The 72,089-nt window shown below is 40.4% G+C and overlaps 2 protein-coding genes across 2 annotated transcripts; both read left to right on the top strand.

Moving 5' to 3' along the window:
- The first annotated feature begins 33,694 nt into the window (after window positions 1–33,694).
- Window positions 33,695–35,027, top strand: LOC134214277 (flexible cuticle protein 12-like). The gene is made up of 2 exons (XM_062693682.1): window positions 33,695–33,905; window positions 34,410–35,027. Exons 1-2 carry the CDS (start codon window positions 33,778–33,780, stop codon window positions 34,597–34,599), a joined length of 318 nt encoding a protein of 105 aa, XP_062549666.1. The 5' UTR covers window positions 33,695–33,777; the 3' UTR covers window positions 34,600–35,027.
- A 7,668-nt stretch (window positions 35,028–42,695) lies between these two features.
- LOC134208929 (uncharacterized protein K02A2.6-like) lies at window positions 42,696–43,376 on the top strand. The gene has a single exon (XM_062684890.1). The coding sequence runs from the start codon at window positions 42,696–42,698 to the stop codon at window positions 43,374–43,376; it is 681 nt and encodes a 226-aa protein (XP_062540874.1).
- The last annotated feature ends 28,713 nt before the right edge of the window (window positions 43,377–72,089 follow it).

The raw sequence follows: 72,089 nt of genomic DNA, 5'->3' as shown, positions 1-72,089 counted from the left end.
AAACCTCCTGACATCATCAAATTCGTTAAATCAGAACGAAGCTGAATAGCTTGGTCGATGGTATCTGCTCCTGTTACCACGTCATCTACGTAGACGTCTTCTTCTACGATCCTTGACGCTATTGGGAAACGCTGGGATTCATCTCGGGCAAGTTGTACCAATGTTCGAGTAGCCAAATACGGGGCGCTGGCAGTCCCGTAGGTCACGGTTGTCAATTCGAGGATCTGGAGTGGGTCATTGGGATTATCCCTCCAAAAAATTCTCTGTAGACTGGAATGCTTCTCATCAACACGAATTCGTCTATACATTTTGGAAATGTCGGCTGTTATTGCGAAGCGATGTTTACGGAATCGGAGAATTATGGAAAACAGGTCATCCTGAACAGTGGGACCGATCATTAGGACATTATTTAGAGATGGTCCTGTTGTTCGTGCCGAGGCGTCAAAAACAACTCTCAAACGGGTGGTGGAACTGCTTGGTTTTAGGACTGCGTGATGGGGCAAGTAGTGAACCAACTTTCCAGGGGGGTCGTCAAAATCGGAAACTTGCTTACAATGGGACAAATCCTTGTACTCATTAATGAAGTCAGTGTACGCATTCTTCAACTCAGCATTTTTGGATAATCGTTGCTCTAGCATGTGAAATCGTTTCAAAGCTAACGTTCGGTTGGTTCCAAGCTCGCTTACTGATTCCTTCAACGGTAGTTGGACAGTGTAGGTTCCATCCAGGTTACGAAAGGTAGTGGAATTGAAGATTTGCTCACAATCCTGCTCCTCCTTGGACACGGCATCGACAGACTCAACAGCCTCAACAGACCAAAACTTCTCCATACATTCTGATAATGGCCGTAGACTGGCTGTATAGCAATGCTGATTATCATCCACATCCTCAGCACCACCAGCAACAACCCACCCCAATCTGGTTTCCTTAAGAATGGGTAGCCTGTTGCCTAGCATCAACTGTCCGGGAAGCATCAAATGGAAGAACAGTTTAACTCCAATCAATAATTGGATTTCACCTGGGATATGGAAGGTAGGATCGGCAAGCAACAAACCAGAGGGAATTTTCCATGATCGAGGATCCAATTTTTTGACCAGGAGGGTACCTGTCACCACATCGGTGACCAAACACTCGATTTGAGCTTGGTAGTTCATACAACGGAACGGAATGTAAGTGTTGTTTTCTTATCAAGTACCGATCTTTTACCGGCTGCTCCAAATACTTGCACATGGGTGGGTAACTGGCTGATTCCCAAGCCTTCCACAAAGGAACGGGAAACTAGATGTGGTTGGGAACCACAATCGAGGAATGCGCGACAAGGGTGGGTATTCCCATGGCAGTCAAGGACATCAACCATGGCCGTGAGCAAAAGCGTGCCATCGGAACGAGAAACCTTATGTACGGGATTGGACAAGGACGAAACACTTTCAACAGTGGGCGGAACATGAGTACTTCCAACAATTTGGGTGGGTTCAGGTTTGGATCTTGGGGATTCAACAACGGGCTTTGGATTTGGTTTGGCAAACTTGGGCTCATGAAGTAGTGTATTGTGTCTGCTTTGACACTCCTGGCAAGATTTTGTCGAAGGGCATTTTGAGGCAATATGGCCTTTCCTCAGGCAATTGAAACAAATATTAAGCTCTCTTACCTTGATTCTACGCTGGGGTACCGTCAGGGATAGGAACTTGTCGCACTTGAAATTGGGGTGGCTCGCACTGCAGATCTCACACATTGTCTCACTATTAGTTACCGGTGTAACCATAGCGAACGATCTCGCCGGTGGGGGCTTCGGGATGGATTTCAGGCTGGACTCCTTAGCTGACGTCGGTCTCGGATGGCTTGCTTCACAACGCTCCAACAACGAACATCGTTCCTTCAGATACTGCACGGTGTCTTCGTATGTCGGGATTTCCTTATGGGGAATGGTGGCTTCCCACTGCTTCCTCGTCTCGGGATCGAAAGCATCGGACAGAACGACGACGACAAACCTTTCAGAAACGCCTTCCAAATCCTGCTTCAAAAGCTTCAATCCCTCGACGTGGCGGGTTACTTCGTTCAGCAGCTCCCTCAGCTGCTTGGAACATTCCTTGCTCATCCGCTTTAGGCTCAGCAACCCATGGATGTGAGCGTCGACTGCCTTCCTCTCGTCCTCAAAAATGTCAAGCAGCAGCGCCCAGGCGTGGGTGAAGTTGCCTTCGCTAAGTGTTTTCGGGTCGAGAATCTTGGCAGCTGAGCCTCCCGCTAATGCTCTCTCAAGGTGGTGTAGTTTCACTGCGTTGGAATCCTTCGATCGGGCCATGATATCCGAAAATATTTGTTTGAATCGTGGCCAGTTTTCCGGCTTCCCATCAAAGGAGGGGATGGGAAGCGGAAGTGGATGCTGCTGAACAACAATCTGTGACTGCTGAGCACCTGAAGGTTGGACGGGAGTGACTTGCGGGGTTGCGGATTCAATTAAAGCTTCCACTATCGTAGCGGTTTCCATATGATGGTTCTCGAACTGGATGTACGTTGCGTCATTGTCGTCTAGCTTCTCCGGTGATAGCATTGCGGTGATTTGGTGATGAAAATTGAGGTACTCCTGGAAGTGAGACTCCAAATTCCTCACATACACCCTCAGCTGGGCTAGGGTAAATTGAACGACACCGGCTTCTTCGACACCTTCAACTGCTTTCCGGATCCTGGTCACCTTGGCCTTCGCTTGGCCACGGAGGTGCACAAGTGTTTTCAACTCCGCCATTTTGTCATTAGCACTTTTCTGGGGCGTGTGCTTCAACGACATTGATGCACCACACACTCACTTCACTACTTTACTGTCTCTATCTATCTTCGCCCCAAGCGGCACACACACAACTATACTGTCTTGGCCGAAAACTTGTTCGGACGTGTTTCAATTTTTCACTTCACTCGCGCGGACTGTACTTTTCGGAACGCGAACGATGCCGATCGGATGGTCGGCTCACGACGGAAATACTACCAGAGCCAAAATGGGGAATTCCTACTGCAGCTGCAAGGCACCGATGCTGCTATCCGGGTCGATTTGGACCAAACAATGTGCGGTGCACAACGTCACAAATGGGAACGGGAATCGGATTCTTCCTTCCGGGGGTGCAGTCAAAATGTTGCTACTGGCCAACACTCAACAGGCCAGAGAACAACATGTAATCCATGTGCAAGGCGAACCGATATCCACAAAAGATTACCGGAAGGGTCTTATAGTGGATCGGCTCGCTGGGACACAATGTTGTCTCTTGTTGAGGCTCCAGCAGCGGGATCTTGACTGAGGAAAGCAACAGATTGTCCGTGTGCAGTCGAAACGGTGTCCACATTAGATTACCACTGGTGGGGTCTAATATGGATCGTATCGAAGGGACAATTTTTAACTGTTGCCTCCTCCTTGGCTTCCTCCGACGATGCTCCGATGAGCGGCAGAACGGGTGGACTGTATGGCAGTGGATCAGCAGCAGCGATCGGCTCTCCGGCAGCGGCGCAGTGGAATCTGGATCGGGAGGTGCTTCTGGCAGTAAAAACTTCGGGTTTCGCTTTTCCTCTTAATGTTTATTCCGTAGCGACAAAATACAAAATCAAAATTCACTGCGCAGCAGCGGCTTTTTTATACATGGTTTGCTTGTTTGTGTGTGTGTCAATTGACACCTAATAAGCTCCACCCATTACGATGGCAACGCCAACAAAAGAAAACAAAAACCTAACCTGGTGGATGAAGCTTGCATTGGACATGACATACAGAGAAGGGGCAAGACGATATTTATTTTGCTTATAGTTTCTAGAATTGGGGGGAAAGGACTATAAAGGTGCATGACTATTAGACTTAACTATTACTAGGGGGTAATGAGGTAACATCCTTTTAGGAAATGAAATATAGGAAAATAAATACAAGCTCAAGCTAAATTTACACGTTCGGAACCGAACAGTCACCCCTAAACGTCATTTCCCAGAGTTGTCGTAGAACAATTTTTCTTTTGATATACCCTAAGCTTTCATTTGAAGGTTGAGCCCCCAAAATCCCAGACTTGGTCCAATTTTGGGACACCCTACTGGCCATGCATGTTCTGATGGAGCTTTCAGGATTTGGTAGCAACATTGGATTCCATAAAAAAAACGAAATGTATTCCCGACAGACTATTGATCTCCGGTACTTATCTGAAAAGGAATTTCTTTAGTGCCTCAACTAGCTACATTGTATAATAGTCCGAAGGGAATGCACTATGGTCCAGGATACAGATTTACGCGGAAAGATGAATTTTACGCCAAAACTATATTTTTTAGAAAAAACTGTTGTTCTACAAAATTGTTCGAAATAGTAAGGCCATCATTATGGTTCTACCAAAAAATAAGGTGGCCCATCATATAAAAAAAATTAGAATTTTTTTTTATTTCCCGTAATATTGACATGTTATGTTCTACAAAAATGTAGCGTAGCTTATTCCAATCAATTTTGCTGAAAAAACTTTTTCTGTAGCTGTTAAGTTGGCTGATTTAGAGCAATTTTACCTAATTGGATTAGGGTGTACCTAAAAAAAACTGTATTTTTGATCTACTTTTTTTGTTTTACATTTCTCGAAAAAGTCGTCTTCGAGTGACTTTTAGAGCTCAAGAAAACTTTTGATGGGTAAATATGCTTAATATCTTTTTCCGATCAAAAGTTATAATCGTTTTTCTGTCAAAATTACATTTTTTTCATAAGTTGATATCTCCGGTTAGGGCAGACCAAAAAAATATATTTACACGGCATTTGAAAGAGAAATTAATATTATTTATTATGTCAAAAAATTGGGGATATGTTATTTTTTTTATCTCAAGTTTTATCAATTTAACTAAAATCATGATTTTTTCAAATAAATTAATAATTCGACAACGGAAGAAGATACAGACGATATTTTTATAGCAAAACACGCGTTTTGGAAAGCCTCAAAAGTCTTCAGAAGATGACATTCGTGAGAAATGAAAGATAAAAAATCTACAGCTTAAACACAAAAACGGTCTGAAGCATACATTTAAGAAACAAAATTTGTTCTACAAAGTTTTTCTGGATACTTGGGCCCTTATTATAGAGTTACTGAAAAATAGAGTGGGCCATTTTATAAAAATGTGAATTTTTTTTTTTTTTTGCGGAAAATTTACATAAAATGTTCTACAAAGTTGTAGCGCAGCTTTTTCCAATCAACTTTGCTATATAAATTTTTTATGTAGCTCTTAAGCTCATTTGTTTAGAGTAATTTTACTTACCAGGATTAGTGTGTCCCTCAAAAAAGAATATTTATTATGATCTGCTCATTTCATTTTTTATTTTTCACGGATAGCATCTTCTGAAAACTTTTGGGGCTTTTTAAAACGCGTGTTTTGCTTTAAGAATATCGTCTGTATCTTCTTCCGTTGTCGAGTTATATCAATTTATTTGAAAAAACATGATTTTAGTAAAATTGATGAAACTTGAGATAAAAAAATAACATATCCCCAATTTTTTGACATAATAAAGAATATTAATTTCTCTTTCAGATACCGTGTGAATATATTTTTTTGGTCTGCCCTAACTGGAGATATCAACGCATGAAAAAAATGTAATTTTGACAGAAAAACGGTTATAACCTTTGATCGGAAAAATATATTGAGCGTATTTACCCATCAAATGTTGCATTTTTTTGAGCTCTAAAAGTCCCCTGAAGACGACTTTTTCGAGAAATGTAAAACAAAAAAAGGAGATTAAAAATACTGTTTTGTGAGGTACACCCTAATCCAATTATGTAAAATTGCTCTAAATCAGCCAACTTAAGAGCTACAGAAAAACTTTTTTTAGCAAAATTGATTGGAATAAGCTGCGCTACAACTTTGTAGAACATAATATGTCAATATTCTGAGAAATAAAAAAAATATTTTCTAATTTTTTTTATATGATGGGCCACCCTATTTTTTTGGTAGAACCATAATGATGGCCTTACTATTTCGAACAATTTTGTAGAACAACAGTTTTTTCTAAAAAATATAGTTTTGGCGTAAAATTCATCTTTCTGCGTAAATCTGTATCCTGGACCATAGTGGAATGGAATAGAATAATATTTCAATCCTAGAATTTTGATCATGTGTTGGGAAAACTTATTGTTATCCTAAACCTAGCAATGTTCAAACAAATACCAAAAATCCACATGTATCATATAAAAAAAAATTCAGTGAAAACCAAGTGGATACTCAAGGACAATGCTCACGGAATCTAAATTGAAAAAAACTCGCGTTTTCAAGGGCACACTACTGAATACGCGAGCAACGCACAGCTGTCAACGTCGCAGCATGCGTGAAATAATAAAAATGACAGTTGTGCGTTACTTTCGTATTGAGTGGTGTGCCCTTGAAAACGCGAGTTTTTTTCAATTTGGATTCCGTGAGGATTGTCCCTTACAAAATAAACCCTTATAGTCTACACGTACGATGCACGATTTCATATAATCATTTAAAAAATCGTGACTTCTGCGTTTTCAACCGAATGTGACTATTGACCCTTCGAAACAATTCTTTGAATCTCGGGTTCAGTGTTGGTAAAAACTCAAATTCTCAAATCTCATCCACGATTCAAATCAAGCGTGAGGCAAATTTCACCCGACTCATGGCTCAGAGAATCGTCCTTGATTCGACTCGCGATTTGCATCATTGCGTGATTTTTACGTGTTCTTCTTCGTTAAATTCATCGGAATAACTTTCTTTGCTTAAAACGATGGATAACAAATCCATACCTAAACATGAAATACGCTTCGATTGGGTATTGACACTTTTGGAGAATCATTTTTCGGCGAATGAGCGAAACGATGCGATTCTGCATGAACAACTCATGGGCGATGCTCTCCATGCAGAATCGCAAGCGAGTCAGCTCGCGCATGAAGCTTCGGTGAGTGAGATTTGAGCATGATTCTACCAACACTGCTCGGGTTTCTGGAAACAGGATACATAATAGAATCTCCTTTCAGAAGAAAGTTCGTACATACAATAATATAATCTAGCTCTCGTTTCATCTGTCCTCAATGTGCAAGATCCTTTCTTCAACATCAGATTGTTTTGATATGAATGGTTTTTTTTAGAGTTGGAAAGACCAATTGTTCATCAAGGTTTTGGTTAAAATCAGGTTATACTTGAATCCTAATAGGATGAGATAAGACGAAGGCAGTATCAAACATTACATCATGAGTGTTTTTGTTTAAAATTTCACATTTATAATGACCAAACAGTATAATAATTTTGTCTCAAATTTTGACGTAGTCCTTAACAAAATGTAACACAACAGTAACCTCATATTTCGTCAGATGTTGATACTCTCTGTATATACATATGTATACATCCACGATCATAGCTTTAGTCTTGCTCTGAATGCGGACTCAACCAACAGGCAAGGTCGAATTACTTTATCATTCTAAATTCAATGTTGCAACTCGTCAGCCTCACGAGTTCCCGGGTTCAAGTAAAAATGGCTTAAGCGCCACTCTATCTCCACTCCAGGGAGACCATCTACCGCGATTGTGGGTTGCCCGACCTGTAAGACCTTTAAGGGGAGGGTTCTAGTTTTTCCAAATGACTGGGAGGAAAACGAGTGGGCGGGCGGGGACGTAGGGCTTCACGACTGTAATTCATTTGAATAAAAAAATCCCTTTTCGGGATTCATAACTTCTGCCGATGACGAGTTTATTGCCTTCGCGGCCGTTATCATCACCGGAACTCGACTCCAAAAAGCTTCGAACGACCTTGTCCGGCTGAAAAGCTGTAGTTTTCACGGCGGTTGCCTCACTTGGTGGTGTTAGCGTGCGACATGCTGGGGTCGTCGATTCGAGTCCGGCTCCGGGAAACTTTTTTTACGGTTGTCGACTTCGACTTCTTCGCTTCTGCTCTTAATTAGCTCACAGCTCGTTGCTCTAAGCTGCGGGAATTATCGTTCGCTGCCCTCTCCGGCTACATGTACCGCCGGGAAATTGCCTCGAAGCAGGACTGTGGGGTCGAAAACGGCCGCTGATGATGATGGTGGAGTGACGGTTTTCGCAACACTTGCCACAGATCTGTCGCGGGATTGAATAGGCAGGCCCGGCAGACGTTGTCCTGCATAGTAGGCGAAAATGTGCGTTGCCAACTGCTCATGCAAATTTCCCATACGAATCTTTATTTTAATTTTTCACGATTCACTTAACTTTACTTATGATTTTCGACTAAGGAAATATCATAAAAACCCGTCGGAAACGATAACGAACATATCTGCTGAAGGAATGGAGAAAATCCATCCAGCCGTTTCCGAGTAATGCGGATACGAACACAGACCATTTCATTTTTATTATATAGAAGATAAATTTAACAATTCAAAAGATGAGCCAGCCTAGGGCTGAAAATCACTTTAATAAAGAACAAAAAAAAGAAACTATTTTGGGGATCTTTTTTAGAATTTTCCTTTGCCCTTCCTTAACTACGCCAATGCGATTCCAAATTTAAAATCATGAATAAATCCAATTATATATCACATTATCTCGACTGCCCTAAATGTAATCAAAGTAGAAGTAAATTCATTTCCATAGATCACATTCTATTCTAAATTTAACTGATGATCAAAAAATGAATATCTTGTGAACCATTTCTTGTTAACAACAGTGTTATCTATTTTATTAAATGATATAAAACGTCATATTAATCATAATTGAAAAATAATCTATACTCGTAGCCAGGGTTTCGACTTTTCGTTTCAATGAGACCAAAGCAAGCGTTTTTCGGGCCAAGGGAAAATCTTGTTTCGTTGTTTATGTTGAGGATCATCTTTCACCCATCAATCTTTTCTCTAGAACTAGCATTGGAAGATAAACGAAAATCTTGCCTATTAGATGAAAATCCTTTTTCGTTTCATTACTTTTACCTCTCACTCACTTTTCGCGAGAATTATCGCAGAACAATTACAAAATTGTATGGCCGCGCCGGGATTCGAACCCAGAATAGTAACAATAATAGCTGTGCGGATGCGCTTACTTTAGCCACACCACCACGCTATCTGTATGAAAGCGTTAAGTTATTTGTTCCACATAAGCTACTACCATTTGCATTGATGATGCCACGACAAGTCTCAAATATGAAAGAAAAAGAGCAAACCAACGTTTAGCGGCAATCGAAGTGAGCGAAAAATTGTTATCACTCTCCAGGCTGTTTTTCTTTCCCGAAAAGCGATTTCTCCCCGAAAACTGTCGTGAGGGAAAATCATGTGCTCCTGAGATTGAGTGAGCATTATGAACCCTGCTCGTAGCTGATATTTGATCAAATGCAAATAAACTAATAGAATAAAAGAAATTAAAGAAATAAGGAGGTATAAGACTGAAGTTAGAACAAAAATAATAAGAAAAGGAAAAACTAAAGCAAAAACAAAAATCTTCTCTTATAGCTTGAGCTCTTCATTATTTGAGGTTTGATTCGACATGCATGCACTCCAGCAGTGTTAAATGTCGTTAATAAAAACAAACAAACAAACATTATTTGAGGTTTGCTGTGCATTAATTTATGCTTTCCATATCCTTCTTTATTTTTCAAATACAAATTCTAGAGGCGAAAAAAATGACACTCAGAGAAAAAACACACATCTTGACTTCAGCGCAGCACACTACGATCTACGAAAAATAAATGAAATAAGAAAAACTGTTAATTTTTTAGCGTAGTGTGTTCTTTAAAATTTGGTCAATACAAATCACGCTTGTGACTATGTTGTAAACTATCCTTATTCGTATGAGAAACCCATGTCAGTTTTCACCAACTTGAGTAATTTACCGTTGAATTTTTAGACTCGTTTTACATGAAGAAATTCAATAAAGTTTAATAATTTGAAGAAATTGCAATCTTTCTAAAAATTTGGCGTAATAGGTATGTTTACAAAATATTATGGCACGCAACTTTGAGAATATGGAGAAAGCTTACATCATATTGAAGAGCGAAGCTAGCTGGTTTGGACTAGTCATCAACTCGTCGAAGACGAAGTACATTGATAGGAAGAGGTTCAAGAGAAGACAACGTGAACCACCCACCATTATTTTGTATCGCTGATGTTGAAATCGGGGATGTTGATGAATTCGTGTACTTGGGCTCACGTGTGACTGCCGAAAATATGCTGGAAACCATACATACTTTGGACTCCGCAAGACGCTTTGTTGGAATAGAGTTCGCCGCCGTACCAAACTGACTATCTACAAAACGCTCATTAGACCGGTAGTCCTCTATGGACACGAGACCTGGACAATGCTCATGGAAGACCAACGCGCTGTCTAGGGTAGAACGAACTAGAGTGTGTGTGCTATGACAATCTGGCGTCTGTTAGATAAACAAGTTCGTGATAAATATTTGGAAACATAGTTCTGTATCACTCTTTAGCTAAGGTGGGCGCTGTGGAAGGTGATATTTACGATCGGCAAATTACCTTCGATGATTTTTTCTCATTATTTCGTCAGTAAACCCTGATCGGCTGGCAGCAGAAATAGACAAATTTGGAGTTGGGTAGATGACTGCATTCAATTCGCCCGCAGGTGTCGAAGCGTCCATGGTTCAAAAAATTGAATATGGGACGAGACTTCATTCGAACCACGTGTCGTCTAATGTCCAATCACTACATTTTAAACACACATCTTTTCAGAGTGGGGCTCTCGGAAAGCAATCTCTGTGTTTACGGCGAGGATTCTCACGACATTGATCATGTCGCGTGGGCGTGCGAGGAGAATCGCGGCGTCAGGTCTGCATCCCATCCCATCTGCACTCTGCAGCCTATCCCCTTGGGGTTCTTTCACAAATTATGTAACGCTGAAGGGGGAGGGAGGGGGTCAAGCCAAGCGTTACGGTCCATACAAAAAATTAAACCTTCCATACAAAAAGTGTTACGTGGGGGAGGGTGGGGGTTAGGGTGTCCCAAAAAAAAATCGATGTTCGAAAAGTCATGGTGCTAGACCCTGAAATGAAAGATATACCTGTCTGGATAATTTTTGTAGAACAAACCGAATTTCTAAAAAATCGTTTAGAGGTCGCGCCAGATCGATTTTTGAAAAATGAGCTTTTTTTAGGTGAAAAATCAAATATTGGGTCCTTTCACAATTTTTTCTAAGGATCACCCATTGGTTTTATATTTTTTTATTTTTCTGTGGATCTTTGCCCGTATTCTCCATAAATTAGTTTTTGGTATTTTCCGTTTTTACAGTCTGCAGAACATTTTAAATATCGAAAATAACACATTTTTTTGACTAATTTTCGAAGTTACTTCATCCTTACACAAAAAATAATTTTTACTCATGCAGAAAAACTTACATACTACAAAGAGCTATTTATAAGGAGTATTTTCATAAATAAAGATCCAAGAAATGTTGTTCTGGGGCTGAGATATTGCAGTTTTAGTAAATAGTCAAAAAGTGTTCAAATTCGGTACTTTTTCTCCACATGTTATAATTTCATCAAAATTGCACCAATATTTTACTTTAAATTAAAAACAATTAAAAAGCAAATAAATGGGAATATTTTCTAGGTAACATAGCTTTTCTTTCCAATGGAGTTGGTTACCTGAATCACAGGATTTGGTCGGAGTAAGTAAATGGAGCCAGTAATAAAATGATATCACATCCATCAGTTAATATGTAGCCATATACAAGTAATCAGGTTTACCATGATCTCTTTATTAGTTTTGATTCAATCATAGGATGCTTTTCACGGCATTCAAAAAACAAGGCAGGCTCAGCACGTATGTAAACATTCAGTTTGAACGTAAACATGTGTCGTCACTACTATCTTCGCACAAGCTGAACTGAGACGATGCTTTACGGTCTCAGCATGCTTACTTTTGTACTCTAACATGTGGCGTTAAAATATGCGTCTTGACGTGTCACTTTTCTTACGAGCCTACCTTGTTGTCTGTATACCGTGATGCTTTTGATATATCATATGACAGTCAAACAATTTTTTCGTCGTATCAGTTCGACAGCTTTTCCATGAGTTCACTTGAGATATTTAAAAAAAACGGAATAAACGTAAAGTAAAAACGGAAAAATGACAGTTCAAGGGTGACGCATATTTTGTCGCCACACTTTAGAGTACAAAAGTAAGTCTGCTGAGACCGTAAAGCATCGTCTCAGTTCAGCTTGTGCGAAGATAGTAGTGACGACACATGTTTACGTTCAAACTGAATGTTTACATACGTGCTGAGCTTGCCTTGTTTTTTGAATGCCGTGAAAAGCATCCTATGATTGAATCAAAACTAATAAAGAGATCATGGTAAACCTGATTACTTGTATATGGCTACATATTAACTGATGGGTGTGATATCATTTTATTTTTTTTTTTTTAATTACTTTATTTGCGTGATTTTTTATAATTATTAATAAGTTCATCACGGTTGATATCATTTTATTACTGGCTCCATTTACTTACTCCGACCAAATAATGTGATTCAGGTAACCAACTTCATTGGAAAGAAAAGCTATGTTACCTAGAAAATATTCCCATTTATTTGCTTTTTAATTGTTTTTGATTTAAATTAAAATATTGGTGCAATTTTGATGAAATTATAACATGTAGAGAAAAAGTACCGAATTTGAACACTTTTTGACTATTTACTAAAACTGCAATATCTCAGCCCCAGAACAACATTTCTTGGATCTTTATTTATGAAAATACTCCTTATAAATAGTTCTTTGTAGCATGTAAGTTTTTCTGCACGAGTAAAATTATTTTTTGTGTAAGGATGAAGTAACTTGAAAATTAGTCAAAAAAGTGTTATTTTCGATATTTAAAATGTTCTGCAGACTGTAAAACGGAAAATACCAAAACTAATTTATGGAGAATATAGGCAAAGATCCACAGAAAAATAAGAAAAATATAAAACGAATGGGTGGCTCCCAAAAAAAATTGTGAACGGACGCAATATTTGATTTTTCACCTAAAAAATGCTCATTTTTCAAAAATCGATCTGGCCCGACTTCTAAACGATTTTTTAGAAAGTCGGTTTGTTCTACAAAAATTATCTAGGCAGGTGTATCTTCCATTTCAGGGTTGAGCACCATGACTTTTCGAACATCGATTTTTTTTGGGACACCCTAGTGGGGGTCCAAAATCATCAAATTTAGCGTTACGTAATTTTTGAAAGAACCCTTGTCAGACATACCCCATAACGATCTTCTTCTTATTGTCCATTTCAATGTCTGTCGTTACCCCGTCATATGTCTTCCTTTCATTTTTGTCTCCCAAGAAAATGTTTGTTTGTCCCGTTACAGATGTGAAACATCGCCAAGAATGTCAACCATGTGAACATCAGCATCGTAATTACTTAAACACCCTAAATTACCTTTCTTTCCTACTATATTATTATATTCCCTAACTAAGAAATGAATTGTTAAACTTGATTTCGGCTCCGTATCGCTTCACGGCAATTGAGCCTCCAAAATAAACGAAAGATTGAAAAGATAGTTCTGTATGAGTAGATAAAGCACCCAAAAGATGAAATGAAGTTTTATTATAGATTTCACAGCTATCTCAAATATACTGCTTAGATAGTTTACCAAATATTTTACTTATTTTTGAAATTGTTCTTGAAGATGAAATATTGTTTGAAGATATGACTTCAAAATAATGTTGATTCAGTTATGAAACAATGGTCAAGTACCTTTGCAATTAGCATAGTACTAAAAGAATATCATTCATCAATTCAAAACATAAAAATGTTTGTTTGAAACATATTTCAAAATTGCATTTCTTCCAAATTTGAACAAAACCAGAACAGGAACCCCATATATGAGGGAGGAGCAAGTTGACTTTTTGCACAAATGCTAAACTTGAATCTTTCCAAATGTCAAAGGAAGAACCAGATTTCCTTGACGTCTTGGCAATTATAAGATAAACAAGTTCTGTATTCCTTATGCATGATTTCTCAGAAAGCACATTCGGGCTACATTCCAGGTTACTAATGAAATTAGCAACTTCTAAAATTATATCCTTGAAAATGTCAGGGCATGCATGCTCCTCCAATAAACTACCATCCCAAATGCGATACATATGTCTTGCTTGGACAGTTCGAATTCATATTTGACCTTTACTCAGCTAATGAAATAGCTTCAGAATAATCTAATACGAAACAGATTGATATCGATTGGGTACGACCTGAAGCTATACCCATTTCCCAAGATGCTGATGATGAGTCTTCACTTTCAGCAAGGTAGATCGAAATTTAAATTTTATGCTCTCCACGCCACGCAACAGGTTTCGGAGATGTTAATGAGTTCTGCACTGAAATGTCTAAGTTCTCGACTAACCAGGTGCATGCGGTTGGTGATTTTCACAAGGAAACAGGTTCATCCTTTTCTAACGAAAGTTGCTTAACTGAGTTTGAAGCTGGTGGTGATCTTATGATTTCGGTCGTTGCTTGGTTGGAATCATAAGCTTTGTCAGTAGGATGTTTGTCACATGTTCTACAACCGTTGGTAATGGATAGTTGGATTAAATAATTAAATAGTGTAGTTGTTGAGTATAAACAATATACATTTCGAATTTTCATTTCACAGTCCCTATAGCTACGCACAATAGAAAATAAAGTACATGAAAATCTAAAAACTTTTTTTTAATTCCGTGGTTTCAATTCACTGAGCATGGATCGATATTGATATAAACGTTCAAGTATATGCTCCATTCCTTTGTTTTGAGATCAAATGGTAACATATGTATGAGAATGCAGCAATGTTTATAGTCAGGAATGAATACTGCAGTGCAAATAGGTTTTGAAATAAAAACTTAGAACTATGACATTCTACTTCTTCCTCTTCTTATTGGCATTACATCCCCACACTGTAACAGAGCCGCCTCGTAGCTTACTGTTCATTAAGCATTTCCACAGTTATTAACTGCAAGGTTTCTAAGCCAGGTTACCATTTTTGCATTCGTATATATATATATATATCATGCGGCTAGCACGATGATACTTTGATGCCCAGGGAAGTCGAGACAATTTCCAATCCGAAAATTGCCTAGACCGGCACCGGGAATCGAACCCAGCCACCCTCAGCATGGTCTTGCTTTGTAGCCGCGCGTCTTACCGCACGGCTAAGGCCTTAGAACTATGACATTATCTTCCCACAAATAAGTATAAAGCATCCTAGATAAGTTGATAATTATGATTTTGCATATTCTATGACGAGAAAGTCGCGAAGGGTTCCGACCCAAAAAGACTGTAAAGCAGGACTCGAACCCAGCTACCATGAAGTTACTCTGCAGCTGTTCATTTCACGGAAGGCACCTCAAACCACAGACGCTTTAATATTCAGTTTGCATAATTAGTAATTCAAATTAGTCTGATTAACATAATGAGGATCGCTCATATGTGATGACATCATTAATGCAGATAAGTGTAGACTTTTACTGCTGAAATCCCCACTCTGATAGACACGAGTTAGGTTTGTATCATTTGAGACATGTTGTAAATGGTTCTTTTAAGGAGTTAGAACAAACCGTAGCGTGTCGTGATTCAGTACACACCCGTGCTAAAAATGTTCTCGGTTTCCTAACTATTATTCTGTTTCTTAAATATTCTCTCCTACCGATTTTAATAAGGAATTGTTCAAATGAAACAGAAAATTCACAAGTTGAAAACATTATATTATCGGTGTGCCCAGAAATAAAAAATATTGACTCCTAGAAGATATGTAACTACAATACTAAACTACTTTACACCTTTGAGCAGTTTCGTTAATTCTGAGCAAAGTTTTAGTGACTTGCCTACATAATTAAAAGTCAACAATATGCATGAATATGTGTGGTCCTATTCACTTTTCTAGTCGCAAGTGAAGCTATAGTCAAGGACAGTAATGGAATTTCTCTACACAAAAACGAAAGATATGAGTCAATTTTGAAGCCGTGACGGGGCATAAAAGTTTACAATATCTGCTTTATTGTTGTGTTTATGAGCAACTCAGTGGACCAAAATAGGTGAAACTGTTCAGAATCCAAATAAATTCTGCCTCGCATTTTCAGAGACGCCAATCTTAACAAAGAAGCAACGAATAACTGTCATATTTTTATTTTGGCTTTGCTGCGTCGCAGCAAGCATCGAATAAGAATATGACAGCTGCTCGTTGCTTCAATATTGATAGCGGTGCCCTTGAAAACGCGAGGCGAAAGTTCGTCCTTCTATCGACTTGTCACCCCATTCAAAACGGAAGCCACGCATAATTGTCATTTTTATTATTTCACGCATGCTGCGACGCAGCAAAGCTAAAATAATGAAACTGACAGTTGTGCGTTGCTTCCGTATTAAGTGGGGTGCCCTTGAAAACGCGAGTACATTTAGTTTAGGATTTCGTGAGGATTGTCCTTAAAATAATTTAGATATTTTAATTTTAAAACAAAGCACAAACTCCTTCCATGACTGCTTTCATTGCGAAACTGATCAAAAATCCCATGATACTTTTATTTGGTAGCCTGAGATAGAAAAAGGCGCTTTGCTCTCTGTCTTATGACGATCACGACCTTTTGCAGTTCTGCAAGGATGTATTCGATCCTTGAGTAATCTGCATTAAATTGTCAATAACTCTTAAGGACTTAGAACATCATTACGAGCGCGATCATTTTGATCACCCGTACTATTTGATCAGACTAAGGCCGGAAAGTTTTAGCTTATCCGGAAAGGGGCTGTCCATAAACCACGTAGACTCTTGAGGGGGGGAGGGGTTTCCAAAAAGTCTACGTTAGTCTACGAAGGGGGACGGAGGGGTATACCAAATGTCTACGTAGACTTTTTTTTATTTTTATTTCTTTTTGGAAAACAATTTATACAGAAGCTATGCAAAGTTCACTTGTTTGATTTTTTCGCAAGACTTCATCGAAATAATCTAATGAATTTTACTTAAATAATAGTATGAACTATGACCTAAAACTATATGGAAATTTCCGGGAAATTCTCCGAAGTATTGTATAAAAACTTCCGAGAAAATTTCAAAATTTCCACTTGGATTTTATTACAGATTCTACTAGTTTTTTTTTTCGTCGGGAACTTCTTTGGAAACTATAAGTGATTCTTTAGCATTTTCACGGGAAATTATGTCGCACTTCAATGAAGAGTTCCGCGAAATTTCCGCAAGAAGCCCTTCATTGGAGATTTTCTGTTTTTTATTAATTTCGGAAATTCTTCTGAATTTTCGCGAGAATTTTTTTTTGGATATAGGTATAAGCGAAATTCGTTGAAGTGTCTATGGGAAATTCTTCGTATATTTTACGGCAATTTCTTCGGGAGTACTAATGCGAATTCATTAGAATAATCGATGAAAAATCTTAGGTATTTCTAAAGAAACTGTTGAAAATTTCCACGAAAAATAATTTGAATTTCCCACCAAAAACTCTTTGAGTTTCCGCAAAAAAAAATTGCAGTTTTTAAAAGAAAGCTTTTGTAATTTTTATGAAAAAATACTCGAAATTTTTACGCGAAATTCATTATAATTTCCACTGCAAATTATCCGGAAAAGTCTTTGGAATGTCTATAGGATAAAAAAAATCCTCAGGAAATTGCTCAAAATCTGCAAAAACGTAGGAAACCATTCCAAAACTCAACGGGAAATATTCGGAATGTCCATTAAAACTTAAAATTACCTCGGGTAATAATTCTTCACGGAAATTTTGAAAATTCTTCGGTTTTCTACTAATTTAAACTGGCGTGATGCGTAACAGATTTTAAGCAGTGACGCGCCGATGCAAAAGTGTGCACACTTCTAGGAGGAGTCGAATTCAACAGAAATTAAATTAATTGACATGGAGATTTGGTTTCAGGAGCTGTGGACAGAGGATTAAATTTGATTTCGATTTTGATTGTCCAATCACATATGATATATATTGTAAAATTTGGAAAAGTCTACGTAGATATTAAAGAAGTGGGGGAGGGGTTTCGTAAAAGTCTACGAAAGTCTACTAGGGGGGAGGGAGGGGGTTGAAAATGTAAAATTTCAGTCTACGTGGTTTGTGGACAGCCCCAAATCCGAGCTTGTACATTAGCTGCCATAGCTGATCCGGATTGATTGTATCATATGCGGCTTTGAAGCCGATGAACGGATTATGTTTGGGCACGCTATATTCTCTGGATTTTTGTTGTTTTTCAGCCAACCTATCTCCACCTGGATTTCCTGAATTTCGTCCTGCTCACGTGCTCCCAAGTTCGCCACAATGCCGCCATTAAAGTTTTAAATTTTTAAATTTTTAAATTTTTAAATTTTTAAATTTTTAAATTTTTAAATTTTTAAATTTTTAAATTTTTAAATTTTTAAATTTTTAAATTTTTAAATTTTTAAATTTTTAAATTTCTAAACTTAAATCGCAACTTAGCGCCACCAACACAGGCTACCCGACATACAAATTTTATCAATTTCACATTTTTATCTTTAAGAATTTTGCTTTTCATGTTTTTTATCCAATCAAATAATTTCTTGAATCTAGGGGAACGGTTTGCCACTTCATCTCATAGCTCCTATTTCCATCCCATCAAAAACAAAGCAATGGAAAGGAATTTGGTTTGTTTATTATTTTTGTGATTTTTTTCAGCAGTGAGCACGCATGTTGACAAAAAGAAGCGACGAATTTGGTGCCGTATTTATTTGTTCAGCGATTAGATGGAGATATGTACAGTGAGATGGAAATCGGAACAATTCCCCCTATTAATCTTTTTTTAATTTTTCAACAAATTTAGAGTTTTAAAATTCGTATTCAATGCTGACTTATTGCAATTCTAAAATTTTTAGGGTTAATTTTTTAGTTGGATAAAGTTGGATAAATATTTTAGAGTGTAACATTCACCACTATAACCTTCTATTGAATAAGATTAGTTATAGAAAAATACTAAACTACATATATTTCACTCTTCAAAGGTATACGAGCGAAAACACGGAGGAACAAAATATTACTCAATTTTCTTTTTTTTATATTTGTAGAATTTTGAAAATAGACTTTAAACCACATTGATACATGCATTGATGTTTATCTTATTGATTAATATCAAAAACTTTTCAAAATCTGATTAATTTAAAATTACAATAAAATAATTAAAATACTGAAGGCGGTCTAAATGCGGTCTTGGGCATTAGAGTGTTCAAAAAGGCGGTGCTACTCCCTGGGGGCCATTCTGAATGAGCACTAGCACTAAAAAGTAAAACACGGCAAATTTCTACCATATTTATCATCTGCTAATATACCACGCAACGGGGGCATAACGACATACTTCGAAATGAGATTTACACAACTGCACACATGAAGATTAACGTCTGTTCTTTATACCTAAAGTGCTTTTTTAGTCCTTCTAATATATTTTTTTCAATTTACTTTATCATACACGAGAAAGGCATTACCACCGCTAGGTGGATTAACCTGGGTTTTTTTTTCTTAAATAGGCATAATTGAACTTGGACTTTTGCTCTTCATTCAAAATGTTTTTGTCTCATATTCCCAACATTAGTTGAAATGTGCAGAATTATGCACCATGCATCGTAAACGCGCATCTAACCGCTAAGCTAAGTTAGGCTTTTTGCACTGAATGCTTACTATCATGTCAATACATTTTAATTAATAGAGAAAACGATTTATTTTCTTGCATAATGTAAGTAATTATGCCAGTTTTTAAACATGTTTTTCTTTCTCAAAATTACATAATTCATTCAAAGCAAAACTCTTGATGAAGAAAACAAGTAAAGCTATTGTACGTTTATTTTGCATTGCTCTAGCAATCCATTTGTGGTGATCAATTAATAACAATCCTATTTTGAAAGCTGATGAAATGGAAGAGACTTCTTTGAGATGGGGCATTCAGCCCCCACGAATGAAATCGAAACTGAAAAATAAGAATGTGGGATTAGTATTTTTCACGATTTGAAGAAGTTGCCCAATTATAATGTCTTCTACCAAATTAAGCATGTTTAACAACCAGAGCCACCATAAGATCCACTAGATTTTCAAAATTTTATCACTCTACTACCATTTTCGCCAACAACGATGTAAGCCCAAAAAAGTCCATTCAAATATAAATATTCATTCAGCACCTCCATCGCTCGATCACGGACTAGGTAACCCTTTCATCTAACCATCAGAACATTTCATATTGCCAAATTTTCTATGCCGTTGCTAGGCAGCTACCGGATTCTTTCTGAGTCAAACTCACTTTATTTTGCACGTCCACCTACTGCCAACAGAAGAAGAACCATCCGTGTGAGCGACGAACCCAGCCGGACATCTCCTTTCAGTCACGATCAATCTCTTTGTAATCTTCCGCATGTTTTATGCAGCACCAGTCAACCATCGGAGAAGAGCATGGAGCTTTCTGCACATTCTGTCGCTGAGTGGCCAAAAGGTCCGACAAAACGATGGTGTTCTCCTCGCGGGCCGAGAAATAAATCTCATTCGGCAGCTGGGACAAAACCTCATAATAAAGTACCTAGATAGATATGCATTTTTCATTAATTTTTTTTTTTTGGTCGATAAAAAATTCATAATGATAAATTCAATTCTTAGTAACACGCTCATCAAATTAATTTATTTTGTTTGTACATTCACATTCAAACATCCACGACTCTATTTTGATGAGTTTATTTTGCCCTTCTAAAATGCTTCCTAAATGCATGAATTTCATCTCGTAAATATCGTAAATATCTTCTTAGATAATTTTCCTTTTTATCATCGATACCAGGAACACTCTAGAATGCTTATTCTATTAATTTTCACCTCACCTTCACATGACCACTTCCCATCATCTAGAGCTGGCTTGTTCATCATTGCAAATTTATTTGTTGCCTTTCTCGTAAACTGAGGCTATATGTTCGCTCTTCAAAGAAAATACCCAACTGTATCGTGAAACGTTTACATTACAGCTAGCCCCAAACCAATAAGCGTACGCGAAACGCTGATCGTGAATGGAGGCGGCTGCGGCAGTGCGACAACGAAGGCGCATACACACGCGGTTTGATATATTTTTATGAGTAGATTGTTTGTTGAATAAATAATAAAGTGGACCCATTGCTCGCGCGGTATATATGAATGTAAAGGTAGCTTGCTGACTCTGATACTGCTGCTGCTGCTGTAGCGAAGGCGAAGTGGCATTTTCGGATATCTCGATCTTCTTCGACGGTGAACTCGCGAAGAAAAATCGGTGGAAGGTATGCGTACGTGAAAGAGACACCAGTTCAAGAATCTTCGCTGGCAAATCTTTTAAGGTTCTTGGTGCGGTGAATGATGTAGCAAGGAAGAGTGCCAAATAGCTATAAGTGCTAGCTCATATTTACTTTCATTTATCAATGCAAAAAATTCGTCATTACAAAATGTATTCAACTTTTAGCGTCTTACCTGCAACGTGAATTTCTTCTTATTGCATTCAATTCAATCTATTTGTACAAAGTGTTCCTGGTTCATCAAAGTAAAATATTAAATGATGAGATCATGCAACAATAAGGAAATATCTATATTTTTTTTCCTAAAAAGTCGTATACCATTTCGCCATTGTCTTGAGATATTTTTTTTAAATTTTTTTTTACTAATTTTATTTGCTAATTATCTAATACATGCATTCATATCTTAGACTAGGTGTTCCGTGTTTTCTTAACACTATCATCCTAATTTGCTATGTTACGTTTTTAGTTATTATTAATACATTTCAATTGCCTCTGGCAGTAAGGATATTTCCTCTGGTTGAATTGAACCATGTAGGAATTACAATGTTTTCTACTTAAACTAAGCTTAACCTAATTTATACTAAGGGTACAAGGAGCCAATCGTTGCAATAGAAGATTGCAACGATTTTTGTCCAAAATTGGAAATTATTTTGTTGGACATTTGTTGCAATGTCTCAATATTAGAAATTCTATGAAGTTCATTGGTACTATACCACGGAGGCAACTTCAGAATCATTTTCAAAATTTTATTTTGAATCCTCTGAAGTGCCTTCTTTCTGGTATTGCAGCAACTAGTCCATATTGGCACAGCATACAACATGGCAGGTCTAAAAATTTGCTTGTAAATCAAAAGTTTGTTCTTAAGACAAAATTTTGATTTTCTGTTTATAAGTGGATATAGACACTTAATATATGTGTTACATTTGGCTTGAAGGCCTTCAATGTGATTTTTAAAAGTTAATTTTTGGTCCAGCAGAAGTCCTAAATATTTGGCTTCGCTAGACCAATTAATTGGAACCCCATTCATAGTGACAATATGTGTGCTAGACGGGGGTCTGATGTTTTGGTTGTGTTTTCGTAGTACAGATGCAGTCTCTTTTCATCTGCTTTTCGTTTATGGAACTGTCAGTGTGGATCGCACCTATCTCTTTTCTTCCCGTGATTATCCTTATGGCTGTCAGTGCGGAATTTTCAATGTTGACTACGAAACAATCTGTGGTGGAGGTATACAAGTGTCAGTCCCGTGGTGCTAGAAGGTTTCAAATAAGAAGCTCTCGGCTTATTATAAGCTGAGTTTTGGAAGCATTCGGGGAAATTTTCCATTTTTGCAAGTAAGTGGAGAAAATATCAAAACTTTTTTGCAATCTACTACAAATGACACTAAGGCTTCGCCCTTTGGCTGAGAGACCTGTGTCATCTGCAAACAAAGATTTTTGACACCCTGGTGGTGAATCAGGTAAGTCAGAAGTAAAAATGTTATACAATATGGGTCCCAGTATGCTGCCTTGGGGAACACCAGCTCTTACAGGTAATCTATCAGATTTAGAATTCGGATAGATTACCTGCAGTGAGCGATCTGATAAATATTTTTGGATCAGTTTAATAATGTACAGAGGAAAATTAAAATTCATCAATTTTACAATCAAACCTTCATGCCAAACACTGTCAAATTCTTTCTCTATATCAAGAAGAGCAACTCCAGTCGAATATCCTTCAGATTTGTTGAGCCGAATTGAATTCGTTACTCTTAATAACTGATGAGTGGTTGAATTCCCATGGCGAAAACCAAATTGCTCATCAGCAAAAATAGAATTGTCATCAATATGAACCATCATTCTATTTAAAATAATCTTTTCAAACAGTTTGCTTATTGAAGAAAGCAGACTGATTGGGCGATAACTAGAAGCCTCAGCTGGATTTTTGTCCGGCTTCAAAATTGGAACAACTTTGGCGTTTTTTCATTTATCTGAAAAGTATGCCAATTGAAAACATTTGTTAAATAAATTGACCAAAAAGGATAAAGAGCTCTCAGGAAGTTTTTTGATAAGTATGTAGAAAAAACCATCATCACTCGGGGCTTTCATATTTTCAAATTTTCTAGTAATAGATCTCACTTCATCCAAATTAGTTCCCAACGAAGGGTCAAAAACATTCTCTTGATTGAGAATGTCTTCGAAGCTCCGTGTAACCTGATCCTCAATTGGACTAGTGAGACCTAGACTAAAATTATGGGCACTCTCGAACTGCTGAGCAAGTTTTTGAGCCTTTTCGCCATTTGTTAATAAAATTGTATTTCCCTCTTTAAGCGCTGGAATTGGCTTTTGAGGTTTTTTTTTAAGAATTTTTGTTAATTTCCAAAAAGGTTTCGAACTGGGATCCAACTTCGAGACATTATTCTCAAAGTTGATATTTCTCAGAATAGCGAAACGTTTTAAATTTCATTTTGCAAATCTCGCCAAATAACTTTCAAGGCGGGATCGCGAGTTCTTTGGTATTGCCTTCGCCTCACATTTTAAAGACGGATCAGTAGCTGAAGATCGTCGTCAATAATAATGGAGTTGAATTTAATTTCACATTTTGGAATTGCAATGCTTCTGGCTTCGACAATTAAATTTGTCCAAAATACGAAAGCATTATCAATTTCACTTTTGGTATCGAGAGGAATATCAACATCAAAATTCCTATCGATATACGTTTTATATAAATCCCAATCAGCTCTATGATAATTAAAAGTAGAGTTGATTGGATTATAAATGGCTTCTTGTGAGATTTCAAACGTCACAGGAAGGTGATCAGAGTCAAAGTCAGCATGAGTTACCAATTGGTCACACAGCTGACTTGAATCCGTTAAAACCAAATCAATTGTCGAAGGATTTCGAGTGGATGAAGAACATGTTGGGCCATTGGGATATTGAATAGTATAATATCCCGCAGAACAATCTTCAAATAAAATTATTCCATGAACGGTGTTTAGCATTGAAGTCACCAATTACGAAGAATTTTGATTTGCTCAAACGCCAATGTGCATAAGCTCCGTGGGCACTGCCAGGAAACAAGTGATCATCAAAATGAAAATTTGAGATATTAGGAGTTGAAACATTTTTCGTTTCGAACGACGGTACCTAATTTCTTTTTTCAATAGAAATTGAGCAGCAAGACATGCACTAAACAAATAACACGGGTATACTACAAAAGTTCAATTAAATGGATGCAGTGGTTCATCTGAACAGCTTCAGGTATGGTATTTGCTTTGAACATTGCATCAATCATGTGATGCAATAATTATTTTTCATATTTTTAACAATTATTGTTCAGTTAAAAAATCAAAATAGGAAGCAGACTGAATCGGCAACATGACCGTTATTTTCCGTTGGGACATGGATATAAACCTCATTTTGAGAAGAGAAATTTTGTCTACCAGCAGCGATGTTTGCATACGTGCATACGTTCATTGGAAAAATTGGAATTTACTAAAGTGCTTGCTACCCGTTGAGGAGCAGCAAAATTTGTTTGTGGATTGTGGTGGGTATGAATTACTCGACCGGTAACTGGTTTCGAATTTTGAGCGTTTGAAAAATTTCTACCCGTCGAATCTGCGATCCGATTGGAATTTCCCGTCATCAATTTTGCACGGGAATTCAAAACTTTTTTGCGTGAAGGGCATTCCCAGAAATTGGATTTATGATTGCCCCCACAATTTGCGCACTTAAATTTATTGGAATCTTCTCTCACAGGACATGCGTCCTTGGCGTGAGAGGTTCCACCACAAATCATGCATTTAGCATCCATGTGACAATGTTTGGTTCCATGACCCCAATTTTGGCACTTACGGCACTGGGTGGGGTTTTGGAAAATTTTTCCCAGGCCTGCGGAAATGTTCCCATGTAACACGGACATGGGACATAATACAGGCCTTTCCAAACTTTTCATATTATTTAGCTCACTTTTGTTAAAATGAACTAAATAAAATTCTTGAGAAATGCCCCTCTGGGAAGTACCAGTGTGGGATTTCTTTTTCATCTTAATTACTTGGACTGGTGAAAATTTAAGTAATTGAGAAATTTTACGGAATTCCGCGGAATTTCGAATCAAATTTGAACTTAAACCATACTTTATATTATCAAAAATTTTGGCTGCGCCGCAGAACAAAATCGTTAAGTTGTTTTCAAAACTTAAGGGCACTCCTCACGGAATCCAATATTCAAAATACTCGCGTTTTCAAGGGCACACCATTCGAAACGGAAGCAACGCACAACTGGCATTTTTATTTCTTCAGCTTTGCTGCGTCGCAGCATGCGTGAATAAATAGAAATGACAGTTGTGCGTTACTTCCGTATCGAGTGGTATGCCCTTGAAAACGTGAGTACTTTGAAATTTGGATTCCGTGAGGAATGCCCAGTCGCCTCTCCACATCTCGATATTGAAGGGACCATCGAGATAAGGAGAGATCCAGGAATGAGAGGAAAATTGAAATGGGTACTAGATCCAAAAAACCTCTTTGCTATGAAAATGACAACAAAAGAAATGCCATTTTCTCTTGTTGATATGTTTGTTATTGTCCACAGATGGTCTAGTAGCCAAAAAATTTGAACATATCGACACAAGGAGAGTGAATCCAGAACAAAATATCTAGACCAACATTTGAAAAGGACGTAACAGCCAAAATTTATTCTTTCTGATTCTTCGTCTACATATAAAGCTTTATATGTAGACGAAGAATCAGAAGGAATAAATTTTGACTGTTACGCCCTTTTCAAATGTTGGTCTAGATATGATCAGATCACATCGAGATAGAGAGATATCGAGATAGGGAGGTTATCGATATGTAGAATGCCTAAATATATGTAGACTGAAGGGACCGAGGAAACCATCGACATAGGGAGAAAAAAATCTGAATCGCGTAGCAGAAATTTGAAAGATCATTAAAATTGCTGAAAATTCATTACTTATGATTGTTCTCAGCTCATACTGACCATAACAGGTATAAGCATTGGCGTAACTACAGGGAGGCTAGGGGGGGCTATAGCCCCACCTAGGATCTGACTAGCCCCCCCTAGAAAATTTGTTACTTTGTATAAGTATTACGCATATCTTGTCCACTGATTATATACGGGGGTAAATGCAGAGAAAGCATTGTCTTCATTATCCAATTACTCTCTTCGAAACACTACAGCAATCTATTCGCTCAAGTTTTTGAACTTCGAGCAATTGTTATAAGGCTTGCTCACGACAAAATTTGGATCCCTCAAAACACGTTATAACTTATGAAATACCAAAGTAAATACCTCATCAATAAGTAAATTAAAAAATATATTATTTATAAGTATTACAAGTACTTAATGGATAATGGACAATTTCTTGAGATTTTCAAGTTTTTTCAGGGTTTTGTGAGTAATTGTTATCTAAACCGAGCGTATGATCTCAACCTTCCTAACTAATACCAATCCTAAAAGATGCATCGCATTTTTAAAAATCACTGTAGGCTTCTTGAGAAAGGTTCGGTAAAACTATTAGATTTCAAGTAGAGGTAACTAAAAGTTGAATAAGAAAGAACTTTGTGTTCTTTCGGATGGATTTTAGAAACTTCGCGTACTATTTAATTCTCTAAACTCCTATTGTCGCTGCAGCAATGAAACCAGTGAAAATATCTCAGTAGGCGTGAAACAGACCTACTGAGAGAAAATATGTGTTAAATGTTCCTATGTAACTTCTTAATTTGTTTTTTTTTTAACTAAATTGAAAATTAACGACCAATAAGTTGTATTGGGACGTAAAACTGATTATTTTTTAATCATCCTAGAAGTTATTCTAACAGAAAAGAAACGTTAGTTTATTGTGGTTAGATCGCCGTTTGAAAGCTCGTAGGAATTGTCAGGCCACTGAATTCAAAGCTGGCGAAAAGAGTTTAACTAACTAATTTATTCAATATTTAATTTATAATGTATTCTAGGTTCGAAGCAAATCAAAAAATCCTTTGAAAATCAGGATCGTGCTTCACATTCTATTTACGGTTAGCCCAACACCTATGGTTTTCTAAACCTATCAAGGATTTTAGAAATCCTACGAGATTTCTAGATGTTTAAACCAGGGCTGAGCGTCGATGAACATCATTTAAAATATTTAAGTCGTCCATTACATTGATATCTGGTAGACCAACAATATACATTAGTTGAATCGAGCGAAAATGGTAAACTTTCTGTGTTATGAGTGTTAAAATAGAAAAGTTTGAAAAAAAGTTAGCCCCCCCTAGAATTTTTCATTAGTTACGCCAATGGGTATAAGACAGTATATAAGACTACGGGTCTGTGAAATTCAATCTGAAATACATATCTTTGTGCATTTTAGAAAGGAGCACAGGATTTTTCTAAAGCATTCAGTTTCTAATTTTGACTTAGCTCAATACCACGCTGACAAGACAATATGAAGTATGCTTCAGCATAATTACATTATTCTTATGTCAACAAAGGTTTTAAACGAAATTTGAATCCGTATATTAAAAATCCCACAATTTCTATATTTTTTTATACTTAGGGTTCGTACACTAATTACGTAAGCACTTATGGGGGGAGGGGGAGTCGGCAATTGTCTTACGCTCCATATAAATAAAAATTTATTTGTATGGAAAAAATCTTACATGGGGGTAGGGGGGGTTGAAAAACCCAGAAAAAAATGCTCACGTAATTAGTGTACGGCCCCTTACTTGTATATAACTGATGTAAAATTGATCATATTCGGGAGCACACGTTCCAAGATGAATTCCTTTGAAGCGGCACAAATTCTGGTGATTCAATGCGGTGATTTATCACAGACTGCCTCTTCTGCTACTATAACTCTATTGGTCGCAAAACAGTTATTTGACCTCGAAAAAGTGAAATCAGAATTGCATACATAATGTAAAACCAATTTAATAAAAATTCCGCGGAAGAAAAATTAAAATTTCGTTTCGTTTCGAAAAATTTCGAATTAAATGAACCTTGATTTCGTATCGTTTCGAAGTCTCGAAATTAAAACTATATTTCGTTTCGATTCGATCCGAATCAACATAGATATTTTAAATTTTGTTTCGTTTCGTTAAGAAAAAGTGTGTTATCGCATACCCTTACAGTTAAATACTGACGAAGACGTTTGCGATCGTCGAAGGATCCCGGCAAAACGCGGCAGTCAACCTTCCTAGCAAGGTAGATTCGATTTCCTCAAATTCGTCATTAATCAAATCGAACTGATTGCTCAGTTCGATAGGAGAAGAAATAATGTCAACGTTAGATTTAGAAGGAATATCTAAAGTCTCCAGCTTCCTTCTATTTCTTCAGCGCTTGGTCAGGACGGTCTTGAAACCTTGTTTCTTTGAAGGAAGTGGAGAATTCAGAGACTCCCCCCTCCTCTTGTTTTTATTAATGCTCATGGCTGAGCGTGGAGACGTGACCTTCTAAGAGGTTTTTTTTCCAGAACGGTGTCCCTGCAGGATTGCCACCGCTTGTCGGAATTTTACTTCCGCAAACGGGTCCAACGTAAAACGAAGGCACGGGTCCTTGCAAAGATCATAACGGGATCAGTGGGTACAAATAGCGCTGAGAAGCACTGTTGAAATTAAAATAGCTTCGGGTAGTATTAAAATCTTCCTTTCGCAATAAGAGAAAAGAACCGCACAGTACGAAAGCACGATGCGGTCGGACGAACCACTGAAATGATTAAACGACCTAAACGACGCAGTAAAAGCAACAACAAACCAAATGACAAGCAACTACTGCTAATGGCAAAAAGTCAATTTTCTGGTCCTCCAATAACAATAGAACATCCAATTGCAGCTCTATCAGCTCCTAGTGCAAAATCTTTCATCCAATTTAAGAAGGGTGAAACCATCTCTCCAACTGAATAATCTCAAATGGAACCACAACCACCTGCAGCAGCAGCAACTACAGTAACAAGAACAACCACCAAATCCATCGTTCGTCTGACGCAACAATCTACGGAAGGCGACGGGCGGTTCCTAAAAGTCAGACTACGTGACCCTACCATCATTAGGGTTGTTCGGTTGTATCTTGCGTACATGAAAGACCAGCCCCAAATGTATGCATCGATGGATTGACGCCAACCAGCATCAAGATGCTTCTTGCATCTGAAGGACTACCATCGTCTCCTGAACATCTTCATCGCATATTCACCGAAGTGCATCGGGAATATGGAGTTGGGCCAGTTGAAGCCGCAGCAGACCTGCAGTCTTATCGCCAATACCTTTCGAGTGAGCGGACACATCGCTTGCAACAGCTAAGGGAGAGCTCAACCAGGTTTCACTCTCCTCCTTCTCCCCAAAATTTTCGCAAGTAAGGACGCCTTCTTCGCCTGAAGTAAGTAGCACTATTTCTTTGACCGACGAGCAGCCAAAAGCTTCTTCAGAATTTAAACAGAATGTGACTGAAGTTTCGATATACAGTATCCGCTGATCCGACAAGTGGATGGCCGGACTATCGGGGTTTCTCTCGTTAATCCAACTGTCAAATCCATACAAACGAACCAAAACAAAATCACAGAACAAATTTAAAAACTGACAGCATAATGTGTTTAAATGGGTGTTGATACTTTTTAATCCGGAAAATTCCGAATTGGCGAGATCCGGACTAACGAGTCGTCGGACTAGCGAGGTCCGGTTAAGCGGGGGGATACTGTATTGTCAAAACTTCAATCGCATGAAAACACTGTCCAGCTAAAATGAAGGAAATTTATAAAAACATTTTGAGCACGTCTTTTTCGGCCATTTTGGCTAGCGAAACTAGCTGGGACGAAAGCGTAAAGAGTAAAGAGTTTTTGGAAGCGGCTTTAATGTATTTCGAAACAACGATAGAAATTTTTATGAGTCCAATAGAAAATCAGGTGGGAAAGTTCTTGTAGCTATTTCGACTACTTTTAATTCAGAGGTGATTCCTACAACTAAATTTTGGGTGAAATCATACATCGCACGTGAAACACACGTGTTTGCCTCGGTGTGTTTTCCACCTGACCATGCTCATAAAAGCACGTATGAAAGGGTTTTCCAATGTGCTGAACAAATTTTATCACAACTCCCTCCAGAGGTTCAAGTTCACATCTATGGTGACTTAGACCAACGCAATGCCGATTCCATTCTGGACTCTGAAAATGAAAGTATTCTACTCCCAGTCGTTGGGGGTAATGAAACATTGAAATTTATTTTCGATTCAACCTCTGAATTTGGGCTCAATCAAATTAACCATATAAAAACAGACAGCAATGCTATTTGGACTTTTAATTACCTAACGTATTTGAAGATTTCTGTGTGACTGAATCATTAAATCCATTGTGAAAAAATGAAGTGTTTCACACAGCAATCGAATATTCTTTAATCATTCATGCCCACCAAAGACCCAACGACTATGAGTACGAGGAAGTCTTCGAATATCATTCAGCAGACTATGAAATAATTAAAGTAATATTAAATAGTATTAATTGGCAGTCAATCATAAAGTATGAAGGAAACATCGATACTGCTGCATACACTTTTAACGAAACTTTACAGCAAATAATTAAACAAGAAATTCCACTAAAGAAAAAACGACGACAAAGAAATACAAAAAGTCCAATCTGGTACAACAGTCAAATCGAAAATTTGAAAAATCGCAAACAAAAAACACATAAAATCTACGAGTAAGAAGAGAATGATCGAAACTTACCGACATATTTGAAAATCTGCGACCAACTGAATCTAGCCATCAGTAATGCACTTGAAGAATATAATTTAAAAACTGAGCTTGAAATAAATTCCTGTCCAAAGAACTTTTTTGATTACAATAAAAACAAAATTAAAATCAGACAATTTTCCATCTGTAATGCACCTCGACGAAAATGTTGGCGATTGCTCGGAAAAAAACTGTATTTTATTTGCCATTTTTTTCCAAGAAATCTATACTAGATTTTCGGAAGAAGATCGCGACCGCGATTATTTCGCGTTTTATCCAGAATTTTTCAGAGATGTTGGTGTAAATCAGTCTAGCAAATTTTCGACGCTCTAATGAACTTGGATGCTTCGAAGGGACCTGGGCCGGACATGATTCCACCAGTATTTATTAAATAAAAATAGCAGAAGAACTCACTACTCCTCTATATTGGCTTTTCAATAAGTCTCTGGAATCTGAAATCTTCCCAAAAATATGGAAAAGCTCTTTTCTAGTACCAATATTTAAATCTGGTCGAAAATCAGACGTACGTAATTATCGTGGCATAGCCCTTATCTCTTGTATTCCAAAATTTTTCGAGGCAGTTATCAACGAGAAGCCATTTTTGCAAATCAAAAACAGAGTAACTGACACGCAACACGGCTTTTTTAAAGATCGCTCGACCTCAATAAATTTGCTTCAATTCGTAGACTTTTCATTGAATGCAACGGCAACGGCAACCATGTAGAAGCTCTATATACGGACTTTAGCAAGGCATTCGATCGCATTGATATGCATTTGCTCCTTTTTAACTGCACAAAATTGGAATTGAACCGCCAACAAATTATCAAATTTAATGGACACAAATCAAAACCAATTCAAGTCACTTCGGGAGTCCTTCAAGGCTCTCATTTGGGCCATCTTTTTTTATCTTGTTCGTAAACGACATTTCCTTCATTCTGAAAAACATTAAAGTGTTAATTTATGCCGATGACATGAAGCTCTTTATGGAAATAAGAAATGAAGTCGACATCAATGTAATCCGCAATGAAATAGACAATTTCTACATATGGTGCAAGAAAAGCCTATTAGAACTGAACGTAAAAAAATGCAACTTAATATCATTTAGCAGAAAAAGAACAATACCAAACATTTCAATCGCATTAGGGAATTAAAATGTGGAAAAATTTTAAAGAGTAAGGGACTTAAGAGTAATCTTAGATTCTAAACTTTCTTTCGTAGACCACTACAACACAATCATTCACATGACTAATAACATGCTAGGGTTAATAAAGCGTTTCTGCTATAACTTTCATGACCCATATACAATTAAAACACTTTATGTAGTTTATGTTAGATCAATAGTGAAATATTGCAGTATTGTATGGTCTCCTTTCTCATTCACGCATGAAGAGAGATTAGAATCTGTACAAAAGCAATTTCTACTATTTGCTCTTCGTAAATTACCAATAATGCGAACAACAAATTATTACCTAATAATATTAATATTAAGAAAAATAAAAGAAACTTACGGGGTTTATTTAAGAATATTTTTGAAGTTCACGAAATTTCAATGCAACTACAAATTTCCTCGATATCTATCAATAACATCTATTTCTCACAAATCATCTTGCCTAGACATACGTCTGAGTTCGGCCAGGTGTGCTCGACGAGAATATTTTAATAATCGATCCTATAGTGTCGCGGCCACTACAGGTTTCGTCTTCAATTTCTTCCTCTCGATAAAGCGATTGAACGGCAGCTGCGCGAAGCAGCAATATTTTGGTTGGAAGTGAATTTCGTGTAGCCCAACCCGATCGGCAAGTTGTCTGCAGCCGACAACAACGGCCACGCCGGTTAAGATTTTGGCTTCGGAAGAGACGCCCGCCAACGAACCGTTGCCTTTGCAAGGACACGCCACGCTAATATTGATGATAGTGATAGTGATGCTGCGTGTGTGGCAGTTGGAAGAACACTATAGGCAATAATATTCATATTTACATTTTATCATACTAAGGGAGAATGGTCCCGAATGCACCTCAGAAGCTTGCTCAAAACGACATTATCAATCTTTCGGAATCGGAATCATTCAATTTGCAGCACGGATAATGAAATGTCTTTTTAATACAGCAAAGCTAAAGGTATTGTCAAGTATGTTTTAACAATTGGTAAAGAGGCTTTAGTAAAATATTTTAAGTTGCGTATTTCAGTTCATACAGAATATCTTACGTTTAAAATGTTCTTAGGTTTTTATCGTTAATTAACCATTTCATATTCCATTTTGGGAAAGAAAGCTGCAATATGCAAATGCATTGTTAAAGTTTAAACCATATTAATTTGATATTATTAAAGCTTCTCTGCATTATTTGTAAATTGTGTAATATAGGTGACAAGAGTTCTACTAAAGCAACGAAGACCTTAGAAAAATCCATGGGAAAATCAATAAAGCACGTCACACAAAAATTGGCTATTTCAACCCTTTCTCCTTTCATCACACTTTTAGTATTAAGTTTTTTAAAGTTTTGTATGAATCGTCACGCTTCGTGAAGCCACCCCCAAACGCACTGAATGGATGAATTTTTGATGCTTTTCTTTGACGTATTTTGTACCAGTCTCCCACCCGAAGCTAGTCATTGCTTCTGTGAGTAAGCATGGGTTGTTGGAGAAAGGAAGGAAGAAGATGCCTGGTGGTGTGGGGATGGGGATGAGGATTCTTCTTCGGCTAGTCGGATGCTACCGCTCTTGCTGTGGCTACTTCTTATGGGACACGTCCCGTCGTGGTCGCCGCCTTTGTCATCTTCTGACTTGACAGCTCAGAGATAATGCTTCCATATAAATAGGCCCAGAGCTCATTATCTCGTCAGTGTGTTTTTTGCATCCACAAAATTCAGTTATCAATTTGACATCCTCTCCGGAGCATCCAAAACCAAATCTCAAACCTCAAAATGAAGACCATCATTGTTCTTGTTGCCGTTGTTGCCCTGGCCCTTGCTGCCCCTCTGGATGACTCCAAGGATGCTCAGATCCTGAAGTACGAGAACGACAACATCGGCGTTGATGGATACAAATTCGCGTAAGTGAGCTTTTATGTGACAAGTGAAGTGATGTTTGTCCAAATTGAGGCTTGAGTGCAACCCTTGCATGGGGAGCGATTCAATCGTGCGGTAAAGCAGCGAACCTCAAAGTGTAAGCCGAAGATCGGTCAACACGCAAACAAATAGTGACTGATGGGTACCACCTTGGTTGCTGAAATTTTTTAACCTTTACCAGTATACTGTACCATGATACTCAGTGTAGGATTTAAGAGGATTGTGTCATCTGCCTTGCGTGTTCAGTTTGATTAGGCATCCAAACAATTCGGGTTCGGCTATTTACTACTTGAATTTGCGCCGAATACTCTGTAGCGGCAAATTTCCATAACGATTGTTTGGTTTTCAATTTGTTCGGTTTGTGGTTCAAATATTTGCCTAACCTGTTGGCATTTAGTAGGTTTTTTTTACTGCTTTGGTGACCTTACGAGTCATCAGTGACAAACTATGACCACTGACCGTTTGATTCTTATCTCTAATTATTATAGCTTCGAAACCAGCGACGGACAGGCCCGCCAGGAACAGGCTGAGCTGAAGAAGTTGGGTGATGATGTTGAGGCACTGGTTGTCCGAGGATCGTTCTCTTTCACCGGCGCTGACGGACAGGTCTACACCGTGAACTATGTTGCCGATGAGAACGGATTCCAGCCAGAAGCCGCCCATTTGCCAAAGGCCTAAGTTGGCAATCAACAATACCACAACCAGAGCAGCTCAAATCATAGAAGGAAGTCGCACACAACACCAATTACACCAACACTTCGAATGATGCTACACGATAACAACTGAGAATACTCCGACATATCTAAGTCCATGCTTGTAAAGTGTACAGTTTTATAGTTTCTTTCGTTTTGTATTATTTTCTTGTACAGCGTATTATTCTTATAATTTTAAAGTTTCTTTTTGGAAATGCAAACATGAGTTTTGAACACATTTGAGTTACCTGAGAATGATGACACTTCTACGATAGAAGTGTTGCATTCTAAGCTATTACAACAACTGCACCAATAGCTGAACTGCAACGAGAACTTTGTACGAACACCAACTGCCATATCGTTTTTATTATTTTGAACAATAAAAATTAGCCTAAGCCAAACGTGAACACATAATATTGATTCCATGGTTTTAATTCATAATAAAGATATCACGATCTGTTCAATTCAAATGTTGAGTACTAACATTATTTCTTGAATTGGCCTTGCATAGTCAGTTTTTAAATGACTTCACACCAATTGCTGCTATTCCGTGATTGACCTGAATCAGAGAAATTGTTCAATAAATGCCAATTTTGTTAAACTACTGGCCGGGTCTCCCAAAGAATATTGCATCTTGTTCAATTTTGACCTAAGCGAGGCCACATAACTGATGTTATGATAAAGCTATACAACAACGTAATAGTAATAGAACGAAGCTGTCATTTCTTCTTTCTAATCTCCATTTATCATTGTAAAATTATATCAATCAGCTTTGTTTTATGCACTATGGCAGATTTTTTTATTATGGCTTTACAAATGAAGCTTCAGTCGAATAGGGTAGATGTACTATTCGTAGTTATGAACCATATTCATATACAATAACAGCTTTAATCTCTTCCAAAACAAACAAAACATAATTGTAAAGTTCAATCAAAGTTAATTGCCTATGTTCCTGGTATTAAACCACCCGACTTGGACATCAATTTACAATTATCTGAAAACTTAGATGTGAATATGTACATTATGCGGTTTTTACATTTATCCTATGGAGCAGGTCGGAAACGTTTCGCTTGACATATCAACTTCACCCATATCACATGCCTTCCGTTTATTAAAAAAAATGTTTTTAAGTATAGCGACGATTGATGCAACCACCCAACTCAATAAAAAAGCCAACGCTGCTATCCTAATAGCAGGTCGCCGCATAACTCCACCCACTGTTCGAACTAAGGCTTGTCGAACTCTTCCATCTCTCGTCCAGCAAATATTCTTTCAATTCAACCTCGAGTCCAATGAGCTCGTACCGTTCCGTTCACCACCAGTACCAAATCCCATTCTACTAGATCCCTTTGTTCCTTGAATCATTTACTTCGACGCGTTATCACTGGCAGATAATACTTTATCCACCTCTTCTAAAATTCTCCAACGGTGTATTGCGCCATTTTCAAATACTACGGAGCGTAACGTGCTCAGTTACTACAGCTGGAAGAATTTTGTTGCCCGTTTAAATGCCGAGACGAAAATGATTAGGCGTCAGTCCTGGGCCGCATATTCTAGCGGAATGTATGTAAGTGGTCGGGAATTCACTAGCGCTCCTGCTTCGTTTACGAGGATGTTTTAGAGCTGTACCTACTGCCGTTTTAACCGACCTTTTTTTTTTTTTGACTAATTTTATTTGCTAATTATCTAATACATGCAGGTGTTCCGTGTTTTCTAACACTATCATCCTTATTTGCTATGTTACGCTTTTAGTTATTATTAATACATTTCAATTGCCTCTGGCAGTTAGAATTTTTTCCTCTGGTTGAATTGAACCATGTAGGAATTACAATGTTTTCAACTTAAACTAAATCTAACCTATTTTATACTAAGGGTACAAGGAGTTAATCGTTGCAATAGAAGATTGCAACGATTTTTGTCTAAAATTGGAAATTATTTTGTTGGACATTTGTTGCAATGTCTCAATATTAGAAATTCTATGAAGTTCATTGGTACTATACCACGGAGGCAACTTCAGAATCATTTTCAAAATTTTACTTTGAATCCTCTGAAGTGCCTTCTTTCTGGTATTGCAGCAACTAGCCCATATTGGCACAGCATACAACATGGCAGGTCTAAAAATTTGTTTGTAAATCAAAAGTTTGTTCTTAAGACAAAGTTTTGATTTTCTGTTTATAAGTGGATATAGGCACTTAATATATTTGTTACATTTGGCTTGAAGGCCTTCAATGTGATTTTTAAAAGTTAATTTTTGATCTAGCAGAAGTTTTAACCGACCTTACTAATCGCTCCCACACGCTACCCATGTGTGGAGTGGCTGGCGGGATAAACATTCCATTTGGTTTCCGCGTTTGTAAATATTGCCGTTATCTCTTCGCCGTTAACTGAAATATCAGCCTGAAACTGCTTGTTGGCACCTTGGAAACATGTACCGTTATCCGAAACAAAATAGCGAGTGAACAGCGGCGAACAGCCTTCTTCGAACAGCCAAGATGCACGATTCGGTGGACAGACTGTGCACCACTTCCATATGAATGGTACGGATGGACAGGCAGGTGAATAGGGCGAGCCACCGTTTTGCCTGATACTGGTCCGAAATAGTCGATGGCAACATATGTAAATGGGCGTACAAATGGCTCTGTCCTTTCCACAGGAAGAGGTGCCATAACGGATAGCTTTTAAAAATGCTCTGTTAATTCGAAACCAGGCGCAATTCCTAACAACTGTTTGCACAAGAGATCTAAGCTGTGCAATCTCGAATCGTTGTCGTTGTGGAACGACCCAATAATCAAGGGTGTTATATGATGTTGTTTCGGAAGAATTGCTGGATATCTCGCTTGAAATGGCGAGTATGTCTCCGCCCCAATCCTACCTCTCATTCGCATTGTCATCCATGTAAGGCCAAGTTTTAAATATTGTGCTAGTTTTTTAGATTACTTCATGCTTTGCATCCGGCGAACCTGATGGTTTTCCCAATACAGACCGTTCTTCAGGGAACGCTTCTTCTTGTACCATCTTCCAGACTAGGTTGGCACCCATCTCCATTCTTTTGGCTAACTCAGGCTGAGAATTTCGCCAATCCGCCCCGACACGAACTCGTGAAACCTTCGATGATCAGAACGAATCCATGCTAGGACCGTTATGGAATCGCTCCAGAAAATCTTTGAATAACCGCATATGTGTGATATTCGAGAATCGCTAGAACGAATCGCACTCCTAGAACGGCCACTTTCAATTCCAGTCGACACCAAGACTGTCTTCAGAGGTGCCACTTTACTTTTAGCTCCTACCGGCACTTTTTGTACACGTTCATTATGTACCAGTCGGAAGTATACCGCACACGAGTAGGCAATATCACTGGCATTCACGAACGTCTGCACTTGAAGATTGTCGATGCTTGCTGGAAATGGTAAGAAATAACATCGGGGTATTTTTAGTTCGTCAAGTCTCGGGAAATGATCTCTCCATTTACTTACTTACTTATGGATCCTGTACACCTCCGGTGGTGCAAAGGGCCGACTTGAAAGATCTCCATCCTGAGCGATGCCCGGCTATCGCTTTAACCTGTTGCCAGGTTAGATTTCGGTCGGCTTCTTTTATTTCTTTATTGAGGCTTCGCCGCCATGAGCCTCTGGGTCTGCCTCTGCTGCGATGTCCCACTGGGTTCCAGTCTAATGCTTGCTTACTGATTTCGTTTCCGCCCCTACGTAGAGTGTGGCCGACCCAGCCCCACTTCCGATCCCGAATTTCTGTTGCTATCGGCCTCTGGTGACAACGACGATGGAGCTCGTTGTTTGAGATCCAGTTGTGAGGCCACCAGGCCCGAATTATATACCGCAGGCATCTGTTAATCTCTCCATTGGCGCCATTTATGAATGAGATCATCATGGATCGGTTCATCCCATCCAACTTCGGCTATCCACGTTCCTTGAATGATAACTTTCTCGTGAACGATAAAATGTAATACAAGTCTTAGGAGGTCGAAGTACGAGTATGTACTGAGCGCAAATCGTTTCGCAGGTTGAAGGAATAGGAGAAGCTGTCGTCTCTTGGGTGCCAAGTCATGCCAAGCACCGACTTTCAAGGAGAACTTCAGTAGAGTTTGAGCGGAAACGACAAATCTCAAAGCCTCCAAGCGAGTGTACCGTCAACTGGGGGGAAGATGATCATTGAGGTGAAGATGATCATTTGATGTGTCAGTCAAAAGTGCCAATTTTTTTTATGAAACGGTAGTCAACAATATTCTCAGTTCAAGTAATGTTGCCGCTAGGTAGAAATCCGAGTTTTTCGATTATAATCATGAAAATGTATTTTGTGGAAGAAAGAGAGAAATAGTCATAAATGACGCTTTTTTCATGTCAATTATTGACTTCGTAGACTTCTTGTTATAATATGTGTTACCTTGAATGTAATATTCTTGATTTACCTTGGTCGATCCACCGCGCTCTCATGTGCTAAGCAATAAACTGCCATTCCAATGTAATTGATTCAAGTAACCACACGTGTACTCTGTTACTGGCCATCCGAAAATACAACAGTTGGCGACGATAATAGAACCAGTGAAGAAAAAAACATCGGCTGATGCCAACCGGAACAATTAGCGTTACGTCTTGGGGCCGACTCATCAGATTTTGCGATGAAAGTGACTTTACCTTCCGGCGTGCTCTGTTGTTGTAAAGTGAGGTTATGACTACTACTGTGTAGACAACGTGTGTGCTCTGGCTTTGTTTACGACGTACCTGCTGCTGTTGACGTTCATTCGGGAATTCTGTGTTATCGTGCTGTTGCTGGTTTGGAGTTTTTGGTGCGTTTTTGCTGCTGCTCTTGGATGTGGTGTGAGAAATTGTGGATGTTGATGATCTTGCTGCTGCTGTTGCAGCTATTGCAGCCGGCAACGTTGGTGCGAGAGTACCACCAACATTCACGTTCGAGCCGTTCGATAAAACAAAAACCAAATGGTGCCGTTGGGTAAAACGACTAGAAGGTGCAATGCGGCTGTTCGGCGTGAAAGAAGATGATAAGCAAAGTGTACTACTGCATTATATGGGATCCGAAACGTACAACATCCTTGCTGATAATTTGTCCCCCGTTGAACCTGAAGACCAAACCTATCAGCAAATCGTTACCGTCCTGGGAAGCTATTATGACCCGGAACCCTTAGAAATGGTAGAGCTGTGGAAGTTTAGATCTCGTACGCAGATCGAAGGAGAATCGATTGCTGAATTCGTCACGGCGTTACAACGCGAAGCAAAGTACTGTAAGTTCGGAGACTACCTACAAAAGGCTCTGCGGAATGAGCTGGTGTTCGGCCTTCCCAACCAGCGTATTCGATCGCGTCTCATCGAAGAGAGAGCCCTGACGTTCGAGAAGGCGAAAGAAATTTCACTCGCGATGGAGGCTTCAGAGGTACAGAGGAGAGGGTGCAGAGGTACTCAACAGGAAGCTACACGAACTGAACATGGTGGACAGTCCTACTCAACATAATGAATCGTCGGTGAATAAGGTAACTAACATTACTAACAAAGCCTGCTACCGGTGTGGAAGTGAGTCGCATCTCGCAAATGTCTGTCGGCACCGTGATACTGTGTGTGGATATTGTAAAAAGAAAGGACATTTACAACGTGTTTGCCTCAGTTTGCGACAACTGAATAAATCAATGAAAGGTGATACTCAGAAGAAGTTCAAAACACATTTGGTAGAAGAAGAAGGGGGTTCAGATGTTGATTCTGGGGATGAGGTTGACGAAATTTGCGTCATTGATGTATGTAACTGTAATGTTAGTCACGAAAATAAAGCTTTGTCTAAAATTTACATACGGCTTAAAGTTAATGAATCGCTAATTAAATTTGAGGTGGACAGCGGTTCACCCGTGTCGTTGGTAAGTGCTACTGACAGAGAGACATATTTGAAAAATCTACCTCTTCATAAGACCGATGTAAAGCTGCGTAGCTACTGTGGCGGTCATATAACAGTGTTTGGTACAGTTGACGTGCAAGTGTACTACAAGAACAAGGTACAGGTTTTGCGATTATTCGTTGTTGATTCCAAGCGTCATCCTTTGTTAGGGAGAGAGTGGATGCGTGCATTACAGCTTAATTGGAATCAAGTTATGGAGAGTTCTACATCTACCGTCGAAAAAAATTTCATTACGAGCACCATTGTCTGAATCTGTGAAATCTCTTATCGAACAATTTCCTTCCGTTTTTGATGATTCCGTTGGAGAAATGACTAAGATACAAGCCGCTTTAACCCTCAGATCTGATTACAGGCCAGTATTTCTTAAATCTCGTACGTTACCTTTCGCTATTCGTGATATCGTCGAAAAAGAGATCAATGAAATGGTTAAAAATGGGATTTTGATCAAAGTTAACAACAGTGAGTGGGGTACCCCAGTTGTACCCGTGATGAAGTCTGACAATAAAGTCCGCCTTTGTGGTGATTATAAGTTGACTGTAAATAAGCATTTATTAATCGATGAGTATCCGTTGCCTACAGTGGATGAGCTTTTTGCTAACATGGCTGGTGGAAAGAAGTTTCCAAACTGGATTTAGCGCAAGCATACTTGCAGATGGGTGTACGACCTGATCATTAGAGTATACTAACACTGAATACCCATCTTGGTTTGTTCCAACCTACTAGATTGATGTACGGTGTCGCTTCAGCTCCCGCCATATTTCAGAGGGAGATTTCCCAAATTTTACATGGCATACCTGGGGTCTCTATGTTCTTGGACGACGTTGAAGTTACGGAACCAGACGACGAAACTCACTTGGCTCGATTGAAAGAAGTTCTGAAAAGATTCGCTGAGAACGGACTAAGGGTTAATGTTTCAAAATGCGATTTTTTTGCGGATAGTATCGAATATTGTGGGTACGGTATTGATTCCGATGGCATACACAAGACTAAAGAAAAAATCTCCGCCATGCAACAAATGCCCAGACCACAAAATCGTGAACAGGTCATAGCATTCTTAGGTCTTGTCAATTACTATGGGCGGTTTATTTGTGACCTTAGCAGCAAAATTTATCCTATTAATAACCTATTGAAGGAAAAGGTTCCATTTATTTGGGATCGTGCTTGTGATAGAGCTTTCGAATGGATCAAGTCTGAAATACAATCTGATCGCGTACTAGTTCACTACGACACGAACTTGCCTCTGGTGCTTGCTGTAGACGCCTCACCCTACGGAGTGGGAGCGGTTCTTAGTCATTTGTATCCCGACGGAACCGAACGCCCAATACAATATGCATCGCAAACATTAAATTTGACCCAACAGAACTATACACAGGTAGATAAGGAAGCATACGCGATCGTGTACGGAGTCAAAAGGTTTCATCAATATCTTTTTGGACGGAAATTCGTACTTGTGACTGATAACAAGCCTGTTGCACAGATATTTTCGCCAGTGAAAGGACTGCCCACGCTTTCCGCCTTGCGTATGCAGCATTATGCAGTATTTTTGCAGTCTTTCCAGTTCGATATCCGTTATCGACCCTCAAAGGATCACGCTAACGCTGATGGAATGTCTAGATTGCCAGTCCCAGATATTATCAACAAGAAGCGCATCGAAGCAGTGGATGTTATTGAGTTGGACCAGATCCGCACACTGCCTGTTTCCGTGGAAGAACTTGAAGAGAGTACCAGTAAAGATACATCCGTAAGAAATCTGATCCAAGGATTGAAGACCGGTCGTCGTATAGAGGGGCGTGATTGATTTGGAGTTGATCAAAGCGAGTTTAGTTTGCAAAGCGGTTGCTTGATGAAAGGTATTCGTGTTTATATTCCTGTACCATTACGTCGAAGAGTTTTGGACGAGTTGCATTTAGGGCATTTTGGAATTTCTCGAATGAAATCTCTTGGATAGAATCGATAGACCGGGACATCACCGAAATGACACGTGATTGTATAAGCTGCGCGAGAACTAGAAGTGATCCTCCGACGATACAAATACATTGTTGGGAAAGACCGGCTGAGCCTTTCCAGCGCATTCACGCTGATTTCGCGGGTCCTTTCATGGGATTGTATTTCCTAATAATAGTAGATGCGTACAGTAAGTGGCCCGAGGTTAAAGTAATTTCCGATATGACAACCGAAACAACTATTGACAAATTGCGTGACTTTTTCGCCACATTTGGTCTTCCAGCGGTGCTGGTCACAGATCGGGGAAGCCAATTCACTTCTGTACAATTCCAAGAGTTCCTGAAAAAGAATGGTATCGTTCACAAAATGGGGGCTCCTTATCATCCGGCTACAAACGGCCAAGCCGAACGATATGTGCAAACATTCAAGGAGAAAATAAAGTCCCTACAATGCTCACGGTCTGAAATTCCAAAAGAACTGCACAACATTCTCATGGCATACAGAAGAACAATTCATCCAGTGACGGGAAAGAGTCCTTCAATGATGGTTTTCGGTAGGCAGATGAGGTCTCGCATTGATTTAATGGTACCCAAGAGAGAACAAGATCGTTCTGGTAGAGGCGAGGATAAAAAGGTCCGTTCGTTTGAGGAAAATGATAGGGTTGCAGCAAGGGACTACTTATCGCATACGGAGAAATGGAGGTTCGTGGTTATCACTGAAAAGATGGGGAAGTTGCACTATATGGTAGAACTCGACGATGGTAGGGTGTGGAAACGTCACATTGACCAGCTAAGACCGGGTCCATTGAATTATGAATCTCTTCCTCAGTTGCCTCACATTCAGAGGGTGCGTTCGTTCGCAGCACCGTTGTCGCCACCAGAAGAGTGCGTACCTAATGTATAGTCGATAGTCGTCGATAACATATATTTTTATCGAGTCTGTTGGACTGTTACGCCAAAGAAAGCACTGTGCGATACGATCTTGCTTACGGATACGGAGCTGGTGAAACAATTCCTTGATGTCACCACAAACCGCAACGGGAAATTGTCGAAAACGGCTCAGAACCGCTGGGAGTGACGTTAGTAGGTCAGGACCCTTCAAAAATTTAGAGTTAAGTGAAACTCCGTTAACCATTGCTGCTGCATCCCAAACCAATCGCACTTTACTTGGTTTCTTAGGGCGAATGACAACCGGCAGTGGCGAAACCACACTCGCTTACTGTTCGTAGTTTTTTCATCTCAGTTAGCTTATGAGCACATCCCTTTTGCAAATACTCGGCAATCAACTCCTGAACTCGTTCTCGTAGTGTTGTGTCTTTCGCCAGCTTACGTTCTAGGGAGCGTAATCGATGAACTGCCATCGGGTAGCTATCCGGAAAGACGTAATCATCGTCACGGGTCCAAAGATCCACCTTCACGAATCTTGAGTGGGACGGCCAAACGGAGATTGTCCAGTCCGATCAGCATTTTTGGTTGGATCAGCTCATAGTCTTTCAATGGAAACCCACGCAAATGATGATATCGGTTGCATAGTTCGTAGTATTTCAATGCCTGGGTAGGTAATACCAAACAACTAACGGTTGTGACCTCACAAAGTTTGTGGCGACATGAACTGTCATCACCAGAAATGTCCAACTCAACACATTGCTACATCCGTTCTTCGCTACTTATATTGCTTATTCACTGTAGAGTCAATAGTTCTTTCGGTCCAGATACTCCTAAGCGGGTAGCGACGGCCTGTTCCAATAATGTAATTGAAACACCCCCGTCGAAGAAGGCAAAAACAACTTCCATGCGTGCACCAACTGGCAGCATTCGAAACATGGGGGAAAGCCCAGTATTCTGCATAAGATGATTAACGGACACATTCAGAGAAGGTAAGTTTGATGCGTGCAATAGTGTGTGGTGTTTTTGGAGGCAACCTTCAACTCCACAAGTAACATAGTCCCTTTTTGTGAACAAATTTCTATCGTTCGGCAATGTTCAGCTGTTTGAAATCATGGTAGACTGCCAGCCGATGTCCTTCGCATTCGCAGGCTGGGCATGTCTTACCTGCCTTCTTTGTGTTTCCCACGAATAAGCGCCTTCAGAGAAGAATACAGGAGTGGTGGAGTTGGCATGTATCAAACCCTTTTCCTTTGTTTTTCGTTGCTCACCTTTGAAGTTCCTCGTTAGGTTCGGAAGTTCGAATGTCTGTAAAAAATATTTTGACCGTTTTTAAAAAACCAACATATTTAAAAAAATTATAACTTTTGTGTACATTATTTTTGCTTTATTACATATGTATAGTGCAAAAAAGTACATATATTATCTGCTACAACATATAAAAAAAAATTTCAGGGAAATAAAAAAAACATGACTTCACAGAGAGTTGCTCTTTTGAGAAGCTTATTTATTTATTACCAGACTAAGGCCGGAGTGGCCTGTGCTGCACATAAAAGTCTTCTCCATTTAGCTGCACTTCGCCAACCACGCCGGCTGCGGAGGGTTCGCAAATCGTCCTCCACCTGATCGATCCACCTTGCCCGCTGTGCACCTCGCCTTCTTGTTCCCGTCGGATCGTTGTCGAGAACCATTTTTACCGGATTACTGTCCGACATTCTGGCTACGTGCCCGGCCCACCGCAGTCGTTCGATTTTCGTGGTGTGGACGATGGATGGTTCTCCCAACAGCTGATGCAACTCGTTGTTCATTCGCCTCCTCCACGTACCGTCCGCTATCTGCACCCCACCATAGATGGTACGCAACACTTTCCTTTCGAAAACTCCAAACGCGCGTTGGTCCTCCACGAGCATCGTCCAGGTCTCGTGTCCGTAGATACCGGTCTGATAAGGGTTTTGTAGATAGTCAGTTTGGTACGGCGGCGAACTCTATTCGATCGGAGCGTCTTGCGGAGTCCAAAGTACGTACGATTTCCAGCCACTATGCGTCTCCGAATTTCTTAGCTGGTATCATTTTTGGCAGTCACCAGTGAGCCGAAGTACACAAATTCTTCAACCACCTCGATTTCGTCACCACCGATAGAAACTAGTGGTGGGTGGCTTGCATTGCCCTCTCTTGAGCCTCTTCCTATCATGTACTTCGTCTTCAACGTGTTGATGACTAGTCCAATCCGTTTAGCTTCGCTTTTCAGTCTGATGTAGGCTTCCTCCATCCTCTCAAAGTTACGTGCCATGATATCAATGTCATCGGCGAAGCCAAATAACTGGACGGAATTCGTGAAAATCGTACCACTCGAGTCAATTATTACTCCCTCCAATGCGATGTTGAATAGCAGACACGCGTTTCGAAGCGACTCGAGAATACCTCTGAAAACTCGAACTACCCACATCATCCGATCTATCGATCTTTTGAGAAGCTGATGGGACTGAAAATGAAGGAAAAAGGTATCAAGTTGACAATGACTAAATAAATTTCCCAATAAATAATAAGTTATGCAAATTTTAAAATTCGACTATAGTAATTCATTAAGTTTTTAATTAATTCATGAATTTGTCATTGTTTTGACGTTTTCTTGTTGAAACGTGGAAAACTGATGCATTTGCATCAGCTCATGCAGAATGATCCTTGGAATTCGAAATAATTGCAATCATCTAAAAAAAATATTTTTGTTTGCAAATTTGCAGATTTTGATGAAGATCCAACCATCACAAATATGAATAACATTATTCTGAAGTTGATTTTCAAACTCAGATATAAAAACTAGCGTCAAGGGATGATTTCTAGCATATAATTCTGAACTGTTATAGTGCATATTGCATCATACGTTTAAATACTTCTTGGAATGTCTCTTACATTGCTTACTTTTTGTGACACGCTACGGCAGCGCTACTCTGTTGTGTCTTCAAATCAGTCAAATCAGAGTATAGTCCACTCTAATATAGTATATTTGGTAATCTAGTAGGGGAGACTGGGTAGACTTGATCCCCTTTTCTGATTGCCGATGTGTAACAACCAAAAATAAAAAAACATTTGCAATTTCCACACAGACTCTATAAGAAATATAGTATTTAACTTTACTGATGTGTAACAGTCCTTAAATTATTGTTGTTATTGATACACAATCGTTATTTTGGAGTGCTGTCAAAAATCGACTTTGAAAATATTCGGGGGGAATTGATCGCTCTCTAAGAACTTGCTTTTATAAAATTTGAAAGGTGCCCTCAGATTTTTTAAATATTTTCCCTTCAAAATACGCGGAATTATCGAATTGCTATGCGTATACATGAGAGATTTTTGTTATTGAATTCGACAGCAGATGCAATTTTAAAATTTGGGGAGACTTGATCCCCTTTCTATGAGATCCACGCAATAAATAATTTTTCCTGCCAACCCTTCATCAAATTCGTCAAATCTACGAAAAATTAGGAGCCTAAGAACAGATTTATATTTTTTTTGAATTCTTTCGCCAAATTTTTGTATGGGTTACTAATGGGGGATCAAGTGTCCCCATATTGAGGCAATAACTTCAAATCCAAATATCCTAAAACTTTGATGGAATGTTGACATTTTCATCAGTACAGATCATTCAGCATATTTATGGCTTTGTGCTGTGAAAAAACGAAAGCATTTGGTCATTGTTATGAAAAGTTGTTCAAATTTTGCGTGGCCAATAAAAAAATCTTTAGGAAGGTCAAAACATACAAACCGCCTTGCAGAATAATTTAAGTTGTCAATCAAAAAAAAATAACTCACCACATAAAGGTTATTTATCTAGAGGATCTATACTAAAAAATACGCTAGAACAAAACTACTTTAGTTCTCGATAAAACAGGGGGTGATCAAGTCTCCCCGGGGATCAAGTCTACCCACCTTCCCCTATATTTAGTAGAACATTAAAAATGACTACAGCGCTACTAGCGTTATAGTTCTTATGCTTCTACTGGACTAGCAGTTCTTTCAGCCGAGATGACTTCAAGTTCTCCAGTACTCGGATTCTGATGGCTTATCCACAAACAAGACCTTTAAGTGGTCATGTTGTGTCACGCCTATCAAAAAGTAGGAGGTTGAGGGTTTGAGCCCCTCCAAGACGCAAATTTCATATCAATTTGTCCATTTTGAAAGATGTGCTGTGCATATGCGCAGTCAAGATATTTAGCATCGTAATACTGTCATCGGCGAAATGTGAAACTTTCTCGCAAGATTCTAACTTTGCTATAATTAATGAGATAAATGTATTACTCCTACATAAAGTTGAATGCTTTTTACCATGACATTGAAAATGCTATGTTTTACCGTCTTCCAAACTAAGACGTACATGTTCATGATATAATTAGAAGGAAAGTACTGATTTGGAAGTTCAGTTAGGATAGGCAGGCATGAAGATTTTCTAAAGTAGTGGATTCGAAAGCAAGCGGAAGGGAATGTCGTGATCAGGGTTGTCAATCGTTAATTTGTGATGTGATTAATCAACTCAATAATCAACGTAGTTCGATAATTCAACGCTAATGAATTATTGGCAGTGGCTGATTTTCTACTCGCCGCTATCACATCCCGGCGCTATAGTATATGCACAAAATAGCCAGCATGAGTTAACCGCCAGAAATTTGTATGGCGAAAGACATCTAACGCGGATTTTCTCAAGATTAGGAACTATTCATGAAAAACTATTTGGTACCGGTTATGAAGGATGGTGTCCGCTACTACGCCTACCAAATATTTTTTCGATTAAGGTGTTTAACTTCGAGTAATCGAACCGTAGATGCCTTTCGCCATACTGATTTCAGAAAGTTAACTCCTAGTGTGCCGCTGTAAGCACGCTCAAAGCAGGCGATTCATTTAATGTAAGTCAACTCGATAATTTTACGATAATGTGGTTACTAGATTACACGAAAAAGGTCTGTGTATGATTTTGACAGAAGTCGAGAATGGCATATAGTAGTTTGTGCAACTAGTTGCAAAAAGATGATTTTTTCAGCACGAGTTGTACGTTTATCCAACGAGGCTTGCCGAGTTGGATAAATACTACGAGTGTTGACAAAATCGAGTTTTGCAACGAGTTGCACACGTTATTTTTTGCAATGACGAAAAATGGGCTTTTATATGATAAATCTATACCAAAACTGTACAATCGAATTTACTCCACATGATCATTCATGCCAATAAATTATGTTGCGGCAGAGAACAATAAGATTCCATCTTATTGTGCCAAATTGCATAGCTTGAAAAGCTATGAAGCGATGAATGCAATTGCCTTTGGAAAATTGTGATGTTATGTCTAAAAAAAACCATTTCATTTATTACGAGACGCTTAGAGTACACTATTTGAACACTCACCCAAACTAATTCAGCTAAATGTAGTCATGTAACTACTGTCCCAATGTAGGTTTTTCATTATAGCACCCAAATGAGTGCTATAATGAATATTATGCAACCCATTTGAGTTGCATAATGGTCATTAAAGCACCCATTCTGTTGGCATGGAAAAGTAGGCCGTTTTATCACTCAAATGACAACTGTAAACCAGGTATTATGATCAGGAATTGCAAAAAAATGATTTCTAAGATGATTTTGATTGAAGCGGAGTTTTCTAGAAAAAAAATCCGCAATGCATGACACTCTACGAAGCGAAGAAAGTGAGTGTTCTTTTGACGGTTAGATGACTTTTTTGGCACTGCAAAAGCGACTGAGGACGCATGGGGACTTTTTCTTAGACAATATTTATCAGATAAGCAAGAATATGCAACTGGAGCTATAGCCCCTTGGAAATTAGGATTGTGATTCAAGTATAAATATCCAAAATTGAAACTTAGTAAACCAGGCTTGATCAAACATAAGTTTGAACATAATAAATAAATTCTCTCAGGTTATGTAGGCGAACGATTCGGCACTTCATCTCATAGCTCCCATTTCCATCCCATCAAAAATAAAGCAATGAAAAGGAATTTGGTTTGTTTCTTATTTTTGTGATTTTTTTTCAGCAGTAAGCACGCATTTTGCAAAAAGAAGCGACAAGATTGGTGCTGTATTTCTCTGTTTTGCGATAAGATGAATATATGTTCAGTGAGATGGAAAATGGAACAGTTCCCCTATTATGGAATACTATGGCTCTCTGTGAAGTTAAATGATTGATCATAAGAATGATTTTGAACAATTTTGTGATTTCCTTGAATCCCAATGTAATTCATACATTTTAGAAAGTATCTAATATGTCATGCAGGGTCGGATTTAGGGGGGCGGCGGGGGGTCCGTGGCCCCGGGCCCCCACAAATCTTATGTACCAAAACCAACATTTTTTGTACATTTTGGGGCCCCACAAGCTGTCGGCCCCCGGGCCCCCTTCCGGCTAAATCCGGCCCTGGTCATGGCAATGCTGAAAATACATATTAAAAAACCAACTAGTGAATATTCGTTTTTTACCTGTAGTACATATTACAGTTAGGGGCCCTCCTTAGCCGTGCGGTAAGACGCGCGGCTTCAAAGCAAGACCATGCTGAGGGTGGCTGGGTTCGATTCCCGGTGCCGGTCTAGGCAATTTTCGGATTGGAAATCGTCTCGACTTCCCTGGGCATAAAAGTATCATCGTGTTAGCCTCATGATATACGAATGCAAAAATGGTAACTTGGCTTAGAAACTTCGCAGTTAATAACTGTGGAAGTGCTTAATGAACACTAAGCTGCGAGGCGGCTCTGTCCCAGTGTGGGGATGTAATGCCAATAAGAAGAAGAAGAAGAACATATTACAGTTAACTCGATAATTTTAAAAATTTATCAGAATTAATAACCTGAAAATTCCAAAAAAGTTCAAAGATTATTTCGAAAATGAATAATCATCATCAGTACGGAAGTAGCTCTAGAATCAGACAATATTTAGGTCTGGTATATCTTGGTGTTTGATCGGGACACTTATTACAAAGTTCATCTTGCTCAAAATAAAGTGAATAACAGGTTGCAATAATGAAAACGAGAATTCAAAATCATCTTTAATGTTAGGTATTTGGGGCGAGCCGCTATCAATTTGATTTTTACAATAAATAAATTGTTGAAACGACATCTTTTCAAAGCTCATGGAAGTAAATACATTTCTGTACGAAACTTTCGAAGCTTATTGCAACGGTATAGCTTTTAGTATCAAATTGAGGTTCGTTAAAAAGCTCAACGGAAAAGTCCCATCAGTAAGCACCGAGCGACGAGTAAAAAAGCATGCTAGCTGAGTTGAAATTAAGCTTCGAACAATTCCAGCTGCATTCAGCAAACTTGTTTTAAGCTCCCATGTCGCTGTGTTATGTGTGCTTTCATTGGCTTCCAACAATCATTCAAAAGTATTGAAAATAATTAGAGTTAGAGGTGAGCGCCGTCACCGAAATTTTGCCTTGACGCTGTTATTAATATTTTTCACACCTGTTTGAATTTAAAGGAGTCTACATATTTCAATAGAATTCAATATCCGGAATTATAACCTTTCACGAGAATCCAAAAAAAATGTCGTAAAATTCCGTAGAAATTTTACGGGAAGTGCCGAAGATTTTACCGAGAAAAATTCCGTAGAATTTCCCGTGGAAGTTCCAAACCATTTTGGGTCTGTTCACAAATTACGTAACGCAAAAATCCGAGTTTTTGACCCCCTCCCTCCCTCTTGTAACAAAAAGTAACACTTTGGTACCCCCTCCCTCCCCCATGTAACGCGTAACTGTGAAAATTTTAAAGGCAGATTTGTTTTCCTTTACTGAAACATGTGGGTTTTGCTATTTTTTAACAGGTTTTAAGTGGGGTGGGTGTACCAATTGTCGCCATACATAAGAAGAACTATTTTTTTTTAAATAAGTAAAATGCATGTGGGTGAACTTTATATATCAAGCGAAAGGTTTTACTTCCTGTTCCTTAGAACAGCTGTGAAAACCACAATAAAGTTTGTTATTATCCTCAAAATTGATTAATCCATAATAGGAACGCATGCACCAGTTGTGGCACTATTCCTAATTTTGGTTCCTTATTTGGCAAATCCCATTGTTTTCTTATGGGACTGGCCAAATAGGGACCACTAGTGCGACAACTGGTGCAAGGGACGTCAAAAATTAAGCAAAATCAATTTTTACATTTATGCTTTGCTTGTTTTGGAGGAAATCAAAGGTGTTATCGTATCATATGAATATGCTTTATCGATATGAACTTGGTTTGTGGTGATTTGATTGGCCATTTGATATATAAAGCACTAGTGCGACAACTGGTGCTATAGCCACAACTGGTACATTTAGCCTGGTTGAACTAAAATGCAACTGCTCAGAATGAAAACTCTCTGGGTTTCCTCTGTTAACTTTGGCTTAGTTTGGAAGATCTAATCATGAAACACAATACCAATCAAAGCGACGTTCCCGAGGTCGTGAACCGTGAATATTCTTCGTGAAACAAAAAATCCTCGAAATGTAGCAACAATTTGTTGAACAAAAGTCGATGTCTTTAAGAATAGCCAGCTCTGAGATAAGAAGTAAAAAACTGCAAAGACTAACATGGGACAATTATAATTAGTATGGTTTTGAAGAGGATAGGTTGATGCGTATTTATCGACTTGATCATGACATGTCAGCAATTACTTCAATTAGTGTTAAAAAACATTTAAAATATTTTTTTATTCGCGTTATGCGTAACATTCGGTAGTACCCACCCCCTTCCCCACCTTTTAGTGTAACAAAATATAACACAAGTTAGACCTCCCCCTCCCCCCAAAAGCGTTACGTAATTTGTGAACAGACCCTTTCCGTGAAAATTGTAAAAAAATCCTAAGGAAATCGGGTCTTTGCAAAAACCTTCGAAGGGAAGATGCGATTTCCCAAAGAAGATCCGAAGAATTTATAGAGAAAATTCCAAAGAATTCTCCAGAAAAAGGTAATTACGAGGTAATTACGAAGAACTTCCCAAAAAAATCAGAAGAGTATCCTAACGAAATTCAGAAATAAAATACAGGGAAACTACAAAGAAACCTAAAGGATATTCTGAAAAAAATACTAAGGAAATTCCGTAGAATTTTCCAATAAGGTAATTTACTTTGGGAATTTCGAATAGTACATTCAAAGTTAATTGCCTATATGCCGGGTATTAAGCCACCCGGAGTGGAAATTAATTACTATGTCTGAAACTTGATTATGCATATGTACAACATGTGATAGATTTAGTTCGGAAAAGGTATTGGAGGGTAACCGCCCCTTCGGTGGGGTTTGATCCCACGACCCCAGTTCGCATGACAGGTGCTTTCCCTACTAAGCTACGAAGGACCTCCGTCGTCCACTGCAGCTTAGCGGGTACTGATGAAACCAAATTCCCAGCACCAGGTACCAGCCGATCTCTCGCAATACATTTTCAGAACTAACTCTCTCAAATGTATTTTTGTACACATCATGTCAACCAAGTAGGATGAGTATTTAGTATTGTCCGGCTCCTACACACTTGCTTCATCAGCAACGGCAAATTTTTTTTTTTTCAATAAATTCATGTTTATTTCCAGATATTTTTAAAAAAAAATGTAACATGGTAAGTGTTTGGCTAGTTGGCCCTTCAGCTTTAGTTCTATGTTTTCAAAGTTTTACTCTAGTTTACGAATTTAAAAAGTTTTCTAGTTTGGCAATTTAGCCTTTAGGAGGCATTGATTTGTTTGTAAAATTTGATAACCTAACTACTATGTACACTAATATTTACATAAAATTTGATAACCTAAATTGGAACTAGCGCCCTAATTGGAGCCTGATCCGAATGCAAGCAACGGACCCTAAACTTTTCTTTACACTCACCAAAGCGTTCATGTAAGGTTTTTATTCCGGCCAGACGGTGGACCTCGGATGTTCTTGTCCTGGGAGGGGTGTTGAGGATCATCCTCAGGAATTTGTTTTGGACCCGTTGAAGTTTGAGGTGGTGGGTTTTAGCGCAGCTCTCCCAGACCGGCATGCCGTATTCGATCACAGGGAGGATGATTTGCTTGTAGACAGCAAGCTTATTTTTCAGCGACAATGACGACCGGCGGTTGATCAAAGGGTACAGTAGTTTCAACAAAACGTTACACTTTGTCACCGTTTTGTCAACCTGTTGCCTGAAAATAAGCTTGCTGTCGAGGGTCAAGCCAAGGTAGTCTGCCTCATTGGCCCATTCCACAGTCGTGCCATTGAGGATGATTTTACAGTCCCCAGGCGGAACAAGTTTAGGGGATTTGGAGTGGGGGAAAATGATGACCTGGGTCTTCGCCGCGTTGATACAGATCTTCCAGCTGGTGAGGTACTCTGTCAGGGCATCCAGGCCTCGTTGGAGTTTTGCCACTAGCGCTCTGATCACTCTACCGTTGTAGACGATGGATGTGTCATCTGCGAACAGAGACAGAATGCCGCCTTCTGGAGGTTCTGGCATGTCGGAGGTGAACAGATTGAAAAGCAGGGGCCCGAGGATACTGCCCTGGGGACGCCTGCGACGATGTTGTGCGCATTGGAACTCGCTCCGCTGATTGAGACCCGAAATGTCCTTGCCGACAGGTAATTGTTGATGATTTTCACCAGGTAGCTGGGAAGATTGTAGCGTTGTAGTTTGTACACCAGGCCATCATGCCATACATTGTCAAATGCCTTCTCGACATCGAGTAAGGCCATGGCGGATGTTTTCGAGACAAATTTGTTCCGTCTGAGGACGTTGGTAACTCGGGTCAGTTGGTGTACAGTTGACCGACCGCGTCGGAAACCAAACTGTTCCTCGAGCAAGATGTTGAGATTTTCGGCAGACTCAAGTAACCGGTGATGAATAGCTTTTTCGAATAGCTTGGATAACCCTGAGAGAAGGCTGATGGGTCGATAACTTTTGGGAGAGGAAGGATCCTTCCCAGGCTTCCGGATGGGGATGACTTTCGCTGACTTCCAGGACGATGGGAAGTAGCTGAGCCGGAGACACTGATTAAAGATCAGTGAGAGGTGCTCAAAGAACGGAGCACTCATGTGTTTGAGCTCGAGATTCAGGATGCTGTCGAAGCCTGGGGCCTTCATGTTCTTCGACGATTTGATATAGGCCGTCAATTCGCCAGTTGAGATCTCCAACTCCTCCGAGAAGTCGTTGGGAATCAAATGGATGTTGTTTGCATGCTCGTTGACGGCTGCTTCGTGAGGACTGGCGATGTTCTGCCCAAGATTGTGTGAGCTGACGAAGTGACGACCTATTTCAGCGACCTTCTCTGCAGGAGTTATCAAGCGATCCTTCGAGCCATTATTGTCTAGTGGGATCAAAGGTGGAATGGGCCGAGGCTTGGATTTTAGAATTTTGGTCATTTTCCAGAAAGGCTTAGCATAATCTGGGAGAGTGCGGATCTTATTCGAGAAGTCGTTATTTTGAGGTCCACCATTCTGGCCTTGATAATTTTGTGATTCGATTGCAGCGTGCCTTAAGCTCAGACAGTCCTGTACGCTGGAACTGCCTGCGAGTGACATTCCGCAATCGAATCAAATCTTTGGTGAGTGTATCGATGTTTAAGGAGTTGCTTACCTGTCGAGCCTTCGGGACATGCTGCTCCCGGGCCACCGAGATTGCCTCTTCGATGGCGCACAGCTGGCGGTCGATACTTTCTGGCGTCTCCGGACGCACCTCGTAATCGACGAAGTTGTCGACGCACTGCTGGAACCGCTGCCAGTTCACTCGATGGTAGTTTCGCCTTGTTATCTCGTGTCGATTTACTGAAGATCCAACCTCAGCCACCACCGGATAGTGGTCCGAGCTCAGTTCTTGGAAGACGACCGGCTGGGAAACGTGATCGTACATGTTCGTGATGTAGATATCGAGTGTAGCATGGGCCCCGGACCGTGTCAACCGGGTAGGGCTGTCAGGGCTCAGGATGGTGTAGTGGCCCTCTAGTTCGTCGTTGGACCAGACGACTCCGTTCCGGTTGGAGACGGTGTTTCCCACGATTGGTGCTTTGCGTTCAGGTCTCCGGCGATGATGAACTGCCCCTGCCGCCGAGTGAGCTTGACTATGTCCCTTCGTAGCTCAGCTGACGAGCCATCGTCGACTTTGGCTTGTGTGGGACAGTAAGCCACGATGAGAGTGACGACTCCGACAGAAGTGGTGACTTCCACTCCAACGGCTTCGATGAGTTTAAGCTTGAAGTCCGGCAGCAGGCGGCAGGCGATGGTGCTTCGCAAGGCGATTGCCACTCCTCCCCTCTGGAGCTTGTTCGATCGAACCTCACCAACCTAAAACCCGGAATTGTTGCACTTACCTCGGGCTTCAGGTGGGTTTCGGTGATGAAAGCGGCGTCAATCTCCTTCTCCTGAAGGAAATCGCTGAGCTCGATGATTTTGCTCTTTAGTGAGCAAGCGTTCCAATTGACCAGACCCACCCTAGCAGCCATTTTCAATGACGAACATGCCCAGGGTGAAGATCTGGTCGAAGCGAGTTTTGCAACCGCGTAGTCGCGTTGCCAGTTGGGTGAAAATCGGAACTAGTTGCTCCGATGTGTAGAGCGGTGGGTCGCCCTCAGCCGAAAGGGGCTCATTATCCTGACGACGGAATCCAGGGGGAGGAAGCGGGAGCCATTCGCTGGTGGATGGTGTTGGAGCTTGAACTGATGCTGCAGCAGCCGCCAGCCGTTTGTGTGGCTGCAAAGGTGAAAGAATTGGTATCGCTCGCCGGGGAGCCGGGATGGCCGGAAAGTTCACCTCGTTGAGAGCAGGAACTCGGTTCTTTTTCGGCAGGGACCTGGTGGAGGCCTTCTTCCTGATTTCCAAAAACGCCGCCCGCTTTGGACAGTCCTTGGTTGTAGCCCGATGCTTGTCGCCACAGTTGGCGCATTTGGGATCAGCAACCTCCATCTTGTCGCACTCATCGGTCGGATGGAGCTCGCCACATTTGTTGCAGCGCGGCTTCATGCGGCAGTTCCTGGTGCCGTGCCCGAAATTGAAGCAGTTGGTGCACTGCGTGACGTCGCGGTGCACTGGCCGATATCGCTCCCAGTCAACGACGGTGTAATTTATAACGCCGACCAGCTTCAGGTCCTTCCACGTGGTGGAGCCGTGCTCCAGGTGGATCAGGTAAAGCTGGTCGCGATATCTCCTCGTCTTGTCGTGACGAGCGATCTTGTGCACGGCAACCGGTTTCAATCCGCAACTTTCGAGCTCAGCTTTTAGCTCCTCTTCCTTCATGTCGTGGAGTCCTCGCAGCAAAGCCTTGAGCGGCTTCGTGCCGGGGTGGTCATGAGTGTAGTACTCATACTTGTGGACCTCGAGGAACTCCACGACGGATTGATGATGTTCCTTGTTTGCCGGCATCACTTTCACACCCTCGCTGCAGAGCCGAAAAGTACATTTCAGCCCCTTAGCGATCAGCTGGCGAATTTTGGGCGCAAATCCGGTGGATCACCCTTCACAAATACGGGCGGGCACTTCTCCTTCCGCTCCGGTTGCACCTGCGGCAGCTGCGATTGCTGCTTCTTCCTCTTTTTCGGCGGATTGCCGGCGTCATCAAGCGGCAACGGCGAGAACACGTTGCTCTGCAAAAGCTGCTTGGAGGGGTTACCCGCGCCTCCAAGAGCAGTGCGCTTAGGCACTTTTCCAGCGACCGAAGCGGCCACCGAGTCTCCCATGACGGGTCCGGGAGAGAATAACGCCAACGCGACAAGCGAAAACGTAAACAGCGAAAGAACGAGAAAAAACACTTCGAAAAAATGCGCGAGCAAAAAACACGTCCGTACGTGTTGCTGTCTCGAACTGGAATGAGATGACGTTCCTGATCAGCAACGGCGCTCAATGAAGTAGGGTTGTGTGAGGTTGTGCCAGTTTGGTCGTCAGATCCCAACACGACCACACAAGCGAAGAGAGATCGCCACTCGAGATCAGTACATTCAAAGTTAATTGCGGTGGACGACGGAGGTCCTTCGTAGCTTAGTAGGGAAAGCACCTGTCATGCGAACTGGGGTCGTGGGATCAAACCCCACCGAAGGGGCGGTTACCCTCCAATACCTTTTCCGAACTAAATCTATCACATGTTGTACATATGCATAATCAAGTTTCAGACATAGTAATTAATTTCCACTCCGGGTGGCTTAATACCCGGCATATAGGCAATTAACTTTGAATGTACTGATCTCGAGTGGCGATCTCTCTTCGCTTGTGTGGTCGTGTTGGGATCTGACGACCAAACTGGCACAACCTCACACAACCCTACTTCATTGAGCGCCGTTGCTGATGAAGCAAGTGTGTAGGAGCCGGACAATACTAAATACTCATCCTACTTGGTTGACATGATGTGTACAAAATACATTTGAGAGAGTTAGTTCTGAAAATGTATTGCGAGAGATCGGCTGGTACCTGGTGCTGGGAATTTGGTTTCATCAGTACCCGCTAAGCTGCGGTGGACGACGGAGGTCCTTCGTAGCTTAGTAGGGAAAGCACCTGTCATGCGAACTGGGGTCGTGGGATCAAACCCCACCGAAGGGGCGGTTACCTTCCAATACCTTTTCCGAACTAAATCTATCACATGTTGTACATATGCATAATCAAGTTTCAGACATAGTAATTAATTTCGAATAGTTTTTGTGGAGATTACTTGTGAGATAAAATTCATTCAATCGTCTTTAATAGCCTTTCTGTATACATAAATCATACAATTATTGAAGTCGTTCGCTCAAACATTCAAATTTAAATTATATTGGAAAACAATACATTGCACGAAATTATACCTAGAGTTTCCGAAATCTTGTGAAAGTATACTGGCAGAATCCTTAAAACTTATTCCGAAAACAATTCGTACAGGAATTTCGGAATAACTTTCAAAATTTTCTTATAATTCCTATCTTTAAAATTTCGAAGGAATTTTATGAGGAATATCCAATGGAATCCTTCAATTTATTTACGGAATTCAATTTTTTTCAATTTGTCTTCGGAAATATCTTTCGAAATATCCTCGAAAATTCCTTCAGAAATTCCTTTTTTCTAGGGATTCCTTAAAAATAAATCATGTGCATATTCATTTAAGAATTTCTTCAGCAATTCTTTCGTACCTAAATTCCATTGGAAAATTGTAGGGAATTCCATCGGACAACCATTCATAAGAATTCCTTTTTTGAATTTCTTTATGAATTCCTTTAAAAATTACCTAAGGAATTCCTGCGGAAATTGAATAACGAGCCCTTTCAATGTTTTTAAAGGTTTGCACCAGCAATTAATTTAGGTATTTGTACAACCAAATTTTTGTACTAATTCCTCGAGAAAACCCTTACATAACTCTAGAAAGAAATTCTTAGAATTCCTTTGAAATTTCGCTTTGGAATTTATTCAAAACTTCATCTAGGAATTCTTTCAAAACTTCATTTAGGAATACTTTCGGACATTCCTCTCAAAATTCAATTAGAAACTCCTCAAAACCTACGAATATTCATTTAGAAATCTCTCGGGAAAAATTCATTTCATTTACAAATTATTTCAAGAGTCCCTCGAAAAAATCATCTGGAAAAAACTTTAATATTTCCGTTAAAAATCCTTCTAAAAATTCCACCAAGATTGCCTATTTAATAATTTAGCCCAGCGGTTCTCAACCTTCCCTTTCGAACTTTTGCAGTAATTGAGGTACCCCCTATTTTTCTCGTCGTAATGAAAATAGGCGTAACTGATATGATATATGAAAAACGGGCCTGAAAACTAAAGGGATATATGGCTCTCCATTATTCACATGGTTTCTATACTAAAAGTTGAAATGACGCTTCCGAGCCTCTTGAAAGGTGGCTCCCAACCTTCTTGAAAAGATGCTTCCGAGTATCTCGAAAGGATGCTTCTGAGAATCTTGAAGAGACTTCCGAGCCCTCTTGAAAGGAGGCTTCCGAGCCTCTTGAAAGGAGGCTTCCGAGCCTCTTGAAAGGAGGCTTCCGAGCCTCTTGAAAGGAGGCTTCCGAGCCTCTTGAAAGGAGGCTTCCGAGCCTCTTGAAAGGAGGCTTCCGAGCCTCTTGAAAGGAGGCTTCCAGCCTCTTGAAAGGAGGCTTGAGCCTCTTGAAAGGAGGCTTCCAGCCTCTTGAAAGGAGGCTTCTGAGCCTCTTGAAAGGAGGCTTCCAGCCTCTTGAAAGGAGGCTTCTGAGCCTCTTGAAAGGAGGCTTCCTGAGCCTCTTGAAAGGAGGCTTCCTGAGCCTCTTGAAAGGAGGCTTCTGAGCCTCTTGAAAGGAGGCTTCCTGAGCCTCTTGAAAGGAGGCTGAGCCTCTTGAAAGGAGGCTTGAGCCTCTTGAAAGGAGGCTTCTGAGCCTCTTGAAAGGAGGCTGGAGCCTCTTGAAAGGAGGCTTGAGCCTCTTGAAAGGAGGCTTCTGAGCCTCTTGAAAGGAGGCCTGAGCCTCTTGAAAGGAGGCTTCCTGAGCCTCTTGAAAGGAGGCTTCCGAGCCTCTTGAAAGGAGGCTTCCGAGCCTCTTGAAAGGAGGCTTCCGAGCCTCTTGAAAGGAGGCTTCCGAGCCTCTTGAAAGGAGGCTTCCGAGCCTCTTGAAAGGAGGCTTCCGAGCCTCTTGAAAGGTGGCTCCCAACCTTCTTGAAAAGATGCTTCCGAGTATCTCGAAAGGATGCTTCTGAGAATCTTGAAGAGACTTCCGAGCCCTCTTGAAAGGAGGCTTCCGAGCCTCTTGAAATGAGGTTTCCGAGCCTCTTGAAAGGAGGCTTCCGAGCCTTTTGAAAGGAGGCTTCCAGGCCTCTTGAAAGGAGGCTTCTGAGTCTCTTGAAAGGAGGCTTCCTGAGCCTCTTGAAGGAGGCTTCTGAGCCTCTTGAAAGGAGGCTTCCAGGCCTCTTGAAAGGAGGCTCTGAGCCTCTTGAAAGGAGGCTTCCAGGCCTCTTGAAAGGAGGCTTCCGGGCCTCTTGAAAGGAGGCTTGAGCCTCTTGAAAGGAGGCTCTGAGCCTCTTGAAAGGAGGCTCTGAGCCTCTTGAAAGGAGGCTTCCGAGCCTCTTGAAAGGAGGCTTCCAGGCCTCTTGAAAGGAGGCTTCTGAGCCTCTTGAAAGGAGGCTTCCAGGCCTCTTGAAAGGAGGCTTCCGAGCCTCTTGAAAGGAGGCTTCTGAGCCTCTTGAAAGGAGGCCTGAGCCTCTTGAAAGGAGGCTTCTGAGCCTCTTGAAAGGAGGCTCTGAGCCTCTTGAAAGGAGGCTTGAGCCTCTTGAAAGGAGGCTTGAGCCTCTTGAAAGGAGGCTTCCTGAGCCTCTTGAAAGGAGGCTCTGAGCCTCTTGAAAGGAGGCTTCTGAGCCTCTTGAAAGGAGGCCTGAGCCTCTTGAAAGGAGGCTTCCTGAGCCTCTTGAAAGGAGGCTTCCTGAGCCTCTTGAAAGGAGGCTCTGAGCCTCTTGAAAGGAGGCTTCCAGGCCTCTTGAAAGGAGGCTTCCAGGCCTCTTGAAAGGAGGCTTCCTGAGGCCTCTTGAAAGGAGGCTTCCTGAGCCTCTTGAAAGGAGGCTTGAGCCTCTTGAAAGGAGACTTCCTGAGCCTCTTGAAAGGAGACTTCCAGCCTCTTGAAAGGAGACTTGAGCCTCTTGAAAGGAGGCTGAGCCTCTTGAAAGGAGGCTTCCAGGCCTCTTGAAAGGAGGCTGAGGCCTCTTGAAAGGAGGCTTCCAGCCTCTTGAAAGGAGGCTTCCTGAGCTCTTGAAAGGAGGCTCTGAGCTCTTGAAAGGAGGCTCTGAGCCTCTTGAAAGGAGGCTTCTGAGCCTCTTGAAAGGAGGCTTGAGCCTCTTGAAAGGAGGCTTCCAGGCCTCTTGAAAGGAGGCTTCCAGCCTCTTGAAAGGAGGCTTCTGAGCCTCTTGAAAGGAGGCTTCTGAGCCTCTTGAAAGGAGGCCTTGAGCCTCTTGAAAGGAGGCTTCCAGGCCTCTTGAAAGGAGGCTTCCGAGCCTCTTGAAAGGAGGCTGGAGCCTCTTGAAAGGAGGCTTCCAGGCCTCTTGAAAGGAGGCTCTGAGCCTCTTGAAAGGAGGCTTCCGAGCCTCTTGAAAGGAGGCTTCTGAGCCTCTTGAAAGGAGGCTTCTGAGCCTCTTGAAAGGAGGCTTCCGAGCCTCTTGAAAGGAGGCTCTGAGCCTCTTGAAAGGAGGCTCTGAGCCTCTTGAAAGGAGGCTTCCTGAGGCCTCTTGAAGGAGGCTTCCAGGCCTCTTGAAAGGAGGCTTCGAGCCTCTTGAAAGGAGGCTTCCTGAGGCCTCTTGAAAGGAGGCTTCCTGAGCCTCTTGAAAGGAGGCTTCCGATTCTGAGCCTCTTGAAAGGAGGCTCTGAGCCTCCTGAAAGGAGGCTGATTCAGGCCTCTTGAAAGGAGGCTCTGAGCCTCTTGAAAGGAGGCTCTGAGCCTCTTGAAAGGAGGCTCTGAGCCTCTTGAAAGGAGGCTTCTGAGCCTCTTGAAAGGAGGCTCTGAGCCTCTTGAAAGGAGGCTGGAGCCTCTTGAAAGGAGGCCTGAGCCTCTTGAAGGGAGGCTTCTGAGCCTCTTGAAAGGAGGCTTCTGAGCCTCTTGAAAGGAGGCTTGAGCCTCTTGAAAGGAGGCTTGAGCCTCTTGAAAGGAGGCTTGAGCCTCTTGAAAGGAGGCTTGAGTTCTTGGAAGGAGGCTTCGAGCCTCTTGGAAGGAGGCTTCCGAGCCTCTTGGAAGGAGGCTTCCGAGGCCTCTTGGAAGGAGGCTTCCAGGCCTCTTGGAAGGAGGCTTCCGAGCCTCTTGGAAGGAGGCTTCTGAGCCTCTTGGAAGGAGGCTTCTGAGCCTCTTGAAGGAGGCTTCTGAGCCTCTTGAAGGAGGCTTCTGAGCCTCTTGAAAGGAGGCTTGAGCCTCTTGAAAGGAGGCTTCCGAGCCTCTTGAAAGGAGGCTTCTGAGCCTCTTGAAAGGAGGCTTGAGCTCTTGAAAGGAGGCTTCCGAGCCTCTTGAAAGGAGGCTTCTGAGCCTCTTGAAAGGAGGCTTCCTGAGCCTCTTGAAAGGAGGCTCTGAGCTCTTGAAAGGAGGCTTCTGAGCCTCTTGAAAGGAGGCTTCTGAGCCTCTTGAAAGGAGGCTTCCTGAGCCTCTTGAAAGGAGGCTTCCTGAGCCTCTTGAAAGGAGGCTTCCGAGCCTCTTGAAAGGAGGCTTCTGAGCCTCTTGAAAGGAGGCCTGAGCCTCTTGAAAGGAGGCTTGAGGCCTCTTGAAAGGAGGCCTGAGCCTCTTGAAAGGAGGCTTCCGAGCCTCTTGAAAGGAGGCTTCCGAGCTTGAAAGGAGGCTTCTGAGCCTCTTGAAAGGAGGCTTGAGCCTCTTGAAAGGAGGCTTCCTGAGCCTCTTGAAAGGAGGCTTCTGAGCCTCTTGAAAGGAGGCTTCTGAGCCTCTTGAAAGGAGGCTTCTGAGCCTCTTGAAAGGAGGCTTCTGAGCCTCTTGAAAGGAGGCTCTGAGCCTCTTGAAAGGAGGCTTCCTGAGCCTCTTGAAAGGAGGCTTCTGAGCCTCTTGAAAGGAGGCTTCTGAGCCTCTTGAAAGGAGGCTTCCTGAGCCTCTTGAAAGGAGGCTTCTGAGCCTCTTGAAAGGAGGCTTCTGAGCCTCTTGAAAGGAGGCTTGAGCCTCTTGAAAGGAGGCTTCTGAGCCTCTTGAAAGGAGGCTCTGAGCCTTGAAAGGAGGCTTCCTGAGCTCTTGAAAGGAGGCTTCTGAGCCTCTTGAAAGGAGGCCTGAGCCTCTTGAAAGGAGGCTCTGAGCCTCTTGAAAGGAGGCTTCTGAGCCTCTTGAAAGGAGGCTTCCAGCCTCTTGAAAGGAGGCTTCCGAGGCCTCTTGAAAGGAGGCTTGAGCCTCTTGAAAGGAGGCTTCCAGGCCTCTTGAAAGGAGGCTGAGCCTCTTGAAAGGAGGCTTCTGAGCCTCTTGAAAGGAGGCTCTGAGCCTCTTGAAAGGAGGCTTCCTGAGCTTCTTGAAAGGAGGCTTCCTGAGCCTCTTGAAAGGAGGCTTCCAGGCCTCTTGAAAGGAAGCTTCCTGAGCCTCTTGAAAGGAGGCTCTGAGCCTCTTGAAAGGAGGCTTCTGAGCCTCTTGAAAGGAGGCTTCCAGGCCTCTTGAAAGGAGGCTGGAGCCTCTTGAAAGGAGGCTTCTGAGCCTCTTGAAAGGAGGCTTCCGAGCCTCTTGAAAGGAGGCTTCCAGGCCTCTTGAAAGGAGGCTCTGAGCCTCTTGAAAGGAGGCTTCTGAGCCTCTTGAAAGGAGGCTTCTGAGCCTCTTGAAAGGAGGCTTCGAGCCTCTTGAAAGCAGGTTCCAGAGCTTCTTGAAAGGAGGCTTCCGAGCCTCTTGAAAGGAGGCTTCCGAGCCTCTTGAAAGGAGGCTTCCGAGCCTCTTGAAAGGAGGCTTCCGAGTCTCTTGAAAGAAGGCTTCCGAGCCTCTTGAAAGGAGGTTTCTGAGCCTCTTGAAATGAGGCTTCCAGGCCTCTTGAAAGGAGGCTTCCAGGCCTCTTGAAAGGAGGCTTCCAGGCCTCTTGAAAAGAGGCTTCCGAGCCTCTTGAAAGGAGGCTTCCGAGCCTCTTGAAAGGAGGCTTCCGAGCCTCTTGAAAGGAGGCTTCCGAGCCTCTTGAAAGGAGGCTTCCGAGCCTCTTGAAAGGAGGCTTCCGAGCTCTTGAGAAAAAACTTGCGAGCCGCTTCAAAGGGGTCTTCCAAGCCTCTTGCAATAGACCTTTGGACCTTTGGATTCTAGATCTTATTTCGGAAGCATCTCGATCAGATAGATTACATTAAAAATTCAAATTTTGTGTCCTAGTCGTTTTGTTTTTTTGACCTTTTGTCCTACAGTCCTTCATACACTGTGCTAGTTGTGGTATGCAAAATTAACTAGGATTTGATTTACTGGTCGCCATGCAACACAAAATTAAGAATCAAAAGTTAAGCAATTATTAAAACTTTATCAATAAGTTTTTCTTGGAACTGTCATACATCCGCCATTATGCTTTTTTGTCTGAGGTACCTCCTTGGGCCAACGAAGGTACCCCCAGGGGTACATGTACCCCAGGTTGAGAACCGCTGATTTAGCCAAAAGTCATTGGGTCGAATGGTCATTGAAGTGATTATACAACAAAGCCACAAATCGGCCATCTTTGAAACCACGTGCTTTTTGCTGAAGATTTTCAAGAGCACGAGTTGAGAGAACCATGACATGCATATGAGGTGAAACAATGACAGATAAATTTTTCACTTATGCTGAGTAATCGACTTAATTTTCAGAACTGTACAATCATTATTACGCTAGATTTAGGCTTTTGGAAAAGGAAGTAGAAGAACATGTGGTGACTTTTGAATTCACCACAGGCTCAATTGTATAATCACCTTAAGCCGAATGGCCATTTGGCCGAATGAGAAATGTGGAGAGGGAAGTGCGAAGCGAGGAAGAAGTAGAACGGAAGAAAAAAAAAGGAACTAGGAAGTAGGAAGAAGGAAGTAGAAAGAAGAAAGAAGAAATAAGGTAGAAGGAAGAAGTAAAAAGGAAGGTAAAAAGAGAAGAAAGCAAAAGGAAGAAGACAAAAAGGAAGAGCGAAAAAGAGAGAAGGATGAAGAAAGATGGAAAACGGAAGAAAGAAGAAGAAACAATGTAGAAGAAAGAAGGAAGAAGGGAGGAAAAAGGAAGAAGGAAGAAGAAGTAAGAAAAAAGAAGTTTGAAGAAAGTTTGAAAAGGGAAGGTGGATGAGGGATGATCGGAGAAGGAAGAACTAAGAAGGAAGAAAGAAGAAAGAAGAAAGAAGAAAAAAGAAACAAGAAACAAGAAAGAAGAAAGAAAGAAGGAGAAAGAAGAAGGAAAAAGTATTAGGGACGAAGGAATATAAAAGAAGGAAAGGGAAGCAGGAAAACTAAACCAAAAAGAAGAGGAAGAAAAAGGAAGAATTGAGAAAGAAGAATGGAAGAAGCAAGAAGAAAGAAAGAAGAAAAAATGATAAAGAAATAAGAACGAAAGAAGAAAGAAGAAAGAAGAAAAAAGAAGAAAGGAGAAAGAAGAAGGATGGGAAAAGAAAGAAGGAAGGGGAAAAAGGAAGAGCGAAGAAAATTGAAGGAAGAACGAATAACGAAGAAGTAAGAAGGGAGAAGGGAAAAAAAGAAAAAAGATGGAAAAAGGTAGAAGTCAAAAAGGAGATTCAGATGCAGAAAAACCATTAATTAACTTGATTTGTGTTTGTGTTTTTCCGAACAACTGCCCTCGAATACACCCCGTTACGCATAAGTTCGTTGAGCATAAGAACGTTACGCATAAGGTCGTTAGGCATAATGGACGTTAGGCATAAAATGAAGGTTCAATCAAAGGTAATTGTCTATTTCCGGGGATTAAACCACCCGACTTGGACGTTAATTTACAATGTTATGAAAACTCATATGTGAATATGTACGTTATGTGGAAGATATTGATTTGGAAAATGTATTGGAGGTAACCACTTTCCCTTCGATGGGACTCGAACCCATGAGGGTCATGGGTTCGAGTCCCATCGAAGGGAAAGTGGTTACCTCCAATACATTTTCCAAATCAATATCTTCCACATAACGTACATATTCACATATGAGTTTTCATAACATCATAAAATGAAGCAAAGTACAGCCCATAATATATAAAAGGCAGAATAATCCCAAACGTCAACTAAGCCTAACGCACAGTATGCCAAACGCCCATTATGCCTAACATTCATTATGCCTAACGTACTTATGCCTAACGTCGTGGGCTTCAATACATAGTAAACATAAATAAATCTTGTTTGAAGACATGTATTTAGCACAGAATAGAATGCAAGCATTAGGCCGAGAAATTTTCTTCTAAAAAAAGATATGCTCAGTAATGATTTAAACTCGTAACTCAATTAAGTTCATCAAGTCAATTCGAATAGATTTATAAAATATATGTCTTAATAATTGGTTTCCAACTCACATCATATTCTGCTTGCGGAAACCTTTACGAATTTACGATTATCGATTTATAATTCATATTTCCATAAATTTCCCATGGCCCGTCTGACTTGAGCACTTACCCACTCGCAGTCGTTAGTGATATACGATTCGAACAATGCAGCACCATATAGAAGATAGACGAAACATGTAACAAGTAATCGGGAAGATCCATGAGATCGATCAACTAGAGGTTATGTCCGTGTCACTCGGAGTGCAATGTTGAGGCATGCATTCAGCATCAACATCGATTGGCACGGCGCACAGTGGCGGATTACTGCCGGAATAATATCAAAGATGAATATAGAGGTTTTCAACAAAAGAAAATGGTAGAGAACGGAGTTTATTTAATAAATGTGTTCTCAATATGCAAAATAAAATAAAAAAACAAGAAAATTCACAGAAAACTTTGGCAAATGAAAAAGGTGAAAAAATTGAAAAAAAAATCAGCTACCGACCATTGTGTGTCGCTGAACGATCAAAAACACATTGATATGACATTTTTTTTCCGCGCATAGAAATCTTTCTGTCGGACTTTTGACTGAAGCTTGGCAGCAGCGGCGATCGGGGATGTGAACGATGATACATGGCTATATACATAGAACCGTTTGAACTCGCCGTAATCATACGAGCATAAATCCAATGCGTTCGTCGGCGCTGAGGTCATCCTGAAACAGATGGCGTTTAGTCGCACTTTATCATAGCAATTTGGTTGCGAAATCAAACTTGATTCCAAACCGATAGCGCTCGGTAGAACAACAACGGTCGATGAAATTCAGTAAGGGCGTGTTTGAAAAATTGAGTGGATATTTATGCGCTTTTTGATCGAGGGGAACCAACTTGTCTAGTATGCGTTGTGGGGAGCTAATTCTCTTTCGATGGAGAACGATTATGATTCATTGAGAGTATGATTAATTCTATCGACTAGTCATTAGCTAGTCACAAGCGACGATCACGCTGAGAACGAAGCGACGATGTTTACGGCTTTAAGAGGCAGTGATTGAATTTTTGCTGAAGTGTCTTTGAATCGTGATGGTTTGCTGATATTTTGAAAACAGGTTCATAAATAACGTAACTTGATTCTTGGTTGTGCGTATGTTCATGGTTTTGCGCACTTTGTTAGAAGTTTACATGGAATAGCTTGCACGTTAGCTCAATTCTAGAACAGCGTGAATATAAATTTATGACATCCAATTTTCACACATCAAAGGTCAACTTCATCGTTATAATGAAATTTTTCAATTGAATTCTAAGAGATTTTTAACAGGTTGATATAATGTATTGAATTTTTTTTCATGAAAGTTAGTAAGAAAATTGTTTGGTAGAATATATTTGCTATGGAACAACTTTCACTCACATAAAAAATGACAAAAGTATTACAATTCCTGACCACGCCTATCTTCATCGAAAAGGAAAGTAGAAAGGATATGTTGATATAGTACTCAGCCTATCTTATACAAAATAGAATCAAATGTTAACAACCTCGTCGTTGATAATCGTCATCGTCGTTGTTGACAATCGAATATTGTAAAATGCATTATGAATTGAATTCTCGTCATACCACACAGTGCTATCTACGAATGTTATCAAGTTTCATCTTCATTTAACAAGGGAAATCAAACTCAAAGCCAATCAATAAATATTCAACATCGAACACCTACGCTTCTTCACAACGCTAAGGTATGCTTTGTTTTCTGATTGCTGCATCAAGAAGTCCGTCCCTTGCTGCTGCTACCATGCTAAAGCTATCAGTACACTGTTTGTCATAATGGCAAATATTTGTCAAGTCAGCCTGATATCCATGTCGATTTATAATCAGTCAGACAGATATTCGGATCAACTTGACAAATATTTGTCGTTATGACAAACAGTGAATTGCGGACATAAGTGGGTAATATAAATCAATGTAGGCAAATTAAATAAATGTGGATAAATAAAATCAATCTCTTTCACTTCCACCTACTTTATTGAATTGTAGACAGCAAAAAAGGAAATATCAAAATTTATTGATCACTATATAGCTTTATCTTCTGCATAATTTTCTTAATGATCATGTCAGATTTTTTACACTATCAGAACTTCCGTACTGACACCCGGGGTCAGATTACAACAAATCAATATACCTCTCAATTCTATGACAAATTTAGACAAGTTCCTAACTGATTTCCATTGATCATAACCAGTTGTATGAGATAATCTATCAGAAGCGCAATAATCGAGTGTTTATTCAAAAATAATTCCGAATCGAACAGTGCAAGCAAAGAGCTGATCGATGACGAAAGTGCCAACACGGGAAGATGGTTTAACACCTTGCCGCGTGTTCCCCAAACAATCTTGACAGGCGAAGGTCGACTGTTAGACCGGTGAATTTGTACACGGATGCTGGAAGGTTGTAGTGATGAGTATCACGGGGGTCAAGCATCATTGAGTGAGACCCTCCATCGCAGTACCAAACAGGTGTAGGGTAGCACGAGCGCGCTCTTAAGTTTGTTTTACGATCAGCGATCCCCCATAGTTGCACCTCGCGTAGCTTGTTATGATCGGTGGGGAACGCCCACGTGGGCTCGAAGTTCTAACGGTTGATGTAGTAATTCTTTGACGGAAAATAGACATGAAGGGAAAGTGTGATGAAAAAGCGATATTTTTTATTATGAATAAATTTAGATTTCATTGTTCTGTAAAAATATGCACATGACTTGTGTCCCAAATATTGATATTCACACTGTCAGTCCAATTTATCAAAATACGACCACTCAGAGTAAGCTAGTGAGACTCATGAGACGAGGCAAAACCTTATGCACGATCATATCTTTTGTTACCACTGAATGATTTTTTTGTGTTCAATTCGTTCTGTACTTTAGCATCTCAATTCTTTCAGCATAGAATCTCGGAACAAACAATGTAAGATCTGTCGATTCTATGGCACATATGCACTTCTTAGCTCATACAATCGAGCATGAGATTTTTTTGACTGTGCGTGCAAAAATCGAAAGTCGGTGGTTAACAACGGTTCATGTTGATCTAGCTGGGCACATAGTGTCAATCTATTTTTGATTGCGTCGGCATCAGACCATGAGCCCAAATGATCCTCAGGTCGAATTGTCATTAATCGAACGGCATTAACCCGGAAATGACAATACCACCTCACATGATATAGTCCGATATGCGCTTGCTATTCTGAAGCACAACAGCCTGTGTGCAGGCAGTGTTCAATTTCTTGCACTTCGCATCCGAGGTATGTATTTATTTTTGATATTAGCGTCTTAGCGTAAAATTACACAAAAATTAGATATCATTTTATTCTTCTATTTACATCCACAACAATAATTTGTATCATAAGATACGTTTTTCGTACTTGAAACATAACGTTCGCCAGGAAAGCTCTTTTAGTCGACTTAGTCGAGTCAAGTACGAGACACTGAAGACGACATCGAAACAGCCCTGCCGTCCTGTTTAGTCACGCTTAGTCGACAACTAAGAAGCTTTCTCCTAAAGCAAAAATTTGTGTTGGTCTATTTCAGCTCATTAAAACTCAGATTCGCCTATATGGGTATCAGTATGATAGTTACTATGAACTGTGTGTACAAAAAATAGTAAACCAATCGGTTTTAAATGCCCCACCCCCTTAACAAATCAATGCCTCCAAAAGGCTTAATTGCCAAACTAGAAAACTTTTTAAATTTATAATCTAGAGCAAAAATGTGAAAACTTAAAACTGAAGCTGAAGAGCCAACTGGCCAAACACTTACAATGTTAAGTTTGAAGAAAATACGTGGAAATAAACATGATTTTGAAGAAAAACGTATCGGTTCGGATTGAGATCTGCTGTCTTTATATCTTTGAAAAGATGGAAAATTTTGCCGGGAAAGTTGGAGGATTATCAGAATACACCCAGGTTGTTTTTTTACACGGTTCTGTTTTCGTCGTTAACCTTCAGCATCAATAATGAAGCAATGAGTTAACCCCACGTAAAAATTCACAAAACATCGAAGAAAATTAAATAATTTCTCGGTTAACCTGAACTTTCACAAAAACAGTTGTGAAAGTTCATGTTAATCGAGAAATTAATTAATTCCAACCGCGTAAAAAAACCTGGGCGTACAACGTTTTCATGTGTTCTGGAGAAAGCCATCAAGCCTGAAATAAAATCCACCCAGAGTGCGGCGCTGCAATCAACTTGCAGTTAGACAGTTAGGTCTGTGTTCGCACTAGACCCTTTTTATGTTATTCGGCTAAGAGCTTTCTATTGTTGATAATTTGAATAACATGTTATTCAGGCCGTAGAGCAAACATAGTATAAAGACATGAAATTATAGTCGGATCATGCTTGTACCGCTCATAAAAAATCTACTACTCCGCTTATTTTAGTCGCAACGAAAAATACGCCAAAGGCAGAAAACGCCAAAGAAAAAAAGCAACTTTGATATTTTTGAAATTCAGAAAAAACATCAGAAAAACGAAAAACTATGATATCTTTGAAATTTGGCCGCCTCGTGGTGGTTTCTGGCGGCGAAATACAATTGCTGATCAAATGGAATCGAATAGGTAACAATACGATATTTTGTTGTTGTTTGTAACAGCTAAAACAGGAATTACTCCTAAAAATATTTAGAGATTATCAAAAATGTTTTAGAGATATATAGGGGGTCATATTTACTTGGAGACGCAAGTAACTGCTTATCTGTTTATGGAAATGTTTCAAATGCGATCTCAAATACGTCCCTTGTGATTGTGTACAAAAAATAGTTTGCCCTACGGCCAACACATTTACAGTCTCTTCAAATGCCTCACCTCCTTCTTCCTCCCATGGCTGCTCCTTGATTCGAACCCAAAGCATTAACACTCCTCCGACGGAAATAGGTTTTACTTACACGAACGACCAAGCCTCGTAAAAAGTCGGAACGCTATTTTCAAATCGCTATATCTCAGCCGTCAGTGAACCGATGCATGAGCATGAGCATTATGACCGCACAATTCGTAGTTGCTACTCCGTGATTGACTGAACTTGCGAAATTGTACAGAGAACACAATGAATGGGGCTTGGGATTAGCTACCCATTCTCAATGTACACGTTTCGGGAGCTCAAATATTTAAAGTCAATAACGGCGCCGGCCACGTCCTTACGGTCATATAGGAATGGAAGGATTGTTAGTCCGACTCTCGTTGCTACTAGAGACCGAGTATACCTCTGCATCTCCACGATTGTCTTGGGATAGGATATCGTCTTAGTTACAAAGGATAATTTATCGGGATTCACTTTGGTAAGCGATGCGATCTATGGGATGGGAAATGACACTAATACGAGTTAAAAGTTAAAAACATGCACGCCCGGTGGCATATGAAAGCCAAGGAGATTCGCGTTTTGAACGACCGCACGGAAGCGCAGCACTCTGTACTCACTAGTTCGATGGCTACAGCAAACTATTGAAGAACTCGCTTTTTTCGACCGCGCGCGACATGTGCATGAGCCACCGAACACAAGATAGATACTTTTTTTCTTTCCCGACGACTAAAACACGCACTGCACTTATTTGTTCGAAAGCTACTCTTATTACCGGCCGCGCAATGCAGAACAAATATTTCGGCCGATTACGCGATCGTTCTGCAGTCCGAAACAAGAGAAATCTCGCACTGAACTGATTTTTATTACCGGCCGCGCAATGCAAAACAAATATTTCGGCCGATCGCGTCATCGTTCTGCAGTCCGAAACAAGAGAAATCACGCACTGAACTGATTTTTATTACCGGCCGCGCAATGCAGAACAAATATTTCGGCCGATCACGCGATCGTTCTGCAGTCCGAAACAAGAGAAATCACGCACTGAACTGATTTTTATTACCGGCCGCGCAATGCAAAACAAATA

This window comes from Armigeres subalbatus, chromosome 2 (genome assembly GCF_024139115.2).
Source record: "Armigeres subalbatus isolate Guangzhou_Male chromosome 2, GZ_Asu_2, whole genome shotgun sequence".
In the NCBI taxonomy this organism is placed as follows: Eukaryota; Metazoa; Arthropoda; class Insecta; order Diptera; family Culicidae; genus Armigeres; species Armigeres subalbatus.
Note: the sequence above shows the minus strand (reverse complement) of the source record. Positions and strands in the feature narration are given on the sequence as shown.

Excerpts from the sequence above, each read along its gene's own strand:
- LOC134208929 (XM_062684890.1), top strand. The coding sequence starts at position 42,696 with ATGACAACCGAAACAACTATTGACAAATTGCGTGACTTTTTCGCCACA.
- LOC134214277 (XM_062693682.1), top strand. The coding sequence starts at position 33,778 with ATGAAGACCATCATTGTTCTTGTTGCCGTTGTTGCCCTGGCCCTTGCT. Across the intron at positions 33,906-34,409 it reads GTTGATGGATACAAATTCGC|CTTCGAAACCAGCGACGGAC; the intron begins GTAAGTGAGCTT and ends TAATTATTATAG.